Source organism: Pogona vitticeps, chromosome 4 (assembly GCF_051106095.1).
Source record: "Pogona vitticeps strain Pit_001003342236 chromosome 4, PviZW2.1, whole genome shotgun sequence".
Classification (NCBI taxonomy): Eukaryota; Metazoa; Chordata; class Lepidosauria; order Squamata; family Agamidae; genus Pogona; species Pogona vitticeps.
Window position 1 is genome coordinate 148,167,907 of NC_135786.1, and position 72,089 is coordinate 148,239,995.

At 40.8% G+C, this 72,089-nt stretch overlaps 2 long non-coding RNA genes across 3 annotated transcripts; both read right to left on the reverse strand.

Annotated features, from left to right (window-relative positions):
- Window positions 1–3,915: 3,915 nt before the first annotated feature.
- Window positions 3,916–15,628, reverse strand: LOC144588619 (uncharacterized). Its single transcript, XR_013544241.1, has 3 exons — window positions 15,312–15,628; window positions 10,820–10,889; window positions 3,916–8,265 (listed from the first exon to the last, which is right to left on the reverse strand). It is a non-coding gene; the product is annotated as an uncharacterized LOC144588619 (long non-coding RNA).
- Window positions 15,629–40,412: 24,784 nt separating this feature from the next.
- On the reverse strand, window positions 40,413–48,217 carry LOC144588620 (uncharacterized). Of its 2 annotated transcripts, XR_013544243.1 has the most exons (3): window positions 47,731–48,217; window positions 45,970–46,217; window positions 40,413–43,526 (listed from the first exon to the last, which is right to left on the reverse strand). It is a non-coding gene; the product is annotated as an uncharacterized LOC144588620 (long non-coding RNA). The 2 variants fall into 2 exon arrangements; XR_013544242.1 differs by having other exon boundaries at window positions 40,413–46,217.
- Between the last annotated feature and the right edge of the window lie 23,872 nt (window positions 48,218–72,089).

Here is a 72,089-nt window from a genome sequence, read left to right on the forward strand (position 1 = left end):
TTGGGCCGGTGGCAGTCAATCCAAGCATGCAATTTATACACGACACAACACAGGGCTTAGCAGCAAGGTATGGCCATGTGACGGTCTACAATTTAGTGGTTACGTGCATGCCATACTTTCCTGTCATATTTCTCAGCCCAACCAAACATGGCTAGCATAGGGTTTGGCATTATCTGTCTGTGGCTGCTGCACACAAACCCCGCTATGCTAGATTTCAGAGACACATGGACAACGGTCAATTAAAGGGAAAAACTGCCCATGGTCAAACTCCACATTGGAACATGGCAGATGGTTCATCCCCACTTGGTCAGTGGAGGGTGCAACTACAAGGGCACTTGTACAAGAGATCATGCCGTTTGGACATGAGTTCACCACCTACAGATGTCAGCACCCTTACTCATCAAGTTTGAGCTGGCACCTAGCACCAAAACTAAAGCACAGAAGGCGGTTTAAAGCCCAACAATGGCCAGGGTAATCCTGAAAAAGGGACCCAATCCAATTAGGAATAGGAACTGAAGAAGGTGCCAGGTGTGCTTTCTGCACCGACTGTGCAAGGCTTTTAAGGAGTTACATCAACAGCTGCACAGTAGGAACAGGGCTACACCAGAAATGAGAAAGATCTAGTAATTCAGAGTCAGTTTTAGCATAATTAAAGGGATCCCCTTCTGAGAGGCAAAAGGGGCTGATAACAAATACCGGGAGCATGCAGATGCAGCAAGATTCGTAAGATAAGGAACTTATTACAGAGGAAGGCGGGGTGCTGGCAATTGGCCCTATGATTGGCAGCAGATCAGTATTACCAGAGATTTACATTATAGAATTCTCCCAATATGGGCACAATTTGGATTGGTAATATGATGTGGCGTGACAATCAAGCGGTTGTTTACATTATAAACAACCTTACGTCACATTTTGAATGGGTTATGACATTAGTTAGGGCATTTACTGCAGCGTAACATTCTAATGCATACATGACATACACCAAGTTTATGAAGTTGGAATTTGTGGAAATATTCAATCCGGAGCCGGTCTTGCCGGCACCGGTAGAACATTTACAACAATTTGTAGTACATCAAAATAAAAAGGGACTGGCACTTGGAACTATTCAAGGAAGGCTGTCAGCCCCAGCCTTTTCAAACCAACTCACCATAGGGTAGTGTAGCATAGGAGTATTCGCCCTGTGAAAGCCTCCCAGCCAGAGTTTAATGTCAGAAAACAGGTACCCTGTTATTTCTGTTAACATACTGATAATCACCTTTGACGAAATATCAGTGCGGAAATTAACCAACTTAGCATTAGACAGAGTCAACATCCTACGCACGAATTCTGTCTCACATTCATCCAGAATCAGTGTAGCCTCCATTGTGGCAGCACAGGGTCATAGCCCAGGAATAGATCAAGTGTCTAGGCGGTGGTCATCATCCAGTTTTCGCATATATAAGAACACAACTTACAAGCAGGCAAGGGACTTAGTTTGGTTATGTCTTCGCAGGTCCCATAGGGTCAATGAGCAAAGGTGTATTGTGATTATCAGCCGCAGCCAGGTATACTGTGCAGGGCCTTATGCAGTTACATCCCCATGGGGGAACAACTGGGGTATTGAAGCCAGAGCACACATCACATGGAGAGAACTGCTCAGCAGATTGTAGAGCCAGTTTTTAAAGTATGGAGGCCTTTGGCCAGCTCCCACCGGATGGGTTGGGGGTACACCTTAGAGGCAATGATTTGACTAAGGCATTTTGGAAGTGCTGACCTTGAACATCATATGTGACATGAAAGGGTTGAAGGTCACACACCCAGCCATGTGTATTTTGTGGATCACAATCATACATCAATTTGGAAGGAGGGACGCCAGATTTTCTCTGCAATGTCAACATGGCATGCAGGGGTATTAATCATAAGGCTGCAGAGGCCTTGGATCGGTGAATTGTCACCAGCAGATCCAACTGGATAGGCCTGAGTGTTCCTCATAGTTAACACGGCACACAGGAGTGTTAATTGTAAGGGCTGCGGTGCGGTCTGCAGCAGCCTTGGATCGGTGATTCATCACCGGAGGATCCAACTGTTTAGGCCTGAGTTTTCCTCAAAGTTAACATGGCACACAGGAGTGTTAACCATGAGGTCTGCAGTACGGTCTGCAGCGGCCTTGGATCGGTGAGCATCACCAGAGGATCCAACTGGATAGGCCTGAGCATTCCTCAATTCCTCGTGGAGGAGTGATTTGGAGCTTGGAGCCCATTCACACATCTCTTGGAAAGGACTGTGTAACATGCAGAGGAACCAGCTATGCAGGCTGACGGTAGTTGGCTGTTATCCACCAGATGTATTGGTAGTGCATACTGGCAGCAATGATTTGCCCAAACTTCTTGGTAAGGCATTGATCCTTATTCAGGACATTATTTGTGACCTTAAATGGTTGAATACCTGGCATCCTATTAGGCGGATCATGTGGTCCATGATCATTCCTTGGTTAGTCTGGCAAGGCACCAGGAATATTGGTGATGTTAACACAGCCCAATGGGACATTAACTGTGAGGTATGCAGAGGTATCTGCAATGGCCTTGGATTGGTGATAGGTCACCAAAGGATCCAAATGGAGAGGCCTGAACTTTTCAGGAAAGACTGTGTCCACCTCTCTGACTCAGGTTTTGATGTCTTCTTGGAAGACATAAAAGGGGGCCTGCTTGTCAAGCTTGAGTGACTCGGTGGCGGGCATGGGAAATAGCATGACTAGTCCCTATGCTGTGGCAGGTAGTGCAGAAAAAAACAGGTATTTTCAGTGTGTCCCACTGTAATTGCAGGTAAGCCCACAGCGCATCTGACCTCCTGGCACTGCGGATCGCGCGATTATAGTGTCTGTGGCAGGAAGATGTGCTAGGCCACTTCCAGACCAACAGTCATCAACTAAAGATGGCTTGAGATCTGGGGGTGTTTTTTAGTGGCTGGCCAGGTTCCTGCTGTCTTTAAGACCGCTGGAACCTGGGGCTGGGTCTCACCCATTTGGATACCCCTGCCATTTACCTGTTTCTGCACTACATCAGGCCCCCTCCTTTTGCCAAAGGATGGCAAATTCAAATCTGAATTTAAATCAATAAAGTGTGGCCCATATTTAACCCATATCATAGAAAGAAAGAAAGAAAGAAAGAAAGAAAGAAAGAAAGAAAGAAAGAAAGAAAGAAAGAAAGAAAGAAAGAAAGAAAGAAAGAAAGAAAGAAAGAAAGAAAGAAAGAAAGAAAGAAAGTTTACATTTCACTCAGGGATAGCAACCGGTGAATCAGACATGGGGTTTGGATGACTCGTGAAGAGATAGATTCCTGATCATATGGAGACGTGGATATTAGTGTATACAATTCTGTATGCTGCAGATGTGCTAAAGAACACTTGAGGGGCAGGTCCTCTCACCACACTGTCACTACTGCTAAAGGTAAAGGTAAAGGTTCCCCTTGACAATTTTTGTCCAGTCGTGTTCGACTCTAGGGGGCGGTGCTCATCCCCGTTTCCAAGCCATAGAGCCAGCGTTTTGTCCAAAGACAATCTTCCGTGGTCACGTGGCCAGTGCGACTTAGACACAGAACGCTGTTACCTTCCCACCGAGGTGGTCCCTATTTATCTACTCGCATTTGCATGCTTTCGAACCGCTAGGTTGGCGGGAGCTGGGACAAGCGACAGGAGCTCACTCCGTCGCGTGGATTCAATCTTACGACTGCTTGGTCTTTTGACCCTGCAGCACAGGCTTCTGCGGTTTAGCCCGCAGCGCCACCACGTCCCACTACTGCTATATATGTGTATATCCTGTCTCCAGTTTTCCTGAGCAGGATTTTTGCTCCCTCTCTCCTCCATTCTTCTTCTTAAGTGAACACATTATACTGTGAAAAGTTCTAGAATCAAAGATCTTATAAGAAGCAGTTGGTTGTATTGATTTTTCTTCTTCATCTTTATGAAAACAACTTTGCTTATCAGCCAGATGTTATCTTCCTCTGCTACTAGATGCTATCAAATTGTTCGCTCTCCTTTAGCCAGGATGTTTATTATGATCCTTGATTAGTATTACTCTTTCCTGGTTTCTGTACTCTCTCATACAGATAGAAGCTGCACCTTTCTGCCTGTTGCACTTAAAAAAACAACCCAACTCTGGTGAAACCTTTTGAATGGCACAAGCTATTGGTACAAAACACATTTTCCTCTGCCTACCTCACTGTCTTCTTACCACCACAACAGAAAATGAGGCACAGCACCAACTGGCACTTGAACCTTGTGATCTTTCTCCTTCATCACTTTGTCAGGCCAACCCCCAACATTATAAAACTAGACAAAATGTTGCAGTTACAGTCATTGGCAGCTTGTAATTGGAGCAGGATTAGAGGAGAATGTGATGCCTTTGTCAAGAAATTGCTCCTAATTATACTACAAAGCTATCCCTTGCTGAGCTATAATTATAATGGAATGTAGTTACACATTTTTTACTGCAGAAGCTAGTTATTGTTGCAAATCATGTGGTTGTTAAAGGTGAAATACTTCTCAAGACTTGAAAAATATGCATTGATCTGCCGTGAAATCTGGTTTCCCTGGGTGGGTTCACTTTAGCCATCAGACAGGGAGCAGGAGAGAGAGAGAGAGAAGGAAATTGGCAATCAAACCTTGTTTGCTACTTAAGGCAGCTGGTACTGTAGTTGTCCAGATTTGCAGGATGCATGGCTAGAGCAGAAAAACCTCAACAAGCTGCAAACAAAGGCTGTCTACCAATTTCATCCTCCCTCTCTCTGTTGTTTTATTCTCCTATGTGCTCTAGTGCAACTTTGTTACAGTAGTGACACCAAGCCTTTAAAATAAAAGAAAGAAAAGAAAAAAAACATTAGCATTATTAGCAAATATCCAGAGTCTGCTTGACTGGATCATTAATGCTTTGTAGTCTGACTCCCTTAAAAGGGTGTTCAGTTGAAGAAAACTGATCCCTGGGAGTTTATCTTTGCTTCCTTTCTCCCCATCCTGCTAACTACCAGCACCCCTGCACATGCTTTTCTGCATCAGATTAAGCTATCACACATCCAGCACAAAGGCAAATGCATTAGCTGTTGGGTTTTTTGTTTGTTTGTTTGTTTTTTAAAGTAGAAAATCTAGTGGGAAAGGAGGGAAAACCTGGATGGCAGGGGGACTCCAGCTGATTAGCATTGACTTGGATGTTATGTAGGAAATTGAATACATACCAATTCCTGCATTATTTGTCAATGTGGTTGCCCCCTTGGTCTGCCTTGCCAAGATACAGGCTAAAAAACTTGCACTGATGATAGGGTTGTCAGGCTTTTTAATGACCCTGTTCTTGTGTTATTATAATATTGCAGCCAGACACATTGAAATTAGAAGCCAATGATGTTTGCACCCATTGCTCAATCCTTAGCATACATTTCTGAGTGATTTTTAAGTCTTGCCACGAACTGGTTTATAAATAGTGCTCTGTCCCTTCTTTATTGCTGTCTCTTTTCTTGCTTCCTCATACAGGGGAGTTGATGTTACAGGGTCACTCTGTAGTTAAATCAAGCATGTAATTTTTTAAAATAAGGTTATACACACACACACGTTACATGGCTGAACAAACTATATGGCTGAACTAACTATATATGTTACAAAAAGTATTAACTGTTCTACATGGCTGAACTAACTCTATATTGTTTTTTGAGTGAATCTGATATTGACTTTGCCTACAGTTATTTTTGCACAGATCCTCTACAGACCAGCCCCTTGTTTATTTACTGTTTAGTGTTTCTCAGGAAATGGTAGCAGGAGACTCTAATGAGGCAACTGTCTGCTTTTGGTTCCTGGAAAATATTGGCTACAAATAGTTCCTGGGTAGAAAATGTTCCTTTCCACTTCATTCCCTTTGGGTTCATAACAGTCATGAGATATTTTGCCCTGCCTTTTAGCTTTTTGCTTACCTTTTAGCTTACACTCTTTTGGCTTTCTCTGCATTCACTCCACAACATCCCAGTGCTCTCTAGATAGCAACAGACACTGACAATGGTCATGCATTGTGCTGTGAACAAAATTATTTCGATACCAGAGACTTTCTTCTTTCATATCTGAATTTACTGTTTTAGCAGCAGGTATCAATGCAGGTTACACGTAATATTTTGGGGGGCACAGAGATGAAGAGGTGAAGAAAGCTTCATTGGCTTGTCATTATATTGAATTATAAGAGGAGAGCCACTAACAAGTCTTGCAACCATATTTTTTCAGCCTAGCCTCTCCCACTCCAGCCATTGCATACCCGGGTTTGTCAGAAGAACTGTTAATACAAAACAGTTAATACTTTTTGTAGCAAATTTCACATCCAATTTCATGAGGAATATAAGAGCATGAATCTTCATAGAAAACTTCACAGCAGTCCTATACAGGTCATTCTTCATCTATTTTAAATTAATACGTCTTCTAGCCGTGCCTGCTTCATCGTTTTTCTCACATGGAGAACACTGCATAGAAAAGGAGGGCCTTCTCTGTCCATGGGTGTGGCCTATACTTTCTGGAAGCCAAGGTTTTCGACCTATGGGTGTTTTCAAAAAGAGAGGGGGTCTCCTCTTCAGGCTGTTTCTTACTGCACACATGATGGTAGAGAGGATGGGGCCAACATGGTTCCTTCCTCACTTTGACTACTCTACAGAATGTTTGAATGGTGCTTAAGTCTGATTCACAGCTGTCACTTAAGACAGTTTGGGGATGGGTACCTCAAGGATCACAGGATATATTGGAATTCCCCCTACATGTTTACAGAACCTCCAAGTGATCTTACCTTGGAATATGCGTCCACTCCTGCAAAGATCACTTCAGAAATCAGAAGAAGCCATGTTGTGCGAATGAGGTGTGTGTCACAAAATTTGTAGATGGCATTTATGGCTAATATTTCAGGAATATTTATCACATTGGATCTGCCAATCTTAAAAGTGAACCTAGAATACATGTCTGCACTGGAGTGCACACTGTCTAAAATTTTTGTTCTACTTTACAACTTCAAAAAAGGAGCACAAATATTTACATATTAATGAAAAAGTACACCCCATGTATATTAGGAGAAAGTGCATATATGCAATATTATGTTCATTGGAATTCTTGCGAAGGTAGTTGCAACAGAAACCATGAATAGAAAAATGTGGATGTTAAAGGAAAAATGTGGAAATGTTTGGTGTGTCTTTCCTGGGTTGAGGGCAAACCTCTTCACAAACTAATATAAAGATAGGCTGAAAGAAGTTGTAGTCAGGGAATAGAGAACTTCAGTGGAACCAAAAAAATTTCTTTTATGACTGCATTCTGAACTAGGAGAATCCAAATTCCACTAGATGTTGCCATTCCAGTCTCCAGACACATGCCTAAGTAGCAGCCATTGTACAGCAGCACAATAGCTGGCATAAATGGATTCTCAAACTACGTCCAGCCCCCAAATGACTCTCTCCCCCACAGCCTCTTAACCCATCTTCCTTCCCAAGGTCATACACATCAGAGCACAGCTTGAGGAGAAATCAGATCTCTCAACAACCCTCTTCCCACGGCCACAGCAAAGCTTCTTTTAGGCAGCAAGAGGCAGCTTTGCTTTAACCACAGTAAGCAAAAAAGAAAGTTCACATTTTCCCTTCATTACAAGTGTCAAGAGAAAAAGGCCCAGTGGCTTTTGAAACTATATTTCTTCCAATAAACCTGAGAAGAAAAAATGAGTGTGGAGAAGAGGGAGAGCTTGTCCATCTGTATCCTGAACATACCAGTGCCATCAACATCTCATAGTGCAGACTTAGCAAAATTTCAATGACAGCTCATGTACAAGTGCAACACTGCTGCTCATTTGTGAATTCAGGTGATTAAAATCAAAAGTATGTCTGAATCCTTCAGGGTGTTGAATCTAACAACTTTTCTTGGAAAATATACCAAAGAACCTTCCAGGCTGATTTTATATTTAGTTTTTGAAAAGAATGAAGTCTGAACAACTGCAGAAGTTTCCTTTTAATCATTTCTCCAGGGCTAGCAGAAAAGGGAATTTTGAACAATAGACTTTGCTCATTCAGTATTTTTTCTTATGAAGCAATCTCAAATAAGATTTCCAAATAGTCCAACTGTGCACAGATTCACAGTAATTCCTCCTGTTCCTCACAAGATGGAGAGATCCAATTCCATAATGTAAGGAGCTTTCTATTAATCCATTTTAGCTTGTGACATTAATGTGTCTAATGAAGGCACCTGGAGAATCTTTAAAAGTTCCTGTGCATTCCATTTGTGGCATCTGGACGGCTGGAAATGTGAAACAATTATTAGTAACTGTGGTACAAAAAATAGAGACTCGCAGCATGTTTGCATTGAACCATTCAAATATGTGAAGCCTGAGACATTTCATGAAGATATTTCTTATCTACTTCTTATAGCTTTCTTTCAAATAATTGCCAATGTTTCACTAAAATAGGGATGTCATTTGCTTCCCTGGCAAAGGAGACATAGATCCTCCTCACCTCTCAATTCCTACTAGTTTCTTATGTGCCATCAAGTAAGACCCAACATTCCTAATGGGGCTTCCAAGGTAAGTGAGATATTTAAGGAGTAGTCTTACCAGTTTCAAACTCCCAGTGAGTTTCCATGGCTGAGTTGGTTATTTACCCCAGGCCTATTGACCTCTTGACCATCGTTCTATCCACTACACCACTCTGGACATCCCATTTCCACTACCCCCTCAAAAAAAAAATTATAACAGAAAAGAATTCAGGATACGTTTCATCATTCCCTCTAATTATTTCATTGGCTACTTCCTTTCGCTGTGAGTAAACAAAGGCTATCATACTTTGGGTATACAGTGAAAAGACAAGATACACTGGAAAATACATCCATGCTGAGAAAAAGTGAAGGCAACAGGCAAAAAGGAGGTCCAACCATGAGAGGAATCAATTTAATAATGCCCTTTAATCTGCAAAACATAAGTAGATCCTTTAATCTGGAGGACACCAATTTGTTGGGTCATCATAGGTCAGAAGTGATTTGATGAGACAGAACATCAAGAAATTTCTTTCCATTATTGGGCTCCAATCCACTTATGGCAAACTCTTTCCTGATCCCAGATCCCAGTATTCCCACTATACTTCCATGAATGTGTCATCTGTCTATGTTCCTTCTGAGTTTGTTCCTGTTTGTGTTTCCCTGATACCTAGTCAAGGTGATAGAGTTCAGAGTCTGCCCCAGCTATGGAAAAGAATTAGAGGAATTGGAAAGGACAGAGTTTCTAAATCTTTCAAGACACCAGGAAGAAGAAGTCATTGATGACTTTCCACAAAGATTTTCTAAAATTGGCTGTAATGTTCTTGTTTGCATAGGGATTGCATCACTTGCTAAGGCTATGAGTGGCTAATTGATGAAATGCTTGAGCACATTTAAATTGCACAGTTGAGTGCATGACTAGTCATGACACTAATGTTTGTCTTCGCAGCTCCTAAATTGGCTGCATTTAGTTCTGCCATGTTGTAGAAAGCTTACATAAACTCATTAGGATTCTAGTCATTTTCTTCTATGGCAAATGGTGGTTTGCTCACACATGCCCATAACAATTGGTTGAATAATCCCACACAGTGAAGTACTGGAACTTACAGTAATGACCTCACTGATTTTAGACAATATGTTGTATAATTAATATGCATATGAATAATTACAGCAATGCAATAATCATGGGTTTTGTTTGATGTATCAGTGCTGACAGCAAGAACACACCTTGCAGTCATATCATAGAATGGCTTAATTGAGCAACCTAAGTGCCAGTGCCATCATGAAAGTTCATAACTGCATGAGCAGGATGAGGGGAAATGGCTTATGTAGCATATAACTACAATCATGGTCTATGTTGACTTCAAAGTCTTGATGCTTACGTATAAAGCCCTAAACGGTTTAGGGCCTCGACACTTGGCGGAACACTTACTCCCACCTAGTTCCACCCGTGTCACTCATGCGAGTCAGGAGGTGAGGCTGAGGAGCCTGACACCGAGGGAGGCCCAGAAGGAAAAAAACAAGAAACCGGGCCTTCTCGGCAGTGGCTCCTCGCCTCTGGAACAATCTGCCTCTGGAGATTCGCATGGCTCCCTTGCTGGGTATTTTTAAAAAACAACTGAAAACATGGATGTTTAGGCAGGCCTTCCCCCCAGTTAATTCCTGATTCTCTTCCCCCTCTTCTCCATTATGATTCATTCTGTTTTTCTTTCCATCTTGTAGAATTTTTCTAATTGTGTAAAACTACTTTTTTATATATCTGTTTTTCTATTTGTGTTGTAAGCCGCCTAGAGTGGTCGCAACTGACCAGATAGGTGGGGTATAAATAAATAAATAAATAAATAAATAAATAAATAAATAAATAAATAAATAAATAAATAAATAAATAAATAAATAAAAATAAAATAAAATAAAATAAAATAAAATAAAATAAAATAAAATATATCCACTGCAGAGATGACACTTTAATCTTCTCTTGTCCACAATGGCTAGCTCTATCAGTGCTAATGCCACCCCTTTCCTCATCCCAGGCAAGATGGCTAGATGTCTACATACAGTTCAAGGTCTGAGGAACTAGGAAGACACAGCTGGGAACATGTTCACACCATAGCCTGAAAAAGACTACCTATCTGGTCTCCAGTAATCTGTTGGAATACTGAATAACTGATTAAAACATGCCTGCTAAAGCACCTGGAAAGAATATGTCATCTCCAGAAATATTTAAAGACAATTATAGCTAAAGTATTCACAAAAATAAACATGGAGATATTATCTTCTGGTTGGACCCCCAGTATAGTGAGGGGAAAAAGTGAAAATAGATTACCTGTTTAACTACAGATCAAGAAGTCTCTCAGATGTAGCATTTATCCATAAATTACAAGGCTGTGAAAGAACTGCAAGTTATAAAAAAGGAGCAAATGAATTTTTACAAGAAATGATCCATGTATGAATTGTGTTTCATTTTGTTTCACACAATTTTGCCACAGAATTCACAGGAAAACTCTGTACACTTTTTGTGGCTCTTTCAGCTACATTTAACTTAGTCCACCAACAGCAACTTGGAGATAAACAAGACAATACTAATTACTAAGAGACTAGGTAAAGGTAAAAGGTAAAGGTTCCCCTTGACAATTTTTGTCCAGTCGTGTCCGACTCTAGGGGGCGGCGCTCATCCCGCTCTTCAAGCCATAGAACCAGCGTTTGTCCGAAGACAATCTTTCCATGGTCACATGGCCAGTGTGATTTAGACACAGAATGCTGTTTACCTTCCCACCGAGATGGTACCTATTTATCTACTCGCATTTGCATGCTTTCGAACCGCTAGGTTGGCGGGAGCTGGGACAAGCAACAGGCGCTCACTCTGTCGCGTGGATTCGATCTTACGACTGCTTGGTCTTCTGACCCTGCAGCACAGGCTTCTGCGGTTTAGCCCACAGCGCCATCACGTCCCATACTAAGAGACTACTTCTGTTAATACAGAAACTCTGTGATGAAAATAGTACATAGATTAGGATCACATGAAATGAAGTGACATAATTGCAGAGGCAGAATTCCACTCACTAGAGTCATGCTTTAATTCCTCATGTGGTTCCTCATTGCATGTGATTCTGGTGGTTTCACAAGCAACATAGAGTCCAAGAGCAGCTTTCCCATTAGCAGCAGCAAATTTGACAGCCCCAACTTGGATTCCAGACTGTGCACAGAGCCATCTAGCAGCTCATGTTCCAGGAGGAATCACATGATAAGCAGCATTTGTGGTGAAATCTTCTGCATTATGCAAGCATAAGTTATGCAATGGGATTTTGGCCAATATGATTTTTTTTAATATATATATATAAAAAAACTTCTTGGTATAATGGACTTCAGTGCCAGCTAACAAGCAAGCCGTGTGAAAAGCAATGCCTCAGCTTAGCTGCACTCACCCACGTGAGTGTGCACCTGAAGTTGTGTAGAGGAAATGCTGCTGTAGATAAAGTAGCTGTGATAAAATCCTTTCTACTTTGTTTGATGGATGAGCTACGATTTCTTTGGGAATTTCAAGTTTCCATTAAGCCATCATGTTCACGGGGGACAATGGTTCTTATTGTTGCAGTTTAGCACTAATGATGTTTGTTGTGGACCAATAATAGGTTTCTATCACTGTCTCCTTAAACATCGGCTTGACCATAATTTATGGGTTGCAAGTGAACAAGTCATCCTTCGGCTTAAGGATATGATACATGCCTGTTAAATGTTTCTTAGCAACCTCTGCAGCACATTTCTATAGCTTTAAATCATGGCAGCTTCGGGGTCTTCATTAAAAGGTTCTACAGCATGAACCTTCCTTTCAATCAATAGATCACCATCTACAACTAGTCACCACAGAGAGAGACTGAGTTATTTGTAGCTTTTTGGATTTTATTTTCCAGTGCCTTTCTCTCTACTTGGTTTAGTTCATCAAGATTTAGTGTATGGTGTGTATGAGTCTAGAAAGAGACAGAGTCACAATTGTACAGCTTAGTCTTAAGTAGAAATAATAATTTTAAAAAATGAGTCACAATGTGGGGAAGTGAGAGGCAGTACTACACATTTTAAAAGGAAGTCATTGTGTTACTCTTTATTTCTTGGCAACTGGGTTGATGTTATTATTATCATTGCTCCAATCCCCCAGATGATTCATTGTGTTGCATGTTGTTGATTATATTGTCATCACCAACAAGCCAAAATAATAATAATAATAATAATCAATCATAATCGTATGGACATATATCTCTGGTGCCCCCTAATAGCTAAATCTGATATTGCAACTTGTAAATAATTGTAAAAAGATAAATTCAAGCTAAACTATCATTCCTTTGCCACTTACTATCACCAACAAAATGGCATAAAACTGAGATGGGCAACATGGATCCTGTGCAATGCATGTGTTTCCTAGCATTGCAAACTCCCTCTAAAGCCTCACAAATCTTGGAAAAAAGACATTAACTCAGAAAGTTCCTTTTGTCCTCTTACAAGTGTTATAGCACAATACTGCTAATTTATGAGCTGCAATCCTGGGGCACATGTACCTCCCATTTGCTGGTGGTCTTTTTGTGTTAAAAGCACTGTTTTAAGTTAAACCCATTTTTTTCAATTGACAACAGTCCTATTGTAGCAATTTTTACAACAAATACTCATTTTTTAAAAAAATAATAGTAATTAAAAAATAAAATTTGCAAATTAGCTGTTTTTGGCTTTGCCCCCTTTGGGCTGCTAGCCAGTCTAAAATATCACCATTAAAAATCACCATTTGTCTTTCTTCCTGAGTACCAAATGCTATATACATGCAACAAGTATAAACTGGTGCCACTGTTAGAAGAGAAAATCAGAGACCTGGAGCAGCAAGTAGCCACACTCAAGGCTATAAGGGAAGATGAAGCCTGCATCGATAGAACTCTTGAGGAGCAGCTGTTAGAGGGGCCACTGCTGATGGAAGAAAACCAAAACATTGCAGTGGAGGAAAATGCTGTAGAGGCTACAAACGTAGTGGAGGAACCACCATGGAAAATAATCACAGTTAGGAGCAAAAGAAGAAGGCAGTCTTTCCCGACGGAACCACAAAACTGCTTTCAGTTATTTGAAGAAAAATCTGTCAGACAGGATGCAGAGGAGACCCACAGGAGGACGTGAGTAGGGCTGAAGCTCAGCAGAATACAGTCGCTGAACCCACACCCTACAAAAAGAAGAAGAGGAGAGTATTATTTGTAGAAGGGGACTCCCTACTATGTGGAATTGAGACCGAAATATGCCGGGAGGATCCATGGACTCGCTAGGTATGCGATGGATAAGGGATGTGATGGAAGGATTGCCATCACTCATAAAACCTACAGATACACATCCCTTTCTTCTTGTCCACATGGGAACAAACGACGCAGCCAAGAGGAGCTACCGAGAAATCACATCTGACTTTGAAGCTCTGGGAAGGAAACTCAGGGACTTTGGGGCCCAGATAGTTTTTTTCTTCCATCCTACCAGTGCTTGGAAGAGGAATCAAAAGAGAAAGGAAGAGTCTCTGGGTGAATGACTGGCTACAGAGGTAGTGTTGATGAGAGGGATTTGGTTTTTAGGACCATGGGCTAAGCTTCCTGGATGAAGGAGTGCTAGCATGATATGGCTTGCATCTAACAAGGACTGGGAAGAATGTGTTTGCCCACAGCATGAAGAACGTCATCAGGAGGACTAAACTGAATTGGCAGGGGGAGGGAGAGAACAGAGAAAATAAAAAGGGAGGTGGAGTGGCATTATATGTCAAAAACACATTCCTGCACAGAAATACAGGAGGAGGAGAGTGGCTGTGCCATCAAGAGCATCTGGATCAATCTTGTTGGGACAAAAAACATAAGGAACTTGGTAGTTGGAGTCTACTACCGAGCACACAAACAAAGAGAGGAAGTAGATGAAACTTTTGAAAAACAAATTGCAGGGTTTTCAAAGAGACACAACATAGTAATGATGGGAGATTTCAATTATACAGATATATGTTGGGAGGCAAATTCTGCCAAATGTGGCTGATAATTTTCTCCTACAAAAAGTGGAGAAAGAAACTAGAGGATTTGCTATCCTTGACTTGATTCTGACCAACAGAGATGACTTGGTGGGGGAAGTGGCAGTAAGAGGAACTCTAGGCAAAAGTGACCATGTTCTACTAGAATTCTTGATTTCAAAGGAAATGAAAGCAGAGTGTAGCTACACACATCTGCTGGATTTTTTAAAAGTGAATTTTAATAATCTCAGAAGAAGGATAAGTAACATTCCATGGCAGGAGATCCTAACAAGAAAAGGAGTCCAAGAAGGGTGGGAGCGTCTAAAAAAAAAGAAATTCTAAAGGCACAACTACAATTCCAAAAAGAAAAAAAGGGGGAGGCAGTAAAAAAAGGGCAGTGTGGCTTCACTAAAAGCTCAGGGAGGACCTAAAAACCAAAAAAAGACATGTATAGGAAATGGAAAGAAGACCAGGCCACCAAGGAAGAGTACAGACAAGTAGCAAGGAAATGCAGCGATGGCATTAGGAAAAAAGCTGAGAATAAGCTGAGGTTAGCTAGAGAAAGCAATAAAAAAGCTTTCTTCAGGTATGTGAATAGCAAAAGACAACAAAAGACATAGTGGCACTGCTCCACAGTGGAGATGGAAAAATGATAACAGAGGACAAAGAAAAGTCAGAGGTGCTCAATTACTATTTCAGTTCAGTCTTTTCCCATATGACAGACTATGAACTTCCAAACAAATTGGAAGTGCAAGTGGGGGGGATCAGGATTGCAGCTGGAGGTTGATAAACAAATAATCAAGGAATACCTTACCACCTTGAATGAGTTCAAATATCCAGGGCCAGATGAACTGCATCTATGAGTACTGAAGGAACTGGCTGAAGAACTCTCAGAAGCGCTATCCATTATTTTCTTGAAATCATGGGGAATGGGGGAGGTGCCAGAGGATTGGAGGAGGGCCAGTGTTGTCCCTATCTTCAAAAAGGCCAAAAAAGATAACCTGGAAAATTCAGGCCAGTTAGCCTGACATCAATCCCAGGCAAATTTCTGGAACACATCATAAAGCGGTCATTGTGCAAGCACCTGGAAAACAATGCAGTAATAACTAGACGGCAACACATATTTGTCAAGAACAAATCCTGCCAAACTAATTTGATCTTGTTTTTTGATTATTATTATTATTATTATTATTATTATTATTATTATTATTATTATTATTATTATTATTATTATTATTATTATTATTATTATTATTATTATTATTATTATTATTATTATTATTATTATTATTATTAGTAGTAGTAGTAGTAGTAGTAGTAGTAGTAGTAGTAGTAGTATCCAAATTAATACCATTGTTGCAGTCTGCATGTTGAGTGACAACTCTGATTCACCTGCAAGTTTTTAAAACAATTATCATCATCCTTTTAGAATTGCAGAGATGGAAGTGACCCTACAGATAATCAAGTCTTACCACTGTCAAGGAGGCATAGTGGGGAATTAAGCTCCCAACCTGTGGCTCTGCAGCCAGAGACCTAAATTATTATCCATCAGATAATCCAGGACAGATCTATATTCTATATGTTTGCCCTTCTTACAAGCAAGTCATTCTGTTTTAATCTTAAAACTTCAGTCCTATCCTAGACATACCTTGGAATAAGTTCAATTTAACTTAGTAAGACTTGCTTCTGAGTAGACAAATATAGGATTTCTTTCTTTTCTTTTCTTTTTTTCTTAGATCTCCCATTTAACATTCTTGATTTGCCAGTTTTCCAAAAGCCAACGAGATATCCCATCTCTATCTGCTAAAGATAGCTTGCATCAAACAATCAAAGAGATTTCTTTTCTATTCTCAGTGGCAGAGGAGTGATAAGGATGAGAGGGAACATTTTCTTTTCAAAGAATCTAATCTCTCCTGCAATAAAATACAAGCAGCCTTTTGTTGTCATGCAGGGCAAGTCAATGGGAAATGCACATTTTAAAACATGTGGCAAAATATATATTTTCCAATGTGAAGCATCTGACAGTCGGAAGTCTTTGCCCTGGATTCTATGTTTCTTGCTTGAAAACAAAGGTGAGCAACTATGGGCCTCCTGATGTCAAGACCTACAATCCCAAAGTGTTGGCTATGTTCCCTCTGGGAGTTGTAAGCTGTGCCTTTTACCTCATGGCCCCTGCTTGTTTCACCAAACACAGAGCTCACATGAGTATCCCAACACACCATTTAACACGCTGCCAAAAGTTGAACTCTTTTTCAACCTATATCTCCTATGAAATACTGAAGTTCATTCAGTACTGAACTTTTAAACAGAAACAGGTTTATTGATTACAAGTTGTTTTAGGACTAGTTCTTAAGCACATTCTTAAAGTTACACAAAGCTTCAGTATTTTACTTTAACCTCTTCTATCTTAATACCGGTCCCACTCTGACTAATCACTCTTTAAACACTCTCTTTGCCTCAAACCTCAAACTCTTTCTCTCTTCTCTGTCTATGACTGAACTGACTAGACTCTGACTCACCCCTCCCTTCTAGTTTCTCTGGCTCCACCTCCCAACAACTCTCATTGGTACATGCAAATACACTGCTGAATATTCATAGCAGGGGTGATCGCTACAACTCCTCTCCCCTTAAAAAGTTTGTTTTATGAGGGGAAAACTTACCAATTTACCCTCTTAAACAAACAACAATATATTTAATACATTTATTGACATTCTGAGCTCAGGTGTGTAGCCATGAGAAACATAGTCTTCAATACCCTTGCAGCCTTTCTACTGAATGTCTTGCTAAACTATTCTCCTTTTCAGAATCATGGGTGTGAAAAATCAGGAATACAGCAATGGAAGAGCATGGGTCTACATGCTTGTCCCTAAGCATGTCTGCAGCATCAAGTAGAATAGATCCTGAATAGAGCTATTTTGCTCTACTATCTTACCCATGGATCACTTGTCCATTTTCTTTCTCCCATTTTTGGAAGGCCATTGAACACTTCTTTGTTTGTTCACAAAAAAACTCAGTAAGATAAAATAGTTACTAGCTAGTGGTTACTGTTTCTTTATTGACTGTTGACTCAGAGTGTTTCTTTATATGTAAACCTCTGCTGACAGGTTAAATAAAGGACACAGCAAATGTTTTGATTAAATAAAGAAACAAATAAATGTACAACCAAGTAATTGAATGACACCACTCATCAGAGAATAGGAAAACAACACACAGTAAGTTCTATTAGCTTGCCCAAGGTCATGCCACTTGCCAGCTATAGAAAGCCAGGGAGGGAAATTCAGACTTTCTTGCTCACTAGCACAAAATGTCTGATCCGCTTGAACTGCTCTTTGTCCCTGAAACCAGCAGAGCTGATTCAGCTAAGTCTCAATGAATTGCCACACTAAATCAAACCAGCTTTTCATCTCACCCAATATCCTATCTCTGTCAGTACCCAGTGCTAGCTAGTTCAAAGAATGAAGTCCTGAGGAAAACTGCTTGAGGATAACTTGCCCTCTGGGCCTTTTTTTAACCTGCATTACGAGATTCTCTTGTATCTTGGAGTGTAAGGATTTATAATCGTTTCATTTTATTTAGCTTCGTTTTCTGTAACTCTTTGTAGTGATACACCTGCCTATGGGGGTTTAATCCACATAAGTATGCAGTCTTGTTCTTCGAAACAACCTTCTTAAGAATTTGGACACACAAACACTGTTTACAGTACTTTGAGACCAGTGAGAAAATGTATAATAATTCATGTTCTGAATGATGTGGAAACAGTATACCATTATGGTGAGCAAGCAGCAATGCCAGTAGCTTGCTCACCTTAGGTATAACATATGTGGACCTAGTGTGTTGATAGACTTAAGATCTCCAGTTTCATCACCACTGGCTGTGCCTACTATGAACTGATAGGAATTGTATGATCTGGAGCATCACACTATACTCAACCCAATGTACTGCAGAATCCTTTGCATGTCTATGCAGAAGTTAGTTCCACTGTATTTAGTGGGACTTACTCCCTAGAATAAGACTATAGCTTTAATTCCCTAATTAGGCAGCAATCATATAGACAAGTGGCCCCCAACCTTGGGCCTCCAGATGTTCTTGGAGTTGAACTCCCAGAAATCCTGGCCAGCAGAAATGGTGGTGAAGGCTTCTGGGAGTTGTGGTCCGAGAACATCTGGAGGCCCAAGGCTGGGGACCACTGATATAGACAGTTCCTCAGTCAGCAATCCAATAGACAATTCCAAGCCCTGTGAAATACAATTGCACTTGTTTTCAGATAGAGATGCATAATAATATAATGTTGCTCATACACCTAGTCCGCTGATTTATTTGCAGCATTTATAATCCACAAAATTGCCAAGTCCCTCACTGCAAAATACAAAGCAATAATAATAATAACCACATTCACTGTTATTACTGTTTCAATAACAGTAAAAACAACAACAGTATACATGAAGACCATTTGTATTCTGCTAAATGTCAGGACAAAGATTTGAAAATATGTCCTTTACCTGATAGGCAGCCAGTGCAATGCCCTGTGATGATAAGAAATATGGGAGTAATGTAATAAGTTTAAAACCACTCACACTGCACTATTCTGTACCAGGGTAAGAAGAAGGAAGACCCACCAAAAGGCTTTTACAGTAATCCAAGCACAAAACCACCAAAGCAAGGACATTTTTAGTCACAGGAGTTGGGAAATGATGGATCCAGTGGATATTAGCAAGATGAAAATTGAATATCTTAATTGTCACATTCACAAATGAACAGTGCTGCAGCCAGACATTCACTAGAATGCCAAGATCCTGCCTCCAAGATGGGGTAACCAAACAATCTTGGAGGGAGAGAAGAAGGACAGTCAATGGATGGGCAAGAGAATCTGGACAAAAGACCAAGATTCATGTTCAAAGGCCAGTTTGCACATGAGTGTGACTGATCTTCTGGATGTATAAACCCTTGTCATTCCCCTCCCCACATCAAAAGAGAGGTTTCATCACGGCACTTTGTGATCATCTGTATATTCGAAGCAACAGCTACCTAGGTAACATGTTGGGGAAAAAAGCCCTGCCATTTGCTTTGGTTTGGGGAGAGAAGTGGTAAACTAATGAAAAAATGAGTCAGCTTCTGGGATTTCTCCCTGCATGGTGTGAATGGTAGTGAGCACAAGAGAGTATGCTGTAGACCATCTTGACTGCTGTCATTGAAGTTGACAATATCCAGGCTACTCTTTGCTAGATAGTGTGCTATTCTTTTTCCTGATGGACACATAGGATGATATTGTGTAACAATACTGAGTCATCTCATGGTGTTTTGAATCATGGATACAGAAGCACAATATCCCTTAGTCATCAAACAGTGGTTTGTGTGTATTTTAAGAACTGAATTTACTGGCAAAACTGAAGTTTAAGTATACATAATTTACTCACAAATTCCAACCAAAGCTTCCTTCATGTAGAATTGTCCAGTCCTAGAGGCTCCAGAAGATAATCACAAATTCTGTACTATGGTGGCTGGAGGAGCACAGAATTAACAACTACTGGGATCTGGCTGCATTCCATCTGACCCAAAGCACCAGGGCAAGGATGTTTTGGACTTAATGAAAGGAGTGACTGAGTAAAACAGATGCAGTGAAGAAACATACACACCCTTTAACCTCTTGGGCAAACTAATGTCCTCATATCTGTTCTGCAGAATGCAGACTATGAAGTTATCCTCTGATTTTCAAACCCCTTCCTTGGAGTAAACAACCTGAGGAAGAAAAGCTGTATCAGACCAAAAGCTGCATGTTTTCTAAAAGATGTCAAAATCATCCATGCTATGTAAAAGATGCACAGTGAAGAATGGGCTGGGGGTGGGGCTGGGGACTGCTCATTTGAACTGTGTTGTTGGAAGAGAACCTGACAGATATCATGGACTACCAGAAAGGCAGATAACTTACGTTAAATTTTTTGGTCTCAGAAATCCTGAGACAATGTGTGCTGAAAGTACTAGGCCAAAACACAACTCTTCTCTGCTTTTCTAAGGGATGGAGAAATACTTTGAATATTCCTTACGGAATTACATGTTAATTCCTTGAAAATGTTGGTGAGATGTCTCCCTTTCTGGATAACTGCCACTCCATTACTTTCTTTAAAGCAAATCCCTTTAACAAAAAACTTTTGGTAATAGCTTGACCTTTGGTTGCCCTGCAGTTCTCCCAGACAATGTAATGATGCTGCTGCTGGCAAGCCTGTACCAGGCATGCTCATGTGACAAGGAATCAGTGTTTCTCCCTTTTGAAAGGCCTTTTTTCAGGACCAATATTTCAGCCCTCTGCCCCTACAACCTTGATTTTTTTTTTCCAAAAAAGAGAGAGAAAAATGGCTGAGAGCAACAATTAAAAATAAGCAAGATTGGATGTTTCAATTTATGTGAAATAGTTTAAATCTCAGGTAGTTTAGGGTCATCTATTACTGAATGGGAGACTGAAGAGTTTTACATTTAAAAAATCATAACTTGAATATATTTTGTCCAAACCTCCCCCACAATAAACTGTCTGCTGCATCTGTGCCAAATATGGTCCTGATCCAAAATGCAGTTTCACAGTTACAACTTTTTGTTTCGGCTGCCTCCAGTTTTATAATTGCCCTGTAGAATGTTGTTCTGCTCTGCTGCACAATAATATCCTTGTGACAATAATTCCTTGTAATTTCACACTGAAATACAAGGAAATGCAAGAATCATGTGTTAAACGTTATCCTTCACCATATCTACAATGTTTACCCCGATGCCAAACTTAAATATGCCAAAATTCTCCTTAGGTTTAGAAACAACTTGCAGTTCAGAAATACCTCACAGCTCACTAAATGGAAGGTTTTTTTGTTTCTGCAATGATGCACGAAGGTCATTAAGACTGCAATTCTATATCTATTTACCACAGAGTAAATAGTAAAACTGAACCCAAATGGATGTATTGCTAAGTAAACATCAGTAGGGGTTCACATGATATTATTTACCAGGGAATGAGTTGAAGAACAGCCAGAATGCCACTGCATGTAGAATCTGTTCACTTAACTTGGTCTTTTGTGAAGAACCTATTTAGGGGACTCTAATGAGTCTGTTATTAATAACATTATATTACTGATGAATTGGAACCATTTTAATTAATATGCACAGTGAAAAAAATATTGGGGGCACATATTAAATCAAAATTGCCATGCAGAATGTGGATTTATAGAATGAGTTCTAGGAGAAATATTATTCAACCAGTGTCTTCTAGACATCCCCTTCAGAAAGATTAGAGTCTTGTGTCACCACGTCCTGCATTACATCTACAGGAATCAATTAACAAACTGCCATCAGAAATAATTCAGACCTTCTTGAGTTGAAAAATTTCACATTATTAATTGACTCATGTATGGTTGGTGATACACATAATCTTCAAGCACTTTGAAGTGCCAGTTCATCCAAATACTGAACCTTAAGCCATCTGATGGCCCCCACAGCACTAGCAGATAATTAAAATGCTTCCTTCTTTTGGAATGTAGCCAGAAGAAAAATTCTCTGAAAACATACCATTTGCACAATAAGGAGCAAGCTCATCTGATCAGGACAGATTTATGTTACATTTCACATCTAATATGCATGTTCTCTCTGAGTTGTGCAGCCATTTGGAAACATTAAGAAATTAGTTGTTGGAAGATGTCCATGAAAGGGGCCTTGTCCCCCTTGAAAGAGAGGTCAGGGCTAGAACAGCAGTGAAGTCTGTGAGATTGGAATGCAAAAATTAGAAGAACTGATTTGCTGGATCCAGATGAAAAAGTGTTGAATGAAGCATTACCTCACCAAAGGTGGCTAATCAAGATGCCTCTGGGAAGGTACATAAAGCAGATGCCTGTGAAGGTCACAGCTGTATTTCACAATTTTGTGTGGTGGGAGGGACTGTAGATGACATCTCTAACTAGGCTGGGGAATTCTGGGAGTTGTGGTCCACCATATACAGAGGGCACCACTCTATGACAGAGTAATATCATAGGACAGAGTTGGGCATTTGCCTCAGATTCTGGTGGCAGCTGGTGAGGGCAGCTGAGGCAATCTTCTAGTTATTCATCATGAATTCTCTCCCTTCCTGGAGAACAGGGCAGTGTATGTCATGAAACCTATTCTACACCCCAAAAACAACTCTGCAGCCTCAGATATGGCAGAAGATGCTATCCCATTCCCAGTGTTCAAGTAAGATACAATTGCCAGTCGTGTCAGTTTCTATATATGGATTACAGTGACAACACTGTCTTGTGTTTTGTCTGTGGCCACAGTTTCCCTGCATATGAACTGGAACACAAATCATCATGTGGACACCAGTTTGGGGTGATTCCTGCCCATCCACAAGTTTCTGTGAAGAAGAAATAGTGCAATCAGGGTTCAGCATGGAAATCTTAGCTCACGCATTGCATTCTCTGCACAACAAAAGTGAAGAATGAGAATGTTCTTCACTTTCGGGCAAAGAGCCAAAAAACCCACAACAACCAGTGAGAATGTTTGGTAATTTAATGTTATGGGAAACATTCAATTTTATTCAATTTACCATGACAAGAAAGCAGGTCATGGGTGAGTGGGGTTGCATAATATCTTGGTGAAACTTTGATACTACTTGCTTTGTTCATCTTTGTTCCAAGCAGATGGTCTTTTATGACACATAGGTAACACACAGTAACAAAAAGTCCCCATGGATGCATTTTTACACTTATCCCACAAGGTATTTTTACAGCCTATTTTTCTCTTTCTTTCCTTCCCAGTCCCAACCATGCCTTCAAGACTCACATTGACAAGGAAAGCCATTTTTTCCTCTAAATTTAAGCAATTTGTAGGAGGAAGCTTTTAGCTGGACCCTGTAGCTGGTGGAAAGAGATAAGAAGTAGTTGCAAGTCTACTCAAGTGGTTTTAGGGATATGCGGGAGGTGACAGGAAGAGTGAGAAACTCTTGAAATGGGATATACTGGAAATTCTCAGTATACCATCCAGGGATTATTAACAGAGTACCATTTCTGGACTTCTATTGTAGAAGCTAATGCTGGAATCTATATTTAGCCTATGTTTCTTCTATACAAGCCACTGATTTGGTTGCTGTTCTTGCTTTCATTAGAATACATCCCTTTTGTTCCCCTTGTTCCTTATGTAACAGTAAACAACAAAAAGAAAGGGGAGGTAGTTATGCTAGCATCAATTTCTCCATGTACAAAATGAATTAGCTGAAAGTTAATACACACTTCCAAACATGGGTGGCTCATGCACAGTGTTGAGCGATGCCCACCCACCAATTTCTTTGCCCTCTTGTCCCTGTCATGATCTATCCTTGGTTCTGAACTTCTGGCCCAACTGATGGTCTCTGTTCAGATTTATTATCATTCTGTGGGGAAACAAAAATCAGGGCAGGAATCAACACAATCCTTGCTAATGGCAGGGGATCCAGTACTAATTGCCTTAACTAGGATTATTACCAGAACTCAGAAACATGTGGCTCAGCCAGTTCTTGGTAATCATGTTAAAGAGACTACTAGCATGCATTTTTTTTAGAGAAAAGAAGCACCTCTTAGTGTTTAGAATTGCACATTGTAACAAAGGTGTCCCTTCTTGTCCAATTAAATTATCCAAACAATGTTCTCTGAAACCAGAAACAAGCAAATAATTAGCCAGGTCATGTGAACAAACACCTAGCTTTAAACTCTCAGTTCTCTGCATCAGCCTTTCTATCTTGCACCTGTATCTCTGTTTCAATCTCTTTGCTTTATGCGGAAGCCCCTACCATCCTTTGGGGAATTTGTTTTCTTTTTCAGTTCTTTTTATACGCTGTTGTCCAGAATCACTTTGAATGTTTGCACATGTTTAAGAGCAAGTATGGAAGTTGATGTAGCCAATGGAGAAGGTGGTGGTTATGCATTAGCTATACACTCTATTGTGCACTCAGTTGTATGTGGCACACAACTGTCACCTTGTCAACTAGCTACTGCAACTTTGGCAACTGACTTCAGATATACATTCTAGAGATGGGCACAAACTGCCTCAACATTTGTTGGATAGTTTGGTGTTCTGCCCCTGCTTGCATGTATCCACTTGGAGCCAGTATGCTGGCTTCCCTGCCCTGTCTCCTCCAGGTACTGCCTCTGAGTGGGCACCCACTGGCATGAGCAGGGTACTGAACTCCTGCTGTTGGTGGCAGTGAATGAACTGGCATGAACCACCAGATTGGCTGTATGGCCCATCTCTAGTACATACCTATTCAATGGGATTCTGGCCACTTTATGAATAAGCAAAGGAGTCAGTTAACAGCAACATAACAACACAAAGCAGAGAAACTTCTCTCACTCTAAGGAAACTGTACCACAAGGGAGTGGGAGTGCTTTCTCAGTTTGCCTCTTAAAGAACAACAACAGCTTTCAAAGTATGACTCATAAATATTTCCCCATAGCATGTTGATGTGCTGCTCAGTGTTTTTACCTAAGAAATACATTTCAGGATCAAATGTGTTCCACCAGAAGTTGCTACTAACTCAAGGCAGAGGAAGGGTTTTTGTTTTGTTGTTGTTGTTGTTTTTTGAAAAATCACATTTTTTAAATTTAGGGATTGCATTAGAATTGCCACTATGCATTATCTCTTTGGATAAAAGGCACAGATAGAGGAAATCCCAAGTGTCAGAAGGTGACAAGATATAGGTAGAACTGCAGGATCAGTGGTAAAAATAGTCATAATTATTCAGTGTGAAAAGGAACAAAGCACATCATACTTTTTTGAGAGGAAGCGGGGAAAAGTAACATGGACATGTATCCTCAACCATACGTATACACTGAAGTGTTCTTGTTATGTGATGTAAAATTGGAACCAACTTATAGCGACTAACAGAGCTTTCAAAGTAAGTGAAATATTTAAAAGTTTCACTCCTCCTGTGACTTTCCATGGCTGAAAGCATGGCTATAACTTGGAATCCTAAATCAAATCCTTGCCAAACTTGGGCTGACTCTTCAGGTGATTCTCTTCCCCCCCCCTTCCATGTTTGGAAAAAATTGAGTTTGGGATGTCCAGGTTATAGGTACCCCCAAGAAAGTGTTTGTTAGCTGCTAAAGAGTGCTGTCCTGGGGGAACTACTTTGGAAGGCAATAATTTGAACATCCCAGATCCAATCTTTGTCAAACTTAGAAGAGTTTGGAAAGGGAATCAGACCAAGAGCAGATTTTGTGAAGTGTGGGGTGCTGGTTTGAATTTTTACCTTTCAAACACTCTAACTTTGCCTATTCTTGGACTAAAACTTAAGGCAGAGTAGACAACCTGGCATCTACCAGATCTTTTGTCCTAGAACACCAATAATCTATTACGACTGGAACTCCTAGGCATCCTTCAGTCTCGAGAGACTATGGTAACATGCTCTGTATCGAGAAGTGTCCTCTCCAGAGCATGAAGCCTGGGTAAAGTAGTATGGAGGATAGGCTGTTACCCAAGCAGCAGATCCCCCTTCTCCACATTGCTGAAATGGTCCAATGGAAAGGCAAGAGCCAATACAACTGGTTCCAGCAACGTCGCAGGAGTTGGTAGAATGACACAAACTGCCTTCAGGACTCCAGCTCCAGATTTTGCCTCGAGGTTAACTCCTGAAGCCTTTTCCATCAGTGGATATAGCTACAAGGCAGTCGAGGTTTGAAATTGGAGTTTTCCTTCTCCTAGATGGGCTGCCTTCCATGGCTGACGAGCCCCACCTACGCGGCCTGCTCTCTAATAGTGCGGAAGTATGATCCTACCCTTAAAACTTTCCTGCCTCCCATGTGTATGCAATGCTAATTGGCTTATTTACCATATTAGGGTAATGACTGGAACTGATGCAAAGTATACTCTAAAACATCTGGAGAGGACTAATTTGCCTACATCACACTGGGTGGTAGTGAACTTTGTAGCAAATTCTCATGCCTAGGCTTGCTTATATACCAAAAAACTTTGGGCCAAAACAATAATCAGGCAAATGGAAATAGGATATATGTGTGTTTTAAGTAAATGGCAGCAAGATGGGGGGGGCAATTTGCGGAGACTTCAGGAAGGTGAGAAGTGCTATAACCTTTTGACCCTGTCATAGACTATCTCGATTTATGGCAGGTATTTGCATCTGGAAGAGAAATCTCAGTCTAGATCCTCCTTATCTCTATCGGCCTTCTGTGGATCCCTGCTGCTGTCAATTAGATCAATAGAACTGTTTGGGCCTTTCAATCCAAATCATTTTGGCTGTTTTGGAGTTTTCTAATGTAAAGGAAAAATACAATTGTTTTTAAAGTATGTCATTCTTTGGGATTGCACTCACCATCCTGGTGGCTCCTACATATGTCATACTACATATCCCATCATCACAGCCTGTATGATGGTAATTGCAGTACCTCATGTCTGAAGAGGGCAATGTTGGGAAGGCTGTTCCTGGTTTCAAGATTGTTCTTTCAAGGAAGGAACATTTGGTAAATCTGTATGTAGTATAAAGTCAATGTAATGTATACCAGTTACAACTTTAGTATCACATTAAGTGAAATTGTTATTCAAAATCATATATACAATACTTGGGGGAGTCTGCCAATTTGTATTTTCCCAAAATCATACCGCTTGCAATTTAATTACATTTTCCCCCAGAACTATTTCTTTGACTAAAACGCTAATTCTCCTCCCATATGGCTTGTAATTCTTAACCTAATTTAACTTTTAAGACTTTGTGCTTTCTTTATTTCCCACCCTTGGATAAACAAAAAAAAAATTACCTAATTTTTATTTCCAGGTCTTATAGAACAAAACTTTATTATTTATTGCAGGATGATATTCCCTTCGAAATCACTTATCACAGGAAAAGCAAACATCATGGTCGGCAGTGGATTTTATCACTTCTCTGGAACCCTCTGCTGAACCAAATAAACTTTGCTTTCACATATTATTACAGATTTAATCAACAACCTGCAATTGATAACAAATGTTTCCTCCAAGGTCTTTATGACCTATTTATTGGGCTGTGCATACCAACATGACTCATAGCTATTTATTGCTGAAGTCCTAAGTACATTTCCAGCAAAGAACTAGAGCGATAATTGACTATTTTTATGTGACAGAGTGTAACCAGGATGGTTTTGAAGGAAGGATTGTGCCTTGCCAGCAAGAGACCTGCTTAACAGCTACTTCTTAGATAAGAAGCCTGGCTGCTTCTTTGACCATCTTGTGTCAGAGAGTAATAGTTGAACCAGTAAATAACATGCTGGAGGTGTAGACTTATGGACTTAAGGGTCATCTACCCAGTGAATGGAATCCTGGGGGCATTAATTCACAAACATAAGGCTGATTTGCATTCAGCACTCCCTGTGGTCTTTTCATTCTTCAATTTTGCTGCCCTCCACCACAAGCACCCTGTGCTTACCTGCCTCCTCTGCTTCATGCTGCCAACTTTGGCTACTTCATTAGTAGAGACACTATCCAGAACTCCTAGTGCATCTTTTGTCAGTGAAACTCTGGACTGTCACCAGGAGGAGGACTTTCGCAAGCGCGTTGCTTAATAGTTTTACAGGTAGATGCCCACCTGACTGTGTCTGTCTGTCATTCTAGCTGCCCACCTAGTGCTAGGACAAAATAGCCAGCTTAATGAGTAGCATTATTGAAGTGCTGATTCATGGTCTGAATGCATACATATGAGGCCACTCAGGGAGATCATCTGAAGATTTGGACTTCATTGTCATCACTATGCTGATAAGGCAGCTCAATCTCTCCTTTACATCCTCAGCAGTGGAAACTGTTCAGACCTGGAGTGGTGCTCAGTGATGGATGAGGGATAACAGACTAAAACTGTATCCTGATGAGATGGAGATCTTGCTGTTAGGAGTGGAACCTGACCAGTTAGGTGATATCTTACGTGCTCTGGATGGGGTTAGACTCTCCCTAAAGGATCAGGTCTGCAAAACGGATGTGCTTCTGGACCTGCCTCTTTCTATGAAGAAGCTTTTTTTTTTTTTTTTTTTTTTTTGGCTTTGGCTAGGTCAGCCTTTTTCCAACACTGGCAGACTGGACAGTTGTGACTATATCTACAAATCCCTGACTACACTAGTTCATGCATTGGTAATCTCAAGGATCAGTTACTGCAATGCTCTCTATGTGGTGCTGCTTTCGAAGCTGATATGGAAGCTACAGAAGGTTCAAAATGGGTTGGCCAAGTTGGCTTCAGGAGCCTTGAAATATGACCATATCTCCCTGATCCTGGCACACCATTGTCTTCTTGTTTGCTTCCACACAAAATCCAAATTGTTAAAATTAACGTCTAGGGCTGTTAATGGTTTGGGATAGATATGGGAGCATTGTATTTGTATCCTACAGATATGAATATAAAGCTCAGCACCACAGGTGCCACAGTGGCCCATTCCTGCCCCCAGAACCAGCCCAGTCCACTTGCCAGGCTCCTCACAGTGCATGTCTGACAGTCCCAACATTGCACCAATCATGGACGTAGTCCTACTGTTCCTGCCCTGCCTTTCCTTTCAACTGACTGCTCAGCAGCTGAGTGGGGAGACTCGTCTTCCCACCTCCTCGCCAGAGTGGTCAGCTGTGGGGAGAGGTGGAACAATGCCAGTGGGACCGTCTGCAATTGGTGCAATGTCACCTCTGTTGGACGTTTGCTGCAAGGAGCCCAGTAAGTGGACTGGGCTGGTTCTGGAAAGTGGGAATGGACCACTGTGGCACCTGTGGTGCTGAGCTTTGTATTTGTATCCCCTGGAATACAAATACAGTGGTGCCCCGCTTGACGATTACACTGGTAGACGACAAAATCGCTTCATGATGAGGTTTTAGCGATCGCTATTGCAATCGCAAAATGATGTTTCAATGGTGAAAATCCACTTCATGACGATCGGTTCCCTGCTTCGAGAACCAATTTTTTGCTTCCCAACGATCAAAAACAGCTGATCGTTGGGTTTTCAAAATGGCCGCCTACTGTTTTCCAGACCTATTTCTGGAAGACAGTGATCGAAAATGGCTTCCCCTGTGGAGGATCTTCGCTTTACAATGAGGTATTTCGCCCATCGGAATGCATTGAACTGGTTTTCAATGCATTTCAATGGTTTTTTTTCTTTCACTTTACATCGATATCGCTTAACAGCAATTTTAACAGAACGGATTAACATCATCAAGCGGGGCACCACTGTACAAAGCTCCCATGTCCTTGTAACCTATCAGACCATATCTCCTTAAGATCTTCTACCAGTCCACCCACTTTTCCCAGGCTTTGCTGCAATGAGCAGCCTCTCCAATAGAAGTCCAGGAAATGACCACTAGAAACTAGGTCTTGTTGGTTGTGGCCACACACTTTGGAATGTATTACCTGTAGATATACACCAGGCTCTCTCCCTTCTGACGTTCAGGAAAATTGTTTAAAATAAGTTATTAAAAGAGGTCATTAAGAACATCCTCCCGCTATGATGGATTTCTTGACCCATTATGATTAAATTCTAAGTTCATTCAGCTGTCACCTTTGTGGAAGCCTTTTTTTAAAAAAAAATGGTGTGAACCACCCAGAATAGTGGCTTGCCACTAGATGGTTTGTATATCAATGTAACCAACAAATAAACAAATAACTTGTGCATGACACTTCCTTCCACTGCCTTGCTCTGTCAACATGTTATCCTCTACTACCGGCTGCCTCAGCCTTTCATCTGTTCTAATAGCTCAGATTCCAACACACAGTACAGTGTTCCAGCTGTGTGTCCCCCCACTTTTGTTTGCTTACCTAGCACAACATGTCCTCAACTGGCCTGTTCAAAACTTGTTGGATCATATATTACACAAGCTTAGGGTATTTATATGATAGCATTACTATATTCAACCCTTAATACCACATACAATTTGTGTCTCAAACAACTTATAGCTAAAGAATCTTATCTGCTCTCTGGGATTGTCTCCCTCTCTTCCTTGGACAAATCTCTTTCTCTTCCTAAAGATCCAGACTATTTCCATTGCTTTAAAATGAGCAGCATGAGTTGTCACTACAAAAAACATCCCCATGGAAGGGTTCGTGCTTTCTGAAAGGTGGAGTATTTCACCCGAATTCCTTATCGCTTAAGTGTGGGAAGCATCTGTGACAAACCCAGACCTACTGGGATCTATCACACAGTTACTAAGCTGCCACCAACCATTCCCTATAATAAGTCACACAGACCAGGGATGGATTTTTAAACAACAAAAGAATAAGGTTTATTTTAAATACAAACAGGGTAAATAAAACAATCAGGTGAATAAAATAAAGTAACGTGGCTTATTCTCACACACACAAGCATACAGTTTGGTTCACCTAGAACCTTTAACTTAAAGCACAGACCCTGAACCCATCAGTTCTGGCTAACCCACAGACACCTGAACTTATCAGGTTGGTACTCTGACACACAGTAGTACCCTGTCAGACACCCAGACTCCCACAACAGCTTCTTCTTCCCCAGCTGCTGCTTCGTCCCAACCCAGTGTCTCACAGTCTGTCTCAGCATCTCCTCTTCACCACACAGGCATCACATATTTATACAGTACAGCCCCTCCTCCTGATGTCCCGCCTTCCACTCCCCATAGGATGGAACTTTCCCTCCAAACCCATGACAGACAGGTAACATCAGTGCTGTTATGTAACACCTCCCCTCTTTATAAGTTGTTTTGTAGGGGGAAAGCTAAGATGCTTTTTCCCAAAAAACAACCTGTATAAAACACACAACACCAATTATACCTACCATATTATACTTACTTACATTCTAAGTTAAACATTTCAAATAGGCATTTAAACATTTACCATATACATTACATCAATTTACCTTTATTAATACAAACCAATTTAAAACCAGGTACATTTTAACTTTTTGTTTTCATTATATACACATAGTCCATGTTCTTTCGCCGTCTTCAATCTTCAGGTCTTCTTGATAAGGCGCCAGCAACACAGTTCACTGACCCTCTGACCACCTTCACTTCAAAGTCATAGTCCTGTAAGTTCAAAGCCCACCTCATAAGTTTGCTATTGTGGGTTTTCATCGTCTTTAACCATTGCAATGGTGAATGGTCAGTACACAGAATAAAATGTCTTCCCCAGATGTAAGGCTTGGCCTTCTGGATCGCATAGACTATGGCCAAACACTCCTTCTCCACGGTTGCCAAATGTCTCTCACCTTTTTGAAGTTTCCTACTCAGGTAGGACACCGGATGCTGGTCACCATTCTCATCCTCCTGGCACAGAACTGCTCCTACCCCGCTGTTAGACGCATCGGTGTAGATGATGAACTCCCGGTCGAAGTCTGGAGCACGCAGGACTGGATAGTTGATTAACGCCTCCTTCAACCTCTGGAACGCCGCCTCACAGTCGCTGGTCCACGGGATGCGGTCATCAGCCTTCTTCCTCGTCAGATCGGTCAGCGGAGCCGCAATCTCGCTAAACCTCGGGATGAACTTTCTGTAGTAGCCCACCAACCCAAGAAATGATTTGACTTTTTTCTTGGTGTTGGGTCTAGGCCAATCACGAACAGCTTCTATTTTGGCCTCCAGGGGTTTTATCACTCCTCCCCCTACCATGTGACCCAAGTATTTTATTTCTGGGCTACCCAGCTGACACTTGCTGGCCTTTACTGTTAGCCCTGCTGCACTTAACCTCTGCAGCACTAACTCCAGGTGTATCAGGTGATCTTCCCAGGTATTACTGAAGATCCCTATGTCGTCAATGTAGGCCACTGTAAAGTCACTGAGCCCTGCTAAGGTCTGGTCCATCAGCCTTTGGAATGTGGCTGGTGCATTTCTGAGACCAAAGCTCAGGACTCGAAACTCATAGAGACCAAAAGGGCTGCAAAAGGCAGTCTTTTCTTGATCCCTGGGATCAATTCTTAATTGCCAATATCCCTTTACCAGGTCCAATGATGAGATGAACCGACAACCCCCTATGGTTTCAATCAGGTTGTCTAGCCTGGGCATTGGGTAGGCATCAGGAGTGGTTACACGGTTTAATTTCCTGTAATCGACACAAAACCTAATGCTCCCATCAGGCTTGTCCACAAGGACTATCGGAGAGGACCAAGGACTAGAAGAGGGGACGATTATGTTCTCCCTCAGCATCTCGTCCAGCTCCTTCCGCACCTTGTCCCTATAGGGTCCCGTTACTCGGTATGGGGATACTGCCTGCGGGGGTGCATCCCCTGTGTGGATCCGATGCATCACTCCCTTCACTATCCCCGGCTTGTTGGAAAACACCTGTTGATATTTGCTAAGCAGCATTTTTAGTTCTTGCTGCTGGTCTTGGGTGAGTGCAGGACTGATCTTTACCTCCTCTGGGTTGTATTTTACTTCCCCTCTACCCTCCCAGAAGGGTAATTCAGCTTCCTCACTCTCAGCTGCTTTTATCGCGAATAAAACCCTCTGTTCCCCTCTGTAGTAGGGTTTTAGGGCATTCACATGAACCACCCTCCTTGCTTGGTTCTCCTCTTGCTCTATTAGGTAGTTCAGGTCTGACATCTTGGAAATGACCCTATATGGTCCTGCCCATTTGAGCTGCAGCTTATTCTCTCTGCAGGGCCTAAGCCAAAGCACCTCCTCCCCTGGGTCAAAGTGCCTCTCTCTAGCTTTGCGGTCATACCATGTTTTCTGTTTGACCTTCTGCGCTTGCAGGTTTTCTGCTGCCAGCTCTAGATTTCGCTTTAGGTCATTCATCAAGGTGTCTATGTAAGTCACAACGTCTTGTGGGTCATCCTGGGTGATCTGCTCCCAATTTTGTTTGATCAAATCAAGGGGCCCTTTCACCCGTAAGTGTGCAGCAAACATGTCAGAGTGACCCCTTGGTAAGATCATGGGGCGATACTTTTCAGGTACCCCCAGCTGACTTCTGATCCCATCTCCCCCTTTTGAGATGTTCCTCAAGGTCTCTCTATATAAAATCCCCTTTTTCTCCAGAAATCTCACTGGGGTTTCAGGTGTTAGCTGGGCGTCAGTCACCTGTTCAAAACACTTTTGGAGAGTGGCGTCTGCCTTTTGCTCCTGTCCAAATCTGCTGTCTGTGGTTAAGGTTTCCACCACAGCTTCTGAACTCCCCTCTGCTTCCGTCTCTGGCTCATCATTACCCCCCTGAACTGTCCCCGTGGTGGCTTGTGAGCGTGTAATCACTAGCACCCGTTTCACATGTTCAGCCAGGTCATTTCCCACGAGCACGGCTGCTGGCAGAGTCGATGAAATCGCTATCCGCCAATCTCCCCTCCAGCCTTGAAAGTTGACAGGTACCTCTGCTACTGGCAGAGAGATTATCTGCCCCTCAATCCCTGCCACCTTCATGCTCTCATTTGGGATTATAAACTCCCTAGGGATGATATCTGGATGGCATAGGGTTACTTGGGAACAAGTGTCCCGCAGCCCCCTATACTGACGGTCAAGTATTCCTACGTCCACCCCTGCTGTCTCAAACAACTGAGAATCTGTTTTTATCAGCAAGCAGCGCTTTACCTCCAGAAGAGGACCATTTTCCTCAGCCTGATCAGCAGAGGCAGCTGTCCCAGACTGAGTAGCCATGGCAACAGGCTCCCTCTGTGACACTGAGCCTTGCTCTTTCTGGACACAGAACACAGCTTTTGGCTTGGTCCCACTAGAATTCTGAGGCACCATTCCTTTTAGCTGCTTTAATTTTTCACACTCTGAGATTAGATGACCCTTTCCCTGACAGAAATAACATTTTCTAGTGTATTTGGATTCTCTCTCCTCTTGTTTCGGTTTTCCCTCCAAATTCTGAGGGCTTGGTTTCATGCCTGAGGGCTTCCCTTCACCATGGGCCCCTCCCCCATGCTGGCTTTTCCCTGGTCCCTGAGAGTACTTGCTGTAGGTTTCTTTGGGTTTACCTACAGATTTCCCCTCACCCAAGGGCTTTCTTATTTGGGAGATAAAATCTGCGATCTCTGCGGCTGCTGCCACAGATTTCGGTTTCCTTTCCCTCACCTGGAATTTCAATTCCCCCTGCAGGACTGAATAGAACTGTTCCAGGGCTATCAAGTCTTTAAGCTGCTCATAGGTCTCTATTCCCTCCTGCGATAGCCATTTCTCAAGCAGCCTCACCAATTGGGCCCCCACTTGGGTAAAAGTCTGTTCTGGTTTTTTAGTGAGGGACCTGAACCTTTGTCTCAGCTGCTCTGCATTTATCCCATGTCTTGCAAACACCAGTTTTTTTAAACTCTGCAAAATCTTTCATCAGTCCCTCAGGCATCTCGGCATAAACCTCAGCCAGGCTACCACTGATTAAAGACCGCATGATGGTCATCTTCTCAGTTTCCCTCACTGAGAAGTCCACAAACGCTCTTTCCACTAAGGAAAAGAACACCTCAGGACAATCTCCCTTGTGGTACACAGGGAATTTCTTCAGGTCAGCCTTAGACAATTGGCCTCCCTCAGAATCCCTATTATTATTATTGTTCTGGTTCATCAGTTCCAGTTTTCTTAATTCAAACGCCATTTTCTCTCTCTCCATTCTTTCTTCAAATTGCCGCTGTTTCTCTCTTTCCCTTTGCTCCATTTCCCTCACCCTCAGTTCATGCTGTTGGGCTAGGAGTATTTTCCTGAGTTCTGGGTCCTGCTCTCCTGTGCTGTCACCTTGCACTGAGCCAAATTCATCCTCAGAACCTTGGTCAATCTGGGGGTCTTTCACTTCACTCATTTCTGCTACTTGGCTTCGAGTCAAGGGCATAACCCCCCCTCAGAACAGGCTGCTTTAAAAAGTCAAGCCTCAAAATAAAACGACCACTTTTTTTTCCTTTTTGCCTCAGAACCAGCTCTCCCTAGAGATTGCTGCTGTTCTTCAGCACTAAATTAGCAACAGTATCGAGTCAGAGCCTACCCCCCTCTGCTGGGCCTCTCAGCTGGCAAGCTAGCTCACTGTTGCTACGCAGTTTTGCCTCAGCGTTTTCCCGCCAAAATCAGGCTGCCTCAGAGCACCTTAATCTAAGTCTCCCCAGTTGGCACGTTCTTCTACTAGTGCACCTCCCCGTGAGGTACACCTAGAAGATTACCTACGCGCCTCAGACTGTCCCTGACTAGACCCCCCTTGCTCTGGGCACACTTGCCAAGGCTTTGCTGGACCGCTGGACAACTGGACCAGTCGTATCCCACACGCTGGACACCAATCAATGTGACAAACCCAGACCTACTGGGATCTATCACACAGTTACTAAGCTGCCACCAACCATTCCCTATAATAAGTCACACAGACCAGGGATGGATTTTTAAACAACAAAAGAATAAGGTTTATTTTAAATACAAACAGGGTAAATAAAACAATCAGGTGAATAAAATAAAGTAACGTGGCTTATTCTCACACACACAAGCATACAGTTTGGTTCACCTAGAACCTTTAACTTAAAGCACAGACCCTGAACCCATCAGTTCTGGCTAACCCACAGACACCTGAACTTATCAGGTTGGTACTCTGACACACAGTAGTACCCTGTCAGACACCCAGACTCCCACAACAGCTTCTTCTTCCCCAGCTGCTGCTTCGTCCCAACCCAGTGTCTCACAGTCTGTCTCAGCATCTCCTCTTCACCACACAGGCATCACATATTTATACAGTACAGCCCCTCCTCCTGATGTCCCGCCTTCCACTCCCCATAGGATGGAACTTTCCCTCCAAACCCATGACAGACAGGTAACATCAGTGCTGTTATGTAACAGCATCTTCTCATCTCAAAGGTGTTCTCACCGATGCAAAGTCTTAAAAATTTATCAGGCTTTGGGCCTTAAAAGCACAGATGTAAACCTCGAGTGGTGATAACAAAATCAATACAAGTGAAGAGAAAATGTTGAGCATGGGTAGTGGTCAATGCAATGCTGCCTTTGTGCTTTTTTAGTTGCACTTCAGTTCTTATTCAAGTTAGGCAACAGAGAGAGGATTTTACCAGAAAGTTAGCATTGACCAGTGGGATCAATACTTACATGCTTGCATTATAAAGTTCAGCATTTTAATATAATTTCTTTTTTTTATGGCATGACTATCCTCTCCCCCAAAAAGTAGCAACTGCAGTTTCACCTGTAAAAGCATCAAGAATTCCCTGCTAGAAAATCACAGACCTCTGAAATTTAATCTTAAGCAGACCCCGTTTGTATTTCTAGGCTGACCTTAGCAACAGCCTTAATTTTCCAGGGAATTCTTCTCGTTCCATGCATTGCCTCTCACATGAGGAAAACTGTAAAGGAAGGGGTGTGTCTAGACATTCTCTTGCTCACATCTTGAGGAAAGGAAGGTGAATAATGCTGAGTACCACTTCAGCCTCCCAAAAATCATGTGGATGACTAGATAACCAAAAGCTATTGGTCAATATCAAAAGCATTTCATTGCTTTGGGTATGTTTTGCTTTTCAAAAGGAAAGGACACCAATTCTGTGCAGAATTTGAGCAAATTGTACAAAGTTTTCTGAGAACATGTAGCACTCTTTATTTCTCTGTCTGGAGGTGAATAATCTGATAGTGCTTGAACATTTATTACTGAAGTGTCTCACTAAATTATGACAGCCTGCACTGCTGAGAAACAATAATTCAGCCAGTATTCTTTACACCCCTAATGTAATTATTCATCCAAAAAGTATGGTCCTTGGCTAACATTAACTCACAGTTCTATTTCAATTGTATTGATAGTTAATAGAGATGCATCAATGTGTAGGAAGAGCTGGGTTACACTCTTTTACATCTAAGGCACTTTTTAAAGCAGATATTAATCTATTTTACTTTTGGTTGTTGTGGGTTTTTTGGGCTCTTTGGCTGTGTTTTGAAGGTTGTTCTTCCTAACATTTCACCAGTCTCTGTGGCCAGCATCTTCAGAGGACAGGAGTAGCACTCTGTGCTCTGGTGCTACTCCTGTCCTTTGAAGATGCCGGCCACAGAGACTGGTGAAAACATTAGGAAAAACAACCTTCAGAACATGGCCAAAGAGCCTGAAAAACCCACAACAACCATTAGAGCCTGGCCATGAAAGGCTTTGTGAATATATTTTACTTTTGTCTGGCATTCCTTATTTTATTGAATTTCCTCCACCAGAATACCTGCAGATGCCTGACAGAACTAGATAACAACTGCAGTCTTAGAAGGCCAGCCACTACCATTAGGCAGAATGAGGTGACTACCTGAGGCAGGAGATTTTGACTGTCTTGACATTCTGCAAATTTTTCTTTAATTTATTATGATAGCACTTTTATTGCCAGGAGGCTACAGGGGTGCTTGTGAAATTTTATGTTAACTCTGAGGTGCTAGAATAATTTGGTTGGCCTAGGCTGGCCTACAATGTACTTCAGTTTGGAGAATCTGTGTTGTTCAGCTCAGGAAGCAAAATTTCTCAAGCAATCCCTGGTATGCTTGTACAGAATTCAGAGGATGAAGAAATCATAGTGCCAAAACTCCAAACATAACTGAAGCCTGACCCTAACTTTGCTCACTGAGGCATAACCTCGTTTCCTTCTGTGGAATACATTTTGAGCAAAGCACCAGTCAAACGGATGGTAGAGAGGAAGAGCTGTTGCTTTAGTGACTGACTGAGGAGATAATGTTTATGGGAAGACAATTTTATGGAGATCTTTACTAGCCATTTCCTACAAAAGTCTCACTTTATGATACTTGTCATTAGACTCATAAAAGTAAATTATGAAAGAGTAGAAATAAAATATTCTTCCTGGAAGAGTTCAGGTAGGTCTTCTGAGAATCATAAAAACCTTCCCTTTTCTTAAAGAGCAGAACATCACATCAGAGATTCAGCAACTGGGATAGAAAGTGTAAGAGGGTCATATACCAGTAAACTCACCATCCTATGGCTTCTTTTTTCTCCATACATATTAGAAACAGGGAAAAGACCACTTTTTTCCTGCATTCAAACTCTGTAGATCTGAAGTTTGTGCCATCTTCAATATGAAGTAGTGAGCAAATGTTAACAAATGCCTCCTCGTTTGCACCAGCTAAATTCGGTAGTTACAGCTATTTTCAGCAGGATAGGACCATGTTGTACTTGCCTACCATATCAATGTTAAGAATGAGATGTGCCTTTTGGAAATAAAAGAAGTAGCAAACTTAATTTAATACAAATATAGTTGAATATGTAGAGATTCAAAGGCAGACTTCTAAAAGTTAAGCACTCAGATCCTGAGGCCTGTTGGATGAATCTGTTTTGATTTTTCCATCATTCAGTTGCTTGAAATTGCAAGCTTTTTCCATCACAAGTGTGAGGATATCTGTGAATTCTGCTAAATTCTTATTTAAATTAACAAATTAAATTCTCGCATAATAGAGGTAGATATAGGTTGCTGCATTGTGTAATTATTCATTCAGTGGACTGTGAACTATTTTTCTAACATAATAACACAATCTGCTGTTGGCCGCCTAGAGTAGTCCACCACGACTAGATAGGCGGGATATAAATTAAATAAATAAATAAATAAATAAATAAATTAAACCCTGCACCATCGTGTCCTGAGATGAAGGATTTCCTTTATAAACATATTCATTTATTTATTTATTTATTTAATTTATATGCCGCCCACTCTACCCAAAGGTCTCTGGGCGGCTTACAACAATTATATTTATTTTATTACATAACTTGTTACTTCATTGAATTTCTTAGTGCTAAAAAGAAAAAAGAAGAAGTTAGAGTAGAAAGTTTCTGTGGGTTACCAGACAGGCAGGTGAGGAATTAGCTCTGAACAGAGAGGGAGTAAATACATTTTTTGGACCACACTTCCTAAAATATGCCATGATGGCTGTAATGATTGGGTATTCTGGGAACTATAATCCCAAAAAGGAATGTTTACCACCCTCTGTGAAAAATGCCATGGAGTGAAAAATCAGTTGTTTTCTTTCTTTCTGGCTTTTTATTGTGTCTGTTCATATTTCCAAGGGTCTCTCTCTCACACACACACTTATCTTAGTGGGAAAAAGAGTTTAGTCCCATCCCCTACAGTGGAATGTGTCACCACTTCTTGTAGGAGGTAGTCTTAGAGAAATGTTAGCCCTGTGCTTTCTTCTCTGACAAGGTACAAAGGGATATTTAATAGGTAAATGCAAGCAATATCACAAGCAAGGTCTTTAATCAGAAATATTTAAAGTGTTTTTGTATGAAAGACCATTTTCCCCTTGCAACAGGCATACAGTCTTGAAATCCCCATTGATTTCTGGGCATTCCCTATTGCTAGCATTCATTTTCCAATCACCATGTTTGATCTTGTGTTTTTTAAAAATTAATTATATATAATAAAAATTATATATATAAATATATAATTTTTATATAAATTATATATATAAATATATATAATTTGACCTTTCCGTTCCCAAACCAAATGATATAAACTCAAGGCAGGTTGTTTGGTGACATTACTTGCCTTCAATAAAGGTATTTATAATCCCATCCATTATAGGGTCTGGTTTTAAAGATGCTGCAATGATGCAGCCTTTAGGGCAAGGTGGAAAAATAAATGACTCTATAAACCATGGAGATAATAAAAAAAATGTTCTATATAGAAGCAGGCCTCTCATTAAACCAAACATCACACTGAAATCCTAGAATATCAGAAAAGTAATCAAACAGACACAGAAAAGCCCAGGCAACTTTTTCCCCCCTATATGAAAAGCTGAAAGTGTAGGTAAGAAAATGTGGAGATGAAAATGATATTTCTTAGAATAAATTCCTATTAAAAGTAGACACGTCTTGCTAAACTAGCAGAAGGAAAAGCATGAAATATAATTTAAAATTCCACAATGACACAGTTTTGAACTTCTTATATATCACCTATTGAGTGGTTAACATGTGTAACTTATATATTCTTATTCCTACCTCTGCATATCCCTTTAAAAATAGCAACTTTGAGTTGATACAAAGGATTAGCTGAACCAGAATTAAAATAGGATAGTTTCAAAGAGTTTTTTTAAAGGAGTATTTTTTTTTCATGTATGTATGCATAATTTTATTTTGCATAATTCATTTTCCCCATGCCAGTCATGAGACACAGGTAATCAGAAGGTTGAATCTAGCCACAAATCTTTAAGGTTACATCTACAAGAAAGTGACTATCTTTTATGAGGCACTTCAATGCCAGTATATTTCTTTCAAGAGACATCATGAATATAGCAGAGCATCTAATATATATGTGACAATTTTGTGACAGAATTGAGGGTTACTCCCAAAGGACAATGGCCCAGTTGTGCAAGAAATGGTGCCCACTAAAAGGGGGCAGCTTTTGCAACCTAGTTTGCTTGTTTCTTAGTTTCTTTTCTTTAGTCTATTTATAAAAATATCGAAACATTGTTTTATTTTAACATTTCTCAAAGCTATTTACAAACCAATACAGTGGTACCTCACTTAGCGATTGCTTCGTTTAACGATGAAATCGTTTAGCGATGACTTTTTCAGAACAATCTTGCGCTCGGTTTAACTATGGTTCCTATGGGCGATTTTCACATAGCAATGTTTGGGACCATGCTTCGCATAGCAATGACAGTTTGGGTCCCCCTGTTTCGCTTAACAATGGTTTTGATAGCCTCATGTTGGATGTTTTTTAAATGTTTAAAATGTTTTAAAAATGTTTAGAATGCTTGAAATTATAAATGCACTTAATAAACGCTTTGTTAAACTAATTTGACTTTGTTCCGACTCTTTAAATTTGTTGTAATTTTTTTCCCCCATTGAGATACATTGAATAGGTTTCAATGCGTTTCACTTGGGGAACCGTGTTTCGCTTAGCAATGTTTCCAATGGCGATTTTTGCTTAAGGACGGCAATCCATTCCCATTGGAACGGATTATCTGGTTTTCAACGCATTTCTATGGGAAACCGTGTTTTGCTTAGTGATGAAATCGCTTAACAGCGATTTTTTGGGAACCAATTATCATCGTTAAGTGAGGCACCAATGTAATAAGAAAATCCAAAAGTCAGCTTGAATACAATTCTGTGACTAATTTATATAGCTATAGAAAGCCATATCAAAATGTAATCTGAAAAAAGATAAGGGGTGTATAATTTTAAAAAAAAGGTAAAGTGGGAAATGTTCTTATCCACTGCTTCAGTATATGGATAGATATTCTTATTTGAGGGCAATTAAATTCTCAGCTCGTTGTTATTTTTTATTCCTGGCCACAAATATGCTATCTGAGAACTGATCTCCATTCTAAGAACTCTGCCCATGAAGTTCTGCTTCTGCTTTTATTACGTTATAATCCAATTTATATGCTTGTCAGACATATGTAACTAACTATAGGGCAAATGATTTATTAGACCTAAATTACTAAATGAGTTTGGCCCTTTCAATAACAGTGAATAGCTAATGAAATTGTTTTAAAATATAACAAGGAAAAGAATATGTAGAGGTCAGTTGGTTATACTTTTTCCTCAGACTTGTCCCTCATCTTCATGAGCCCCTGAGTCATATCACTCACCTTAGCTTGTAAAGGCTAAAGTAAATTCTGTGATTAAAAAAACTATATATGTGCATGCATATGAATATTATAGAATTTGATATCTCTTGGCATGAAAGATTTTTTTTTCTTTCTGAGGCCAATCATTTTACTATATGATTGTTTCTCAGCAATTGTGATCAAAAATATGAAGCAGATTATCAGGTGAACCCAAAACAAACACTCACATTTTTTGAGAACTGAGATTTTTTTTAAAAAAAAATTGGCCCATCCCTACTTGTGAAAGCTAGAGATTGGCCACTATGCCAGGCCACAATAAAGTTGCTCGTCTTTGTGGTGCTACAAGATTCTTGTTATTAATCATTTTCAGGACTATTAGTTTGATTACTGGTGTGCTGTTTGTCTGAATTCCTGCTTCATGTTTATATTTGCCACATATTTGTATGCTTTCCTCTCCTGACTCAATAGAAACACTTTTCTTTTTGTTTGTTTTTTCCTTTCTTGTTATGATATTAAAATTCTGCTCGAGTAAAAAGGAGATTATTGAGTGAATCTGGAAGGTATGTATTGCCAGTGGGAGTAAGTAACACATCTGTCAATATTTTCCATATGGCAGGAATTCAAGACATACCACATCTTTATTCCTTCAGAATATATGTCTGGCATCCAAAAACTGATGATAGCAGCAACAAAATTATTGAAGTAGAACTGATATAAACAGTGCCTTTGAAGTGGATCAAAACCTTACAGCAAGTGGTTTCAGAACAATGGTTGCTGAAAATAAAAGATCATTAGCTGTCACTTTCAATGTTTGTTTTTGACATCTCAAAAAGTCTAACTGCTTCTTTGGAAAGATGAATACATGAAGTCAGTTCATCCAGTTTGGTACATTGCACTTTGACTGGCAGTAGCTGTTTGGAAGCGCAGGCAATAGTCTTACCAGCCATTCCTCCTGAGGTCTGTTTAACTCAGAATCCCTTCATCCCAGTGTATGACTCCCAAGACATTATGGACTACAGCTTCCACAGTCCGTTGCTATTGGTTATGCTTCATTGGTGGGACCAATGGGAGTTGTGAGTCAAAGCATCTGGAGTATCAAAGGTTTCATACCACTATTTTAGTGGGAGATGCAGCAAATTAAGCCTGTAAGTAAAACATTTGTTCTTCCAACTGAGTGATAATTCTGTGTCTAGCTCTAGCTAAATTGGCTAATACTGGCCAAAATCCTCTTACCTAGCTACATCACCATAGTACAAATGATGCAACTTTTAGAAATGAATTGTCCAAGTTAAAAAATCACTGGAGACATGACAAGTTGCATACTGAATTATGAGAGTCAGCATGCAACTGTCAATGCCAATGGTGATTTCTTAAATCAGGACAATTTGCCTCCACAATATATTGCATTTGCATAGCAACAGATAAAATTTTGACCATTACATCTCTACTTACATATGTACAAGTAATTCTACCTTCCTACCTGGCTATTCATCGTTTTATGCAGGAGCTCTCTCTCTCTTCTTCCCCATGTTGTCAACCTGTTGTGGTCCTTGCCTCTGATAAGAATACTCTTTCAATATTCTGTTTGTTTACATGAACCCTCTTCCATTTTCCAGTGATATTTCTATGCTGTCTTCATCTGTTTTCCAAGAAAAAGTGTCAGCAGGAATAATTTGGGGGAGAAGAATAGAAATTTACATCATGTGTGTTGGTATAATTCACGTGCATAGCACATACTCCAACAACGCAGTGACCAAAACTCTGATGACTGAAATATACCTGTGTAAAAGCAATGGTGTAACTAGCAGGGGAGACTGCAGGTATAATTAAAGAGTTTCTGCTTTGATCTCAGAGTTCCTCCAACTCACCTGAAACTTACTATTGATCTCATCAGGTGACAACCAGAATTGAAGCAGAAACTCTTTAATTTTAACAAAATCTTCCCCTCCCACATGATATTATCAGCAATGGCAGCAATAGTAATTAAAGAGCCTCTGATTCTATCTTAGGGTGGTGGTCATGTGACTCACCCATAGAGATGGGAGGTTTGTATATCACCACTACAGGTGTTTGGCAGTTCAATGCCCCAGCCCCAGCAGGCACCCACTTGGAGGCAGTGCCCCACCTCCTCAGGCACTGTCACTGAGTGGGTGCCTGACAGAGGGGGCAGGGCACTGAATCACCAAATACCTCTTGTGGCAAACAGGTGGTTTGTGCCCATCTCTACTCACCCACAATAAGAAAGATTGAAGGAAGAAGCAATCTCCCTCTACCAGAGATAACATCACCTTTATAGGGGGCATTTGCTCAACAGGATTTTGATCAGTCCATGTACATTAAAATAATTATTACTGCCCCTTCCTTCCATTCTCACTTTCCCACTTCTGGGACTTCCTAGACTCTGCACAGTTGCCATCCCAGCCCCCAGTGAGGACTCATCTTATCTGGGGAGGAAAGTCATATGTAGCCCTCTTTCAAAATGGCACCTGAAGGGACTATGGGAGGTGTTTAAGCTGACCCTTGCCCTGAGCCAATAACCACACTGTGGGATTTAGGTTTGCGTGAACATTCACAGGAATGCATTATTAGACAATCTCTTGATGGTATACTTTCTCTTTATTAAAGGAAAGCCTGGCCTTTTGTTTAGTACAATTTTATCATCCTAAATGTGCTGAAGTTACAGCTTTGAATATGAGCCAGATGAAAAATTATGAGAGGACAAGCTCACTCTGAAAGCCACTTTCTTTGATGGCATGGATATATATCACACATGCCTTGAGGTCCTTCTTTGAAGCATGAGGATCTTTTGAAACCTCCTCACATCTCCTTGCATAAATCAGCTGGCCAAAGCTGTTAATGCCACCCCATAGATTTGTGCCTCAGTCTCTAGAGTGATGTAAAATCTTAGTACAGACACTTTGCCCATCATTTTCTGCATCTAGCTTAATTAACCTACATCTGCCTAAGAAATTGCCTATGCAGCTATTGTTAAGAATTTTTTTCTTCCACGGATAAGTACTTCTGGATAAAAGTATCACCTCATCTACATTTGGATGAGTTCTGTTGAACATCTAAATCAGAGTCCCCTTAGTCCAGAAAAGAAGATCTGGTTTAAACTGTTCTCAGCTAACGAACAGATTATACTTTTTGATCTTCCATGAAGCAACAGATACTTCTAAAGTTTATTTTCAGCATGGTTTACATATGTACCACACCAAATCCCTCTCTATCCATGTATGATAGTTCACAAGGGTTTGTATTCCTTCCTTCCTTCCAACGTTCCATGTTTATACTGCCCTACTAGTGCTAGACATTAGTCCGGGTCAAATGAAAACAAATACAATAAATATACATATAAAACAATAAAAATAAATAATACAGTAATCAAATCAAATCAGTCAAAGCATAATAAGACAAACAGATGAAGAGCATCAAACCATTCTTCTTCTTCTTCTTCTTCTTCTTCTTCTTCTTCATCATCATCATCATCATCATCATCATCATCATCATCATCATCATCATCATTCTTTCAGTGTAAATTGAAACATTAAAGCATCAGATAAGGCAATGAACTCCAAAAATAGTTTCTTTAAAAAATAAACACTGCAGGAACAAGGAATTAAAAGACACAGCACTAAGTGGGATGTAAAAAATTTCCAGTTTCACTTTCTCCCACATCTGAATTGTCTGAATTTCAAATCCTCAAGGGATATGTTTAATCATTCTTGTGTTTCTGTACACAGGAGGTGGTCAAGGACTCACCCTGTTGTTTCTGTTTGTCTTTCATTAGTTACTTTTCTTTTTTTAGAGCTACCAAACTCCTGACATAGAAAGCCACAAAGAAGTACACCATATCATAATAGATAATCTCCATGTTGATCCAGCAATATTTTTCCCAATCCCACACCTGAAGCATTAAATTTAACAAGTCTGGTCTTTCATTTTTCACCATACGAAGCAGAATTTCCTCTAATATAGCCACCTAGAATTCATGGGAAAGAGTTCTAGCTTAGTCTTCATTCTGTTCTGCTAGTTCATTTGTGTTATGCAGCCTCCCGCCCCACAATGTGCCTTATACTCACCTACAGATACCTGCAGCCTGTACCATCCAAAAATAGATTTACCATTTCTTCTGCTATTTGTGCAAACTAGGCCAAAGTCACTTTCATTTCAGCTAATTAGGATCTTGCAGCCACAGGAATGTGTCTTTAACAAGACCAGCTTGAATAAAAAGAAACTCTTTGCTGAGTGGATTTTTGCAAGCTCTGCAGATACATGATGAGAATCCACATTGGTAGCGTAAGACTACTTATTTATATGTTGGTGCTGACTGGAGAAATAACAAAATTAAATGAGGATGATTTTAGAAAAAATAAAACCCAAGGGCATTTTTGCGCAGATTTCTGTAATAGGCTACTTTTAATTTTTCAGAAGAAACAATGAAGGGACACCATTTCTTATTTCAAAACACACTGCTTTGGTCTGCATGAGATATTTTTAACCAAGAAATATGCTACTTATAATAGCAATAGTGTATCAAAGATAAAAAGGAGCATGAAAACCCAAAACAGCACAAACCATTCATAACAATTGTAATATTTAATGCTGAAAAATATTACAAGCATGATTACTTCCTTGCAACTCAGCTCTGAACTACTATATTAAAATTGTTTCACGTTTTTCTTGTGCTTCCTTTGACCTGCTTTGATGTTATGCAGTGTTTGGTTATTTCATCCAGTGCCAATGTGGTCAACAGTTTGATTTTGCGAACAACCTGAAAAGTGTAAAGATTTCTTTGATGCCTTCAGATCCAAACCTACCATATTCCAATGTACCTTCTGAATACGGATTTGCCTTTGTGTTTTCCTCAGCTGCAAATACAGTCCTTTGAGAACAGTTGCATAGTTGTGGTTATTTTCACCCACAGTTGGCCTTAAAAGAACTATATTACTCTGAGTTCAGACAGGCACTGCTGATGTATAATGAAACCACAAGAACATGTACATGTACCTGTAATAGACTTCACCTAAATCCAGTACAATGTGGTAGGAATATAGAATAGCTTGCATTAATTAAGGTTTTTGTTTAGATTGCTTTACAAATTTATATAATTCATCACTTGTAAAGCTATTACCAGAATTACATGCGTACCTTTGTGGTTACCCATCATCAGTTGGATCCCACAAACATCAGATATATTTTTCAGATTAGATGCAATCGTATGTCAATGATTAATGTTCAAGTTAAGAAAATGTACACAATTTAGCTTCACTCCGTGGTCAAATATGCATGAAAATGTATACAATAAGTAAACTGTGCAAAGAAATAGATACACAAGGAAAGATGCCTGCCAAGGAATACATAAATGCATCAGTTTAAGGGGGAAATTGTCAGAACCTGACCTCCAGAGGCTGTGCAAGGCCTCATATGATGTTTGTAAATTCAACATACTGCCAAAGGCAGTTCTTCCAACTGCACCTTCCCTGGACGTTGTGACACAACTCATAGCTGGGATGGTAGCCTGTGTCTTTTCAGAAGCTGCTAATTCTAGCTTCTATCAGCAATAGCCACTGTGAATAATTGTCAGGAATGTTGAGGGTTGCAGTCTAACAACAGCCCCATATCTAGAATGTGATGAAAGCCATTGTGGAATGGAATGAATCAAACAATTCATCAAGCAAAACATGACCTTGGGGAGGTGGGATTTCAGCTCATCACTAGCCATGGCAGCTTCTTGCTTCTTTTTTATTTTTGCTCACAAGAGAGAGAGCTTAGTCACTCAGGTGCAAAATAGTATATTCCATAAGAAATCACTGTTTACATAATACAGCTTCAGAACTTACATCTGCTTACTTGGTTTCTCATACTGTTCCTTCACTTCAAAGGAGATATCAATGCAATATTGTTCTTAGTTTACTCAGTGACTCATTCCTTCTTCCTATTCCATCTCAGAGAGAATGCTGGAGCGGTGGAAGTGAGTAATGATATTTCCTGTGGGAAAGGAAAAGGACAAATGCAAGATACAAATGCATTAGCTCCTATCCTTCTACAATCACAGAGTCTATCTAGAAGGGAATTATTTGTATGCCCTAGTTGTAAAAGACTAATCTAACAAGAACTCTGCAAAGTGTCCTTTTCATTCCCTACTAGATACTTTTGAGTTAAAAGTGCACACAAAACACAGCTTCATGGGGTCTGAAATGTCCTTATGCCCCAATGAAAACATGTAACAGATTCGGTGGTTACTTTTCCCAATAAAAGTCAAATAGCAAAAGAGAAGTGCATAGTAAGTCATAATCATAACCGACTGCTGCGCAAACACCCAAGGACAAGTTATAGGTTTTAAAAAAGAAACTATCAGACAGACAGACAGACAGACAGACAGATACATAGATACATAGATAAAGGGAAAGGGATTTTATCTTAGCAAATGCCATTTAAAAAAAAATCATGCCAAACATTTAGTCTGGAGAATAAACATATTTATTAATGGTATGGTGAAATTGCTATGATGTAGCTGGATCTCATCCCAATGTGTTTAAGTCTTCCACAAGGCAGGATTAAACAATTTCAGGATTCCAGGTCAAGACCCTATCAGCTATTTCTCAGGAGGAGAACGTTTTAACTCCTTTCTTGCCAGACATGCATTGGTACTGGAGAAGGGATTCTTTGTCTGATTGTAAAAATATTCTAAAATATATTTAAAAAGGTAAAGGTAAAGGTTCCCCTTGACAATTTTTGTCCAATCGTGTTCGACTCTAGGGGGCGGTGCTCATCCCCGTTTCCAAGCCATAGAGCCAGCGTTTTGTCCAAAGACAATCTTCCGTGGTCACATGGCCAGTGCGACTTGGACACGGAACGCTGTTACCTTCCCACTGAGGTGGTCCCTATTTATCTACTTGCATTTGCATGCTTTCGAACCGCTAGGTTGGCGGGAGCTGGGACAAGTGAAAGGAGCTCACTCCCTCACGTGGATGCGATCTTACAACTGCTGGTCTTCTGGCCCTGCAGCACAGGATCCTGCGGTTTAGCCCAAAGGAATGGAGAACAAATATTCAGAAGCTCATTCATTTAAGCTGGGAAACTACTATTTTTTTGCTTTATGGCTGGGGATTGTCTTACTCAATGTTAGCAGAACTTTGGGACCTATATCCTGTTATAGTTTAAACCATTATACCCATCTGGTCACTATACAATTGTCCAGTAATAAAGAAAAAAATTAAGAAAAAACTCTAAAGATATTATGTATCATCAAGTCGCTTCTAATGTGTGGTGACTATATGAATTAAACACCTCCCAAATGTCCTATCATTTACAGCTCTGCTCAGATCTTGCAAACCAATCACATCTCATGTTATATTTTTCTGTCTTCTTACTGCCCCCTTTTCCAGCAACAATGTCTTTTCTGGTCAGTTCTGTATTTTCATTATATGTACATGGTATGATAGCCTCAGTTTACTCAGTTTTGCTCTAGTGACAGTTAAAATGTGACTTGATTGAGCACTCACTTTTCTGTCTTTCTGGCTGGCTGTGGTATCTGTAAGGCTCTCCTTCAGCACTTTTCAAATAAGTTGGCTTTTGTACCTCTTTTTCTTCAGTGTCTCACAAAGTATGGATGGTTTTGATCTTGGTTTCCAGTGACAATATTTGCTAACTCCCAGCTCTCCCCTTTTTTTTTCCTTTCACAATATGCGGGGATATCTTTTAGAAAATGTCTAGTTCATGCAGCGTTTGCTTCTACATAGCTTTGTTTGTAGACCTTTTGATTCAAAACAGATTTCTTCCTCAGATTGCCTACCCCAAGGAAAAGGTTTGAAAATCAGAATATAGTTTTCTACTTTGCATTCTGCAGAGCAGGCATGGCAATATTAGTTGACCTGAGAGGTTAAAGGATGTGTATATTTCTCTGTTGCACATGTTGCATTCACTCACACTTTTGCCTCACCATTTTATTAAGTCCCAAACAGCCCTTCAAAACATTTTGGCAGAGGGAGGTCAACCACGTCCTAGCTGTTCTTATGTTTGTCCTCTCCCAGCAAACACAGCACATTTCATGTACTCCTGAGATCCTCTAGGACTGTGTAGTTCTACACAAGGGCAGTTTGTGTTGACATTTGTTTGTAGTATATGTTTTAGAGATGGGGACAAATAAAAAATGGCAATTTATTTTGATCCATTATTCATCAAGGTTAATGGATCAATGAATACGAATATATGAATATTTTTCATGAATCGATGGATCGATCCATTGATTCACCTGCACTTTAAATGGCTATAACACTGCCCCCAGATAACCTAGAGACGCCAAATTTGCAGGGAAGCTTCCTCAGATGGTTTTATACAACTCCTGAAAGTTCAGTGAACATTGGATCACGGACCCCTGAGTTATATAGTCACAAAGAGGACCCCCAGGAAAGCTCCCCCTGGGTACTTAGAGAATCCAGAATCACAACGTAGCTTCCTATGTCTTTCCCCAACATGTCTACCAACTTTGGTGAAGACTGGATATCGGAACTCTGAGTTAATCACCCACAAATTGGGTCCCCTCAGGAGAGTTTACCACATGGCATAGAAGCCCATGGCATTGAGGGAGTTATATTTCGTTCCAGCAGAATGAGGGGTCCCTTTGGCAGACGTATGCATGAGGCATTCATTTTGTCTTCAGCTCAGCACAACATTACATTTGCCAGTGAAGTAGAGTTTGCCCCCAGGAGGACTGGAGGCAAGGATGTATTTGTCAGCACAGCAGGCTTTTTGGCTTCATCGAGCACTAAGGAAATTGGCAGCAGGAAAGCAGGCTTTTTTTGGCCCCATTGGGCACTGAGGGAAAAGGCAGCAGGAAAGCAGGCTTTTTCTGGCCCCATCAGGCACTGAGGAAAAAGACAGCAGGAAAACAGGCTTTTTTGGCCACATCGGGCACTGAGGTAGTTGGCAAGAGAACAGTACCGTGTCTTGCCCCATCGGGCATTGAGGCAAAAGGCAGCAGAACAGACTCTGGTCTTCAGCAACATCAGATTTGCCTGCAAAGGAAAGGCTTTTGCCCCCAGGAGGCAACTGAAGTTGCTTGCATCTTCCAACAGCACCATCAGCACCATCAGATGAACAGGGAAGGTGCAGCTAACAGCGGTTAATCCACGGGGCCGCGGGGCTGTTGGAAACATATCAGCTCTGCAATCTGAAGCTGGGTGATGGAGCAACAAAGATGCTCATTTAGAACTAGAAAGCTGGAGATTGCTTGCAACTTGGCTGCTCGGACCACCTGGATATGATAAACATAGCCCTCAGAAGTTTTTGGGGGGGCTTAGATAGGCCAGCCCCCTTGGCACAGGTTGAAAACCAGATGAGCTCTGACATCTGAAGCCGGGTGATGGGGCAATGGGATGATGCCTGGACAGGCTTTGGATGAGGCAGAGACTGGCCTAGGAGACTCTCCTGTCCACCAACATCTAACTAGACTTGTTGACAACCTACAAAGAAACAAAGATGCTCGTTTAGAACTAGAAAGCTGGGGATTGCAACTTGGCTGCTAAGACCACCTGGATATGATAAAAATAGGCCTCGAAGGTTTGGGGGGGGCTTAGACAGACCGGCCCTCTTAGCACGGGTTGAAAAACCAGACAAGCTCTGCAGTCTGAAGCCGGGTGATGGGGCGACAGGGCCATGCCTGGACAGGTTTTGGTTAGGGCAGAGCAGAGCAGGCAGGCCTTTTGTAGTGTAGCCCAAGTGGAAGGAGTCACAGGATAAGGAAATTGTTCAAATGGCCAGCAACATCATTGACTTTTTGCCCCATCAGCCACTGAGGAAGTTCACAGCCGGAAAGCAGGCTTTTGGGGCCCATCGGGGCACTGAGGCAAAAGGCAGCCACAGGAGACTATGGTCTTCTTGTTCTGCAACATCACATTTGCTTGCAAAGTTACTTACGTTTGTCCCCAGGAGGCAACTGAGGTTGTCAAAGTATCAGCAACAGCAGGAGAACAGGGTCTGAGTGCAATGTGCTACGAATGGTGGTTAATCAGGGTGGCCGCTGGGCTTCTCAAGCAGAAGATCAGCAATTTGAATCCATGCAGTGGAGTGACCTGAGCTCTTGTCCCTTGTTCCTGCTTCTGCCTACCTACTAAGTTAAACTGCTGCTGAGCCACTGGGCTTGTTGTAGGTGCTGCTGTTGTTTTTGTTCTTGTTGTCAGAGACATCCACACACACACAAGTCACACCAATTTTGTTTTAAGGAAAAGAAGAAAAAGGGATTGATCCAGCTACACCCCCCATTGTGTCTGTGATGCAAGCCTCCCAAGTCCAAAACTAAACTGTTGAAAACTGATTGAGTAATGTAGTCCTGCCAAGCTAAACACACACACATACACACACACATCTCACCAACAAATTCCCCCCACCCACTGTGCCCCAGATGCAAGCCTCCACTTACCTGAAGACGCCACACACAACACAAGCCTCCAGGAAAAAAAAGTTTGAAAAAAGCCCTTCCAAGTACATTAGGCTACTTGAAAATCCCTTCCCAAATTCCCAGTACACTTGATGATGACGATTGATGAATGATAATTTTGAAAAAGAAAAATATAAGCGACACATTCGTTTGCTTTGCTGCCACAAAAGTGAAACCAAATCACCAGAGCAACAGCAAGCCAGCGAGCAGCAACTGTTCTCACTCCGGAGAGCATGAACAGAAGTGCACAACGCCCGGAGGAGAAAAGCTTATATACAGCCTCTCGGCACCTTTTGGCAGTGCTATTGGCTGCCCAATATGCCAATCCACAATCTCTGTCCTGATTCGCCAAAGCTTCTAATTGGCACCAGCAAGCTGAGAGAGACCCTCAAAAAGGTAACAAATATATATGAATATAACAGATCGACGGATCGACTAATAAAACTGAGGAAATATTTGTCCAGACATATTCGTCTAGATTTATATTTTTATGAATACAGATCGATGAATATTTGACGAATTGGCTATATTCGTTGAAAACAAATCTGTTTTTATATTCGTCCCCATCCCTAATATGTATACCTAAACTTCCATTTGAAAAAGCCAAGAAATCCAATTCTTCAAACAACAACAACTCTGGTTTATTTATTGGGTTATTGTGCTTCTTTATCCATAATTCAAAACGCCAAGAAAATGCATGATATTGCTCTTTCTCTCTCTGTGTGTGGCATGAAAGAGATTGCAGAGGAGTAGCAGGAGACCAAAGAAGAGAGGATTTGCAATGTAAATGTCTACCTTTCATAGATGAACATCCCTTGTACAAAAATCCATAGTAGCCAAGAGCATCCTATAGTTGGTTTTGTATTTTTCCAAAAATCTTAATTGGCTGTTCTTTTTGCTCCCAATTAAGCTTTTGGAAATTAAAAAGCAAAAGCAGATGCTAGTAAGCATTATTAAATCTCATTTCAAAAGCCATAGTTCAACGTTCTGTTGACACAAGAGCAGATAAAGTTGCTTTGAAATTCTAATTGGTGAGGGTATCTAGTTTCCTCTCCAAACACTCCTACACTTCACACATTATGTATGGGAGCTGGCAGATAGATTTTTTAAAAGAAAGGTGAGCAAAAATTGGCCTCCAGGAATTCCTCAGTTTCTTTCCAGACAGCCATGTGACTGCTTTGTGGAGGAACAAGATTATTCTCTGTTATCTGGGGTTAAAAAAGAAAAAAAAAAGGTTTAAAAACTAAACCTAGGGGAACTTTTGATTAATGCTGAATGGTATCCATTGTTTGTTCAAGCTGGTAGATGAAGAAAACTATAGGTTTTGAGAGGAGGGCTAACAGAGGAACGGGCCATATAATATGTAAATAATTCTTTCTTCCACAGTGTGGAAATAATATTTGAACAGAATTCACTGCTACACCTGGAAAAGTTTACCCTATTCCTAGGCAGCAACATGTAAGCTGAGACAGAGTGGGGACATGGAAGATTTTGCCATATATTTTCTTTCAGTTTGGGGATTGCTGCGCTTCTGGAATGGAAATTAGATGGGCAGTTTGCTGCTTCTCATCCTCTTTGTTAAAGGGGTATTGACTAGAATTCAGGCATTAGACATTAGTGACATGCACTGGTGTAACACTATTTGTACAAATCTCATTGAAAAATTAACACAAATTAAGACGTCAGTGTAGGTCAATGATGGCAAACCTTTCTGAGCTCAAGTACCGAAACTGCAACACAAAACCGACATACATGGTGCCCCGCTTGACAATTACCCCGGTAGTGGTCAGCTGTGGGGAGAGGTGGAACAACACCGGTGGGACTGTCTGCAATTGGTGCAATGTCACCTCTGTTGGACGTGCGCTGCAAGGAGCCCAGTAAGTGGACTGGGCTGGTTCTGGGAAGTGGGAATGGACCACTGTGGCACCTGTGGTGCTGAGCGTTGTATTTGTATCCCCCGGAATGCAAATACAGTGGTGCCCCGCTTGACGATTACCCCAGTAAACGACAAAATCGCTTCACGATGAGGTTTTTGCGATCACAAAACAGTGTTTCAATAGGGAAAATCCACTTCACGACAATCAGTTCCCTACTTCAGGAACTGATTTTTCACTTTCCGATGATCAAAAACAGCTGATCGTCGGGTTTTCAAAATGGCTGCCCGCTATTTTCCGGACCTATTTCCGGAAGACAGTGATCGAAAATGGCTTCCCCTATGGAGGATCTTCGCTGGACGCTGAGGTATTTTGCCCATTGGAACACACTGAACCAGTTTTCAATGCATTTCAATGGTTTTTTTCTTTTGCTTGATGACGATATAGCTTAACAGCGATTTTAACGGAACAGATTAACGTCGTCAAGCGGGGCACCACTGTATTTATTTCAAAGTGCCTAAAACTGCAATTAAACCAGAATACTGAAATTTTAGTTTAGAAAACAACAACTGCCACTGCACTGCAAGGGTTAAATGCTTGGGTTTTTCCCCCTCTAGGGACATTATTAACAGAGAAATACTTACTGGTCCTCCAGTCCCCCAGTGGGCTAGACCAGTAATGGCCACCATTGCACCCCTCCACTGGACCACTGCACCAGCAGCAGGGAGTGCCAAAATCAGGGATTGGAGGGCGGATAAGTATTTCTCAATGGCGACTTATGACTTGCGTGCCCACAGAGAGGGCTCTGCGGGCCAGCTGTGGCACGCGTGCCATAGGTTCACCATTGCTGGTGCAGGCCTTGGCTGTTGTACACTGAGTTGCATGATTCAGCATGCGATAGCAAATGTCTGCACTGATATTTAAATGTGCAGCAATACATCACTGAGATTTACACTGATGGTGCTGTCCCGGTATAAAAATGTCACAAGATTCCAGTCACTCTCCTCTGTCTTCCTTACGCAAGCAGCAATCTTATACCAATCACACTATCAGTGAGTTAGTTACAATGCAATCCTACTCTTTGCTTACTTACTCATATGCAAGTCTTATTAACCTCAGTGGGACATATTCCCATGTTAAGTGACCCACGTATGACTGAACTCACTAGGATTTACCTCTCTGTAATATACATAGGATTATAGAGAGTTAGCTAGCCGTTTATCCAATTGTGTCTCAAACTGATAGCAAAACCTTACTTATTCTGCCCTATCTCTGCCTCGTTGTTCTGGTGGTACATAGATAATAAGGGTACAACAAGTTGTTTTCAAAATATGTGGTAGAAATTGGAATGGAGTCAAGCTGTACTTCAATACATCACCAAGATCTTAAACTGATTCTATTGCCTGTATGTCAGCAGGGAGCTGTTGTCCATACAAGGAATGCATGCTGGGTAAATCATTTCAATCCTCCTGGTGGCACATGCTGTGGATGTAGGGCTGGTCCTGCCACTCACCAGAGAAGGTGAGCCACCTGAAGCAGCAAATTTTCTGACAGGGAAACAGGTTGTTGCATATTTACTTGGTTTTCATGACCAGCCCTATCTTGAGGCAAAATGAGACAGAGCCACTGCTAGTGATAATGACAGATGATTATGAAATTTTCTACCTTGGTTGGTTTGTGTACTACACACCTTTACTTTTTTATGATTTATTCTTTTTAGTATTATTATTATAGAATAAACAGTGGTGAAGGTTAAGGGAATGGGAGAGGGTTTTGGGAAAGGGTAACCATTACAGAGTGTGTTAGGAATTTCATATCTGTTTATCATTACAACTTTCTTCTCACTATACAGTATTTACTTTAATTGCTTTCTTCGATCCATATGTAGATCGACTCCCATTTCTTCTTATCTGTCTCAAACGTCCTATCTTTTAATATGTCTGTTGAAAGGTCCATCTCTGCAATTTCCAGGATTTCCCCCCCAAAAGCTCATCCTTTGTTGGTGTCTTTAATGTCTTCCAGTATCTGGCATATAAAATTCTCACCACTGTCACAATATGGAGTATTAAATATATATTCCCTTTATTGACTGAGTCTGGTAAAATGTTTAGTAAGAACTTTTCTCACACCTTGACTTGGGCAGGTGTGGAGCACCACTTGCTACTCTGCTGCAGTCAGCTCCATATCTTAGGCCAATTGTGTTTGTTATTACTCTCATGTATGGCTTTGGGTACTGTGTACTTTTAATTGGGTTTTTTGTGGGGAATGCTATTTCTTGCTCCACCTCAGGCAGCAAAGCATCTTGCTTTGGCTTTCCTTATACTCAATGGCTTTTATCTTAATCAAAAAAATGGAACTGACTTTTTCTAGTATTTGCACTTTGCTGCAGGCAGGGAGGGTGGGTGGGTGAGAAAATGAGCTTGAGCAATAGCATGAGGTTCAAGGATATTTTTTATGAATCCTATAGATTAAGCTGAACTTTTCAAGTAAACCTACTAATCCCACAGAAATGGCATGCATGTATTATGGCTAAACCTCTTATTCATGCCATAATGACTTGAGAAAACTTTTTAAAAAACAAGATACAGCCTACATGTCATGTTGTTCTATCTTTCTCTGAAGACTGGCGGTTATCTGAATTAGCCTTGCAAGCATATATTGATATGAGATGCTTTTCAGCAGACATTAGTTACCTCAGGATTGCTTCCCAGGAGGTCCAACTGAGATAAGGTCAGCTTTCCTCTTCCCACCTCTGCTCCACATAAAAGCAGGGAATTTAGCAAAAAAGAAGGAAAAGGTCACACTGTAGGCATATATTAAGAAAAATAGGATAACTTAAAAATTCAGCTGAGGACAAATATTCTAATTAGAGGCAAATGCAAATATTATCAATAGTCCTCTCCCTACTTTTTAGATAGTTGTACAGCTCATCTTGTCATTAAACAGAGTCTAATCTAGGGTGTCATGAGATGGCAATAAATTATTTGTTATTTAGTAGACTGAATCCTATTCATTTTTGTGTAAGGTTTGCTTAACTTTCTGGAATTAATCTGAGCTAAATGACAAAGAACCGGTTTGCTTCTTGATGGCACCTCTGGGCATGTGACCAGGCACATGGCTTCAGAAAAAACCATGACACCTCACTATTTAGCCACAATTAGCTGTAGTGAGTTGTGCAAAACTAACCCAAACATCAGTTGGATTCTGCCAATATGTTATAGTTGCATTTTCCCAAGTGCTGTGCCCAAGACTTCTCCCCTTAGAATTTTAACCATTCTCAATCAGTCTGATGTAAAGAAAATTCTTTAGAAGAGAATTTCAAAGGAGGAGAAATTTGGGGGAAAGTTACCACAGACAAAATGCAGGTTTTAGAGGCCATATCTGATAAGGCGACTAAGAGATTTATGTGCATGTGTTGTCTCTCAGTGTACAATTGTTTCTGTGACAGTCAGCTTCCCACCAGCTTAAAGCCAAAGAAAGAACTCATAGGCTGAACTCCTCCTGACTTTATTACATTATGCGACACAGCTACAGTAGTTGGACTCATTGTGCCAAGAGGGGAAGTAGAATTCACTAAGCACTTCCACAGGTGCATTCCACAAGCAGTCAAACCAGCAGCTGCACAACCAATTACATAACCAAATTATGGTCTGGGCAGATTATCTAGCACATTTATGCAAGTGCAATAGTAATTTCTGGTAAGTAAGTACCTCTTTTCATGGTTTTATGGTAATTAATAATTCTGTGAATTTTTTTAAAATTAGGAGCCAATAAAGAATTATTTTTCGAAAGTTGGAATGGCAGTGCTTACAAACCCTGTTTGAGAGTCCTTGGAACTGGAACTAATTATGTTTTTTTAAGTGACTTTCCAAGTTCTGGTTGTTTCTGTGTTCAACCCTTCATTATCTTTCCTCTTGGCTATGATCCCATGCCTCTCAGTTTAGTTTTTGTATTGCATCCAGGCTTGTTCTCTAACTTATCCTCTCATCTCTTTGTCCATAATTGTCAATAAATATCCATAGGGCAAAGTTATGAGGTTGGAATGCAGTGTTCTGGAAATAAGAAGAGGCACACAGTTCGAGGCCTTGCTCTGACATTTAAAGTAGAGAGGGAGTGAATGTACCTTCATGCATTGATTTACTGAGGAACAGTGAAGAGGGAATGGATTTGCACCCAAAGTCATGGATTCCAACCAGCAAGTGGCCACATGTTTCGTATCAGTGAAAAAGGCCTACATATAGTAGGACCTTTTCTTACAAAAGTTAAACTTGAATCTATTTGGGAAACAGTCAGGAGGCACACTGAAGCTTCAGGGTCTGCCCAAAAGGTGTGGTCTCACTTTTTCCGCACCATATAGCTTGTGAAATAACTGGGGAAGGTGATGGTTTAAAAATTCATTTTTTGCCATAAAATAATACAGATAGTATTTCTCTCTCTTGATTACAATTTACAGAATACTCCTACCATGAGTACCACTACCCATGCTGGCTAAGGGATTATTCAGGGAGCTGCGTTCCATAAAAGAAAGTTTTTGCCTCTCTGCATTTGTTTTACCATTCTTTGATCTCCATATGCAGGTATAGTAAAACAGTTTTGACATTCCCAGTCATCCAAACCAAATCTGACTCTAATGCAGATGGTAGATGAAGCAAAGACCGGGAAGCAAGAAAGTCAATTTTCCCCCCAGTCAGCAACACAACAGATCATTTCTTCAAAATGTCCTTCACTAATTGAAAAGGTCTGCCACCTAGTGTAACAGGAAAGAGATACACAGAACATTTGTTTCCTTACTTCTTTTTCTTTTGTTTGCAAAATCGGCTGATGAGGGCTCCTCTCCATCTGTCCCTATCCTCAATTTTACCGAAGGAGTGTTGGTTATAAAGTTTATGCGGGAAATCTCTTTCGCTTCTGTAAAATTATTTCCGTTGAAAACTCTGGTCAGAACAAAAGCTTGCTGCAACTCAGGCACAATTTGCAAATTGAATTCTTTTGGTAAATTGGTGCTTTCATTCTGCTTCAATAGCGATGTATCTAAATTACCTTCTGGATAAATTGGAGGACTGAAAATCCGTTTTTACCTTCCCTGCAGATATGCATGTTTGCATCATACTTCTTATTTCACTTTTTATCATTCACTCATAAAACTGGGATTTAATTCCAAGCTTCGGCAAGTTTATGAATCCTCATAAACATTAGGAAAGAACTGGAAATACATGTGGCATTTAAGGAGAATGATGGAAGCTGCAAGGTGAATTTGTATTGTAAACTGAAACAAAATGTTCGGATAATGCCAGATTCTTATTTCTGTTACTATTGCTTAACTCTGAATGGCTGTTCCCAGATGGTGTACGATTATACTGGCATGGCCATGACAAATAAACGGATGGGCCAACAAAAAGGAAAGAATGCTGTCTGGCCTGTGCACACAATCTGAAAACAAGGGTGGCTGATACCTTTATTAGACCACTAAACTCTTACAAACAGGCAAGCTTTCAAAACTGAAATGTCTCTTCATCAGGCTAGGCATTCTTCTGCTAGGAGTGCAGAAGAAACCTAAATCCCCACAGACCATCACAGTCAGATGTTGAGGCCCAGCTTTCTTGTTTCATGTATGTTCCAAAATGGAGTCTGCAACCTGATGAAATCAGCTTGATGTAGTAGGTTTCAGGTGATGACACTAGTGTGTCTTGTCTAGTGTGTAAATTAAATTTTATTTAAAATGTTTGATACGGCGACTGCCATGTTTCTGTGTGTGTCTCTTCCTAGCCATGCAGGAGCCATGTACTTCAACAGAAGGCATCAAGAAAGCTGTTTGGGTGACTAAGACCTCTTTGTCTACTTGGATTTAGAAGACAATGAAGTCTGCATCACCTGAGGCGAAACATGAAACTACCTACCTTTAGCTAAGGTTGAAAACTCCATTCTGGAATTTATTTTAAACAGAAGAATTGGACTTCAACATCTGGGCATTATTTTGTGGAATTTTCTGCTTCTTGTGTAACCCCCCTGCTCTCCAATACCTAGCCAGATGAACAGTCCTGCAGTACCTGAAAGCTTATATGTTTGTGAGGATTTTAGAGGCCTAATAAAGGTATTGCCCAGGCTTGTTTTAAGATTATGGGGAAGCTAGGTCAGCAAAGGACAAAAGGGACCCCCTCACCACTGCAGGAGTATACAGGATACCTTGCAGTTGTGGACAGGTATATATTGGAACCACAAAATGCAGCTCCCACACCAGAATCAAAGAACATGAGAGACACTGCAGACTAAAATAAGCTGAAAAATCAGCAGTAGCTGAACATGCCCTAAAACAAGCTGGACATTAAATTCTATTTCAAAACCCTGAAGTACTGGACAACACCAGCAATCATTATGTTAGACTGTACAGGGAAGCCAATGAAATCCATAAACATCAGCAGAGTTCAACAAAAAAGAAGAGAGTCTAAAACTTAACAACGCCTGGCTCCCAGCACTGAAAAAAACAGCCTGCAAAAGGTCAAAGAACTCTACCCAGTCACAAGGACCAGGGATCATTGCACAAAAAAAGACCAGCTAAAGACACCCATCAACAACAGTGACAGGTGATCTCTCCCCCTTATCACAACAATACATCCACAACAAAAACACGCTGATCACCCTATCTCCAAAAAAAGAACAAAAGCTGTTCCCACAGCTATAAATACTCAACTATCCAACAAACAGCAACAGAGCATGGACAGAGTTCCTACTCTAGTCCTCTGAAGATGCCAGCCACAGAGACTGGTGAAACGTCAGGAAGAACAACCTTCAGAACATGGCCTAAGAGCCCGAAAAACCCACAATAACTAATGAAAGACAATACTTTAAGTTGGAAAGAATGAGTATACAAGGTGGTTAATGTCATTAAAAGACAATATTTAAAACTATGAACAATGAATAAGGAGGCATCTTACAACACTAACAGGCAATATTAAGGGAAATATCAATAAGTAAACAAAAAAGTCACTCAGAAATAGGAAACACAAATATGGAAAACACTATTTATTTATTTACAAAAATGTTTAGCTACACCATTACCAATGGTCTCTGAACGGCGTAAAACAAAATTAAAACTTTAAAAACACTAAAATCATTAAAATAGGCAATATTATAATAATACCCTATATTAAAAACAGTAATTAAAACATCAATATTAATAAATCCTGCAGCTCATGTGGCCAGCTATGGATACTATTTAATTAAAATGCTGACTAAACAGAAAGGTCTTTGCCTGGCGCCGAAAAGCCAAAAGTGTTGGAGCCAGGCAGATCTCTATAGGGAGGGTATACCAAAGTTGGGGGCAACAGCCTAGAAGGCCCTATTATGGCATACCATCCCCCTCACCTCTTTCAGGGATGGCACCTTCAGAAGGGCCTCCTGGTCTGATCTTAGAATATAGGCAGACTCGTATGGAAGAAGGCAGTCCTTTGGGCAACCAGGTCCTAAGCCGTTTAGGGCTTTATGTGTAAAAGTAAGAACTTTGAATTGAGCCCAAGCAGCAACCGGCAGCCAGTGTAAATTTTTAAGAACCGGCATGATATGAGTCCATGCAGTGGCACCACTTACCAGCTGCTCAGCCCGGTTCTGTGCCAATTGCAGTCGTCAGATCATCTTCAAAGGCTGCCCCATGTATAGTGCATTGCAGTAGTCCAGTCTGGTTGTTACCAGTGCATGTGTGACTGTTGCCAGGCTCCACTCATCCAGATAAGGGTGAAGTTGATATATTCTCCACAACTGTAAAAAGGTACCCCTGGACTCCAAGTCCACCTGGGCTTCCAAGGTCAGACCCGGGTCAAGGAACACCCCCAAGCTGCAGACCCTGTCCTTTAGGGGAAGTGTAACCCTATCTAAGGCAGGAAAATGGCCCTTTAACCTATCTGGTGGAGCACTTATCAGCAGCACTTCCGACTTGTCTGGATTGAGCCTCAGTTTATTGACCCTCATCCAGTCCATTATCAAGTCGAGGCACGAGTTCAGAGAGACGACTTCCACACCTGGATTGGTAGAGAATGAGAGGTAGAGCTAAGTGTCATCAGCATATTCCTGACTCCTCAGCCCAAACCTCCTAACAACCTCCCCCAGTGGTTTCATGTAGATATTGAATAGCATGGGGGACAGTATAGAGCCATGAGGAACCCCATGATGCAACCACCGTGGATCAGAGCTATTGTCCCCCAGCAACACCTTCTGATCAGCCAGATAGAGAAACCACTGTAAAATGGTGGCACCAATGAAAGCCCTAGTAGTACTAAAAATCCATTCAAAGCAATAATGTATAACAATCTATCTAAAAATCACACCCCACTATCTGGTTTACTGAGGAAAGGCTTGCCTGAGGAGAAAGGTTTAGAACATGTCTAGCATCATCACAGGAAGCTGGTCAATGTGGAAATTACTAATCTGAGATGTTCTCATAAACAGCCTGGGCCTTAATCTCGGCCATACTAGTCCAAGGAATTGGATAGAACTGAGATAACTGGTTCTAATTTGTGGGTAGCAAATTTTGTCACTTTTCCAGTGCCATTTCAGGAATCATGGGCCAACTGTTGTTATGTACCATCATGTCATATCTGATTTCTGGCAACTTTGAATAGGATTTTTGTGAAATGTGAGATGGTCAATAAGTAGTTTAACTTTGCTACCTTGACAGTTAGTTTCCATGGCTGAACAGGGATTTGAATCCAAGTCTCCTACTCTACTACTCACACTGGTTCAACTACCCAAACAGTTTGGGGGAGAGAGAATAAGGCTTACTGTGACAGCAGTCATGCCTCTTCCCCTACTGGTCTCATTTTTGTTCTGTCTCTGTTGCTCTGCTGGCTTGTTGTAAATGGTGTTGCAATCTCTGGAAATGATGCTACTGCCACGCTACTGTCATTCCTAAGGGTACTGTAGAGAATTATGAAAAAAGATAGCTGCAAACTAGGAGAATTACCTTGTTTACCCCTGGAAGGTATATGCAACCTCCTTTTCTAGGATTGGGTGATAATCGTCTTTTAGTTCATATTTGATTACGGAAAAAATCAAATTTTTGCAAAATCTTAATATTTGGGATAGAAAATAAAGAAACTATGAATGTGGCAAAAGGCTGTGAGTGTGTAAGTCTAGCTTTGAATCCCACTGTATTCAATCATTTTGACTGAATTTGTTAGGATTGTCACTCCCCATATCTTTATCCCCACCATTACGGTGACACAAGTCCTCTCCATGCTGAAAATTGCTATATCCAATGGATTTGGCAGGTGCAAACAGAGGCAATTTTTTTCCATTTTTTTTTAAAGCTACTGAAAGTCATATCTTTTTTAAAAAAATATACATGTATTTGGACCCAAGGTTTGAGAAATGAGACTGTGGGAGAAAGTGAAAGTGACAGGGTTTTCCATCTATAGACCTCAACCATCTCCTTTTCCCTCTAGCACATCATGCAAAGGGCAGGATGGCATTCAATGGTCACTGTATGAACGCATTGTCTGCAGTAGAGCACTTGAGCCTCTGTCTTCAAGACATCTGAATGTATAACCCATATTTCGAAGAATGTTGTACAGAATTTTGTGTTGTGTACTTTTTTGTTGATTTATGCACAGTGCTTCATGAAATGGTTTCCCCTCATATAAGGAAGCGTGCACGCGCAGGAGTGGCGCTGTCGGGCCATCGATCTGTGCAGCGTTTTTGCTTCCCCAGCCCCGGGAGAAGTAAGTAAACTGGGCCATGTGACCTTTTTTGGCGCGAACGGCACTATATAAGGTAGCGCCAGTTCGCAGTCTGGTCATCTTTCGTTTCTGGCACCCACCCTCTTTCTAGTGTGTCTTTTGGGGTCGCCTTTTATGGGGCCGGATAGGAATTTTTGACCTCTATCCTAATTGGCAATTGGATGGGGGGATTTTTCGCCTATCCCACACTGGAAAAGGGTTGTTGGCATTTGATGGTGGTTTGTTATAATTGGTCACACTGGTGGGTAGTGCAGGAATAACTGTTGTCACTGTGTGACCCTTTTGTAATTATCATAAATCAAACAGCGCATCAGTTCTGACGGTTCTGCGGATCATGCGATTATAGGGCCGAAGGAAGCTGATGCGCTGGACCACTTGTGGACCAAAGGTCATCAAATACGATGGCTAGAGGTCCAGGATGTTTAATTGAGGCCTTCCAGGTTCCTCCGGTCGTTAGACAGTTGGAACCTGGGGCCTGGGACTCGCCCATTGACTAATCTGGAATTATTTGGTGTTATTTCCTTGCACTACCACGCCCCCCTCAATTTTGGAATTGGTTTATTCTGATGGCATTTAATTTGATTTAATAAAGTGTGGCCCATATTTAAATCCAAAGAATGGTTGTCTTGCGTTTTCATTTCGGGGCCTGGGGGAGCAATAGCCCATAATTTGTTCCAATTTTACTAGCAAGTACATGTGTTTCACACAAAATGAAACATCTGCTGTGTCTTAAAATGTTAATAGTCCAATCCAAAGTCAAAGATGAGCCATTTGTAGTGGGTTTAGTATGGGCAAAGCCTCTTGGGCTCATGGCACAACTGCCTTTGTGCTAACACATCTTCCTTGTGTTGCCTGATTATAGATATGCCAGCACAATTGGACCTGTTAACACAACTGTTAGGCTCGCTGAGAAAATCTAAAAAACAAACAAACATGCAAACAAACAAAAAAGGGGGGGAGGTTGAGAAGGAGAGGCACTGAATTACACCAGATCCAAATTTCTCTTGGCCCATACTCATAGCCACTATGTTGGCACAAAGTAAGATGGGGTATTTCCAACATCCCTAGGCTGGGAGGAGTTTGGATTCAGCTGAGCCAGGGCTGGCTTAGCGTCAAGGCAACAAGTCCTCAGCTAGTTAGCATGACATGCTTCAGGAATATATTTAGGTCAGTTTATCCCCTGCTACGTTTAAGTAATAGTAAGACTGAACACTCTTCAAGCACTGTACTTCAATAGGTACAAAGCAATGACTGTTCAAAGCCACAAACAGTAATGACCTACTAATTTTTTTTAAGTTAAAAGTCACAGTTTGATGAACTCACGATAAAACACTTTCCCTGTGATTAAATGCATTTGTTTCCCCTCTTATCAAATTAGGTTGTCAGATCTAATCCTTGGGGGAAGAGGGTTATATACATTGATAATAAATTAATATTCTAAATTCATTAATGAAGGTCAGGCATTTTCATTTAATCAGTGTTGGTTAGAGTGTGTAAAGTTTCATTTGCATCCTAATATGAGTGTGAAAGCAAACTTTCATCACAGTTGATGCTTTTACTTATGCAGAAACATCAGACTATTTCCTTGATTGACTTGGGTAATACAGTATATTGAAATGCTAGCTATTCTATAATTTTATGCATCCCACTTTCTAAGTCATAAGTAGTCTCCAGGTGGTGTTCTGTGCAACCAGTTTTCTTACAAAAAGAGAATGCTGGAGACCACTGCTACCTTTTGTAATAAACTGCTTCTTCTAAACTCCTCTTATATGTGTTGAGCAGGGCGATCAGGGTAACCATTAAGGAACATACATGCATTATGTGTCGTCAAACCCCTTCTAACTTATGGTGATCCTGATAGGAACTTTGAGATGAGATGTTCAGGGAATGGTTTATTATTGCCACCCCTCAGGAAGTTTCCATGCCTGAGAGTAGACTTGAACCCAGGTATCCTGAGTCATGGTTCAGCACTCTAGTCACTGCACCACATGGGCTCTCCTACTAGTTGGAAAACAGCATTAACCACTCTCCTGCAACAGCTCTCTCCTATAACTCTTCAAGATTCTTATCAGGTAGATGTGTAGCTCAACCATCATTCTTCCTTCTGCAACTACTTACAATCACCTATTTATGGGTAATTACCCCCCACCCGAAGAAATACCTCATGCTAGCTCAGAATGCTGTTCCGTCTTCTGTTCTTGTGGGTGTTGATATGACAATGATGTGCATGGGAAGGAAATGAGTTTTGTGACACAGGGCAGTGGCATGTAGCAAGCAGATTTTAAAATATCATTTAACCATTCTCGTTGATTTGGGGAAACAGAAAGCGGTAGTTTAAAATGCAGTTATGATGCTAACGGGGGGTGTCTTTAAATTACACTTTTACTTTTAAAATACAAATGCGAGAGCAGTTGATACCTTTATTAGGCCATTAAAAATCAAGTGCACAACAGACAACTAGCTGATTACTTTTAAAATTAATTTTAAAAGTTCTAGGCATGACAGAAATTTTAGTGGCATGTACCACTTGCCAGCTATCAAGTGGGACAAAAGCCTGGGGGGGGGCGGAATGTGTTGTTTTGCACAACAGAAGAGTGGGTTTGCAACACTGAAAGCTGATTCCAAAGCAGATACCTTGACTGAATCCTGGATGAATCCCTTATAGTCAGTCCATACTTTCTCCAGTCCATACTCTCCCTTTCCCAACTTTTCAAGCAGCCAAAGGAGCTTGAAGAAGTACTTCAAGAGAAGAGCATTGAAAGGAGATTTTCATCTTCCTTGTCTCCTTGCTGGTGCCTAGATGCTCTGGAGAAGATGCCATCATTCTTGTGATAAAGCCTCAAAGGATTATAGGTGATGTGCTTCTTCCAAGAGCTCCTGTAATGTATTTATGTCAGGAAAATGTAGGGAACTCATGTTGAGCCTGTGGCTATTAGGTAGGAGTAACTACTTAAATTTAGTTAGTTAGTTAGTTAGTTAGTTAGTTAGTTAGTTAGTTAGTTAGTTAGTTAGTTAGTTAGTTAGTTAGTTAGTTAGTTAGTTAGTTAGTTAGTTAGTTCACGCACTGTTACCTCACTCATCTTGTGGCCACTACTCTGGGCAGCCTATAACAGAAACAGACATAAACATGAGATTAAACAGTACACATAAATTAAAAACAGCAAACATACACCCAGGAGCACACCCAAATCATGAAACTGATCCTTTAGAGAAGAGTGACCCCATCCAGAGCAGGCAGAAGGCCCCTTTCTAACAACAGGATCTCTGTCTTGTCAAGATTCAATTTCAGCTTATTAGCCTTCATCCAATCCATAACCAAGGCCAGGCAACACTCTAGGGTCTGTACAACTTCCTCTGCTGAAGATGAAAAGGAGAGATAGAATTGCAGGTCATCAGGATACTGATGATAGCATACTCCAGATCTCTGAATTACTTTCCACAGTGACCTAATACACGGTAGATGTTGAACAGCAATGGAGAGATAAGCTGAACTATCTGGCACCAATTACTGTACTGAAAAAGGACAGAGGTCAGTAAAATACTGTACCTCCAATCCCTAACCCTGACAGCCTGTTCATGGGGATATCATGGTCAACAGTATCGGAGGCTGCTGAGAGATTCAGGAGGACCAACAGGGTCCCTGGGTTAGCCTCGCATAGCAGATCATCTAGCAGGGTGACCAGAAGCTATTATGCCTGATGTTATAAGCTTTCTTAATGGCCTGAATGGTGCTACAATAACTGCCTGACAGCTTTTTTTTTTTTACCACAGCCAGATTTGGAAAAAGTTGCATTTAGAACAAAAACTGATGTTTATTACTTCAAGAAATCCATGTGGGGTACCAGACTTGGTTCTAGAAATCAATGCAGTCTGCTTCCATTCATGGAATATGATAGTAGCCATTGTGAAAGATGACTGGCTTCATTGCTCCATCATAGGGAAAGAACAACTTACTGGCTTTTAAAAAGGAGAAAATAATTTGCACATCACCAAATGGTCATATAGGGAAGACAAGATAGGACCAGATGCCCAGGTCTACTTATCTAGTACCTCCCATTGGTTCAGGTTATTGTTATATCTATTGATGCAATTAACTTTCAGCAATAATAGCAAAAACCAGCAGTAATTACAAAATCTTGCACACCACCACTGTTGCCTCCTGTTACCTGTGCTGCTTGAAAAGTAGGGGAAAAGATAGAGGGGCCCATGGGGGTGAGTGTGCTTAAGATGGCTGTAAGGGTTTTGGAGGATTTCAAGGGACGGCCAAAGAGACAGTCAGAACTAGTTGTCTACATCATCCATTGGGAGAGTTGGAATGCTCAAGATTCTCATCCCAGAAAACGTCTACATTGGACAGAGCCAGTATCAGAGGCTGGTACTGTTGAGCATCTGCCAATGACCATACAGGTATAGAGGAAGCCATTGCTTCCACTAGAATCTGATGACTCTGCTGCTTCTCCAAGCTGTCACTGTTCACCTGCTCTCCCTAAGGTATGCAAACAATAACATGAGTAGACAAATCGAAACAACATCCACAACTTGTCTTGTATTTCCATGTAGTCAAGATATGGAGAAATTTATGGATTGATGGATTGATTTGGACTACAACTCAGGTGGAATTGTCATTGACCATGGTAGGTAGGGTATTCTAGAAGTTGCAGTCCAGAAAAATAAATGTTTACTATCTGTCCTCTGGACAGCTGCCTGGATTTAACTTAGAGAAAGAGAAGAGATGGTGATGGTGAGGACAGGGTGGATCCATTCAAAGACAGAAATCCAGTAAATGACTCCCGTCTTTTTGCCCAAGAACCTCCCCTGTCTGGATGTAGTGTTAGTGTTGGGATTGCAATGTATAACCTAAGGTGAGAATCAAGTGCAATAATTTTGCTGTGTAACACTTCCTGCATTCACATTTTAGTGTGCTACTTTTCACACAGACAAATCCAGGAAAATCTATCTGTCTTCCACAACAATTTACTCTCCCAGAGACAAATTCGTATGAAATCAATGTATTACCTTTCATCAACACGTTTTCATGATAAATCAACAGTGTAAACGTTTTTCTTCTGCTTTGTAATGATGCCATTACTGAACTGTGAGAGTAAATGCTTTTAATCTTGAGGTTTGAAGAGAGACTGTAAATCAGGAAAGAATAAAGTATGTAAATTGCAAAGATTAACTGTGATTAATATTCAGTCATGGGAGACACTAAATGTCAACACATTTGGAAGCATATTCTTCTAAAAATGTTTTTGCCCTGTGTAATGTTCACTGAACCTACCAGCCATTAAGTTGCTTGGAAATGGACCACTAACTGCACAGTGATATCGGAAAAAGGAGAATATTACATTGATGTGCTTTTTGCCCACAGTTGCATTTGTGTATGTGTTTGTGTGTGTGTGTGTGTGTGTTAAATACACTTCTCTCACTGAACGTAATATACACAGCTGTATTCTGCTTCTAAAAAAGTTTCTGAGAGAAATATAGGGACAATTTAACAGATTCTTTCATCCAGTTGGCAGAATTTCAGCTATTTCCATTAGTACCGTAGGAAATCAATGACAAGCATGGACAGACACTTCATGAAGATATGAAATGTTACGACAAAGGCTAAAAGAGATCTTAACCCAAGGTGATTGTTGGCTGTGGCTAAGTACCAGTATTCTTGGGTCACACACTTTCATCTGCTACACTGACATGCCAGACATATGGGGCAGAGATACCTCTTTTCATATTATGCACTCCTCTGGAGGGCAGCACCTCAGCAATTCCCAAGTGGCTTACTCAAGCCTTTGAAGAGCCTTGAGCAGAACTGAAGGCCTATTCAAAAAGGAGAAAGTAAAGTCATTTATACATCACAAAATTCTCATACAGTGAAAGCAACAGAGCACCAGATGCCTATATATCTGTTACCTCTCACTGGTCCAGGTTATTATTACAATTGTTGATGCTTTTAACTTAGATTTGACATTTTCCTAATCTTGCTCTGGATCAGGGTGCACCAATCACCCCTGCATGAATTAGAGACGTTGGCTCTTGTGGAACAGTCATGCAGCATCCACCTACCCCAATTTTAAAAGATGAAATCTCATGCAATCCCGGCTTTTAAAATCAATAGCTGGATGAAACATGTTCTGTTGTTACAGTAAGCTGCTAACAATGTGTAGTGAGCGCACATTTGTGGACAAAATGCCATACAGAGTGGGGAACTGTGTATAGAATTGTACTGATGCATTCATTAAGCCTCTTACTGGATTGGGGCCTGAGTATGAAATCCAGTTTTTAATAATCTTGCAGCAAGAGTGTAGTGGGCTTGTCTGAAGATTAGCAAATAGTCACTTGCCTAGGATGGACTAGTATACTTAGGGTTGATGTGAGGTTTGACATAGGCATTTCTAGGATGGCTGAAGAGTTAGCTGCTCTGCTTTTCCTCTTCACCCCCATATGTTAAACCCAAGATGGAAACTAAGCAGAAATACATATTATCTTTCTGGAACCAGTCACATAAATTGTATGTAATCAAAGGAAAAAGGCATTAATACTGGAACGAAAGAAATAGGATGATAAATTTGAACTTCAGGGAATGTTATTAGTACCAGTTACTAATAGGGCCATTAAACTATGTTGTAAAATGTGTTTAGAGGTAAAGGCTGAGCAGTCCTTATCTACATGCAAATGAAACAAAAGGCAATACTTCATTGTCTTCCACCGTCTAATTTGTACCATCTAAAATCAACCACAAGCAAGCACAGCATTCTTTAAAGAGATTTACCTCCTACTACACTTTGGGTATTATGCATATACAGTCTGTGCCTGAATCATTTTCCCATCAGTAACAATTTTGAGGACCACAAGGTTTAATCATTTCAATTGGTAGATTAGTTAATTGAAGCTTCAGTTGATTAACGAGTGCCAATCTTTATCAACAAGGGTAAATTTGTGAATTAAGGACACATTTATATTGTGAGCCGTTTTAGTTCTGATGGGTGACCATGATAGGGATATTAAAGTTGCATTACTCTTAATATAATTAATCAATCTCTTAAAAAGTAAAGATTGATTAAGAAACTAAAATTCCGACATTGCTAGGCCTCTCTGACCATTTTGATTGCGTGTTGAATACATTTGGATGCCACAAAAGGTAAATATCTGATTCGCCATTTCCATAGTAACCAACTCCTATCCCAATTCCCTCTATCATTCATTGTTTAGACAGTATGAAGATAAGCTGAGCAAGATGAATAATTTTAGGTCTGCCAAAATGAGTTAGAGCTCAGAGCAATTAGGTCTCTATCTATACATTTTAAAACATCCCCCTCTCTCCCACTCAATAGTGGAATTCTTTCAGCTGGATTGTTAACATCCATCTCCTAACTGTTACTGAAAGAGCTTACACTCAGATAATGTAAGATATATTTAGCACCAATAGGATGATTGTTGGGCTTTGGAAAATGGAAGTGAAAGCTTGCAATGCAGAAAAGCATAGGGTAGGCTGCGGGATTTATAGATCAATTAGAGTAAAGGAGGATACCTGTAGCACTTCAGTTTTTGTTGAGCTGCATCTCCTACCCATCAGATCACTAGCAATCCCTGGAATCTGCCTTCCCCAGTTTATTTCTTTATTGCATACATTTATATCTTCTCCATTAAGTTCAAGGTGATGTAGATGGCTCTCCTTCATATATTTTATGCTCTCAACAAACCTGACAAACACCAAGCTTATCCACTGAACATCCGAATAGCCCATGTCCTAGTCCAATGTTCTAATTATTATGCTATACCACACCAGCTCTCAGATGAAAGGATCAGGTGACAGATGATGTGAAAGACCTATGGTTGGAACTCTAGAGAGACACTGAATTCACTTCATTAATTTGAGAATTAAAACTTTAAAAAAAAAAACAGTTCTACAGAGCTGTTGTGCCATGACATGTTCCAATTTCTTCTTCACCTGCTCACAGGACAGTTTCTTTCAATGGTCCCTGGAAATTATCAGGAGAGTGCACCATTTAATCTCTTCGTAAGTGCCACATCCTCTTTTTTCCCCCAGATGCCTTGTTCAGCAAGTCTCATGCATGTCACTTATATGGAAATTTCTCTGTTTTAAGCTCCTGCACACAATGACCTGCTGGTTTTCTTCTTTTTCTCCAATATGCATT